Below are 72,089 nucleotides of genomic sequence, written 5' to 3' on the forward strand. Positions count from 1 at the left end.
CTTATAAATATTACAAGGATATGAAATAATTTATGCAAGTCTGCAACTGTTCAATTAGTAATATATCATAGCATGAGCTGATTCTCTTATTGGCATACCCTGTATCTGAAATGAACCACTTTCAGTCACTTTGAGTACTTATAGTACTCATTTTACATCCAAATTCATAACTTACATTGGCTTAGTTTTAATGTTTTGGTATAAGTATGTATGAGCTACACAAAATCTTTCCATGACTTCTATTTTTACTTACTTTATAAAATAAAAGAAAGATCCGTAAATCTTAAAACTATGGGAAAATGTTTATTTAAAACAATCAGAGCTTTAGGTTAATGCTTCCAAAAACATAGAATTTATTTATGTTTTCACAGTTTCTAATTCTTAATTTAGCTCAGGTATCCTATTATTTTAAGGAACTCACTTTTTTTCTTGTAGTTTTCTAATATACTAGTATAAGGTTGTTTGTATTAGTGTCTAAATGTTTTTAAAAATCTCTATTAATAGTTTTATTTATTTTTTATTTTAAAACATTAAGGTGGTTGAAGTTATTTTTAAATAAATATTCTTCTCTCTTTTCTGCACATCATATTTATGTTTACATGTTTGTTAAAGATCAACAATATAGCCACACATCTTAAGGGGAAATATCTGAATCTGGGTTAGCCCTACACAAGATGGCAGTTACTACCTGAGTATAAGGATTGGACAGATCAGGTATACAGCAGCCTGTCCCTAATGGTGTTTAAACAGGACCATTTCTGTTTCGGTGTACCCTCCTTGGATTTTAACCTATATCACATGGTCTTGTCTAAAGAGAACAATATCCCTTAATACGGAAAATTCTCTAACACAATAGTTCCCAAAGTATAGTCCACACACACACATCTGGGAGTCCCAATATCCTTTAAGGGTGTCTGTAAAGCCAAAATTATTTTCACAATAATCCTGATGTGATTTGCCTTTTTCACTTTGTTGACATTTGCACTGATGGTACAAAAGCTATGATGATACCTTCGTAAGAATCAAGGCATTAGCACCAAACTGTGCTAATGGTCATTGTATACTTCACCATCACACAGTCACAATTTTTTTTTAATGCAAAAAAAAAAAAAAAAGAAAACAAAAAGAAGCCAGATACAATTAAGAACACGCTTGGTGAAGCAGTAAAAACTTAAACATGTACTCTTAAATATTGCCTTTAAATTGGGTGATGAAATGGGAAGTTTACATAAAGGCTTTGTTGCATGCCAAATTAACATTCTTGTCTTGAAGAAAAGCATTTGTGCAATTGTTTGAGTTGCAGACTAAACTAGCTGCTTTTTCCATGACACACCATTTTCACTTGAAAAAAAGACAAACAATATAATAACTATGGTTATTCTGACCTAGATATTTGGCAGAAATTTTCTTTAAAATGAATAAAAGGAGCCTGTCATTTCAGGGAAAACAGCTAATGGTATTTGTTGCCAATGATAAAATTTGAGCTTTTAAGTGAAATTAAAGTTTTAGAAAACATGTCTATACCATGACCGTGACAGCTTCTTAATACTTACATTTTCTTATGAAATTGGTGATAATATTAACTAATGTGATTTTAAAAAATATTTTATGATGAAATGTGTCAACATTTGGAACATCTTCGTAACTCAATGAATCAATATTGTCCAAATAATGACGCATGCTGTTCCAAAATTATGCATAGGTAAAAGCTCTATTCAACGTTCAAGATAGACCAATGGATTTTAATTTAAGAGAATATAAAAAGTTTATTGTTATAGTTTCAGAGTCTACATTGTATCTTTTAAGAAAGTAGTTGTTGAGTCTTTGTGTAATATCAAAGAATATCCACAACTATAGTCCTTCCTCTTTCAACTCTATGTGTGACTGTATTTTCTTCATCTACTTCAACCAAAACCGCATATTGCAGCAAGTTGAATGCCAAAGTAGACAGTAGAACCCAGCATTATTCTATTAAGCCGGACATTAAAGAGATTTGCAAAAATATAAAACAATGCCATGCTTCTCACTAACATTTTGTTTTAGAAATATTATTTTTCATAAAAATATGTTAATTATGCTAATATGCTATATACAACAATATTATTATTGTAATTTTGGAATGCATTAATAAGTAGATATTTAATTATTTCAATTTTAATTTTACATATAGAAAGTTTCAAGTGATGTAATCCACATAAACATAAACTCTTTGGAGTTCTAATAATGTTGCGTGTAAAGAGAATCCAAGTCCAAAAACTTTAAGAACTGCTACCCTAGTAAATTATTTTTGGAGAATTTTGCATGTGAATATCATGAGGCTATACCAAGGAAGTTAATGTATTCAGCAATAAGTTAGGATGACCTCCTGATTTTAATGTGAAATTGGGTGCTATGACCGATAACAGTCACACAAATAACTGATTAAGAGAAGTCAAAAAGAAAACAAAGCTTTCCAAAGCCCTTGAATACTTTGCCGACATGCACTGAAGATTGTTGGACTTGGTTACTGAGACGTGCTGGTGAGTGCAGCCCTTGGTCTCCTAGAGGAGCTGTTTGCTTTGCCATGTCACTCACGCACCTTTTTGATCTCAGATACTAGTTTTCTGTCTGGCTTCCTTGTGTTTAATACATATAACATATGGCTTGTTTCTTTGTCTAGCTTTTATTATGTTACTTCATCGGGCTACTTTGAAATCAGTATAAGGAATAATCAGCCGACTACAATTCAGTTGTAAGTGCATTTCCTTATCAAAGTGCATAGAATTATATGGCATTCTTATGATCCAGTGCTTCAACTGATGACGTACAATATAGAATTAAATAAAACTATACAGCCAGACATAGTTAAGTCTATTATTATTGCTTGACATAGAACATAAAAACAGAAGAGGGAAAAAAGGTGTATGAGGTCTTCATAGACAACTAAGCAGCTGGATGTAAATAGCCAGAGAAAGAAAGATATTTCCCTACTGCTTTTCTGATGTCACTGTTTCTCTTTCTGAGCTTTGAACATCTCTTCTCATTTTCTCTTTCGTTGGGACTCTGGATTCTCAGCTAGAGTTGATGCAACTTCAGAGTGTGGTCAGTGTGGCGAAGTTATCTGTGCTCATGCATCATTTTCATTTATTAGTTAAGTGATCTTGATCAAGGGACTTCAGTTGTTTGTGCTACTACTGCAATTCCCTCTCTGCACAATGGGGATAATAATAAGTGGATCTACATCATTGAATGAAGACTCAGCAAAACAATTCATGTACTGGGCTCAGCATTCTGCCTACCACCCAGTGGGGCCTCTGTGGGTATCAGCTATTATTCTTCTTTACTTTTACTGTTTGGCACTTTCATCTCATTTGCATATTTAATGGGTGGGAAATAAAAAACTATATTAATTAATTCAGCAAGCAAATAGTAAACAACTATCACATATCAGGCATTGTGCTAGGACTGGGGATACAAAGATGAATACAAACGGTGCCCATGGGGGCAGAAGGTGTGTCCATGTGGTACGTTACTCTATTTCTGGCCTCTATCAGAGTGCCTGGCATATAGTAGGTGTTTAATAAATGTGTGCCAAATAAGCAAATAACAAACTTTACGAGTTTGTTTAAAATTACTCTTCTATTTTACAGGTGAATCAACTGAGACATGGAAAGGAAGAATAATTCATCCAGTGTCACCCAGATTGTTAGTCACAGAATCAGACTCAAAACCCACCACAGCTTGAGCCCAGAGCCTTGCTGAGAGCCATTACCTGTGCTGCATGCCTAGGGCAGAAATGCTGACACTGCCAATTCGTGCTGCTTGAGAAGGGTGAATGTGGCTTCCCCAGTTCTCATTTCCAAAGCCTATCATGGCCCTGCAGGTAAACCAAATGCTCAACAAAGTATTCCATAAATATTTATTGGTATCCTCCACATTGTACAATAAACTGTGCTCATCTTTGATAAAATAAGGGTTAGCACAAGAGACATTCGTGGAGCTTACACTCCATTCAGGGAGGCAGACATTAAACAATTAGTTCTGTACATGGCTGCTCATGTGATAAATGCTATATAGGAACATATCAGAGGTTCTGACTTAAGCTGGTACAGTGGTCAGAAAGGCTTCCTGGAGGAAGGGATTTTTGAACTGAGCTCTGAAAGGTGAGTAGAAAAGAATTAACCAGAAAAGAAATGGAGGAAGAGCATTTCTGACAGAATAGCATGACTGAGAATAACAAGTTGGAGCATTAGAGTAACAAGAAGAAGGCCAGTGTGGTATACCTAGAGAGTGAGTGTGCAGTGAGGTGACACAGAGCTACAGAGACAGGTTCAGGCCAAATTCTCCAGGGCTTCTGACCTAGCTTAAGCATTTTGGTCTTATCCTAAGTATTGTACAGTGGGTTTTCAAGAAGAGAGTGATAAGATATACAATTTAGAAATATCACAGTATGAATGAAGACCAGGGAGAACTCTTTTTGTACTAACGATGTGGAAGAAGATGGCAGTGTGGACCAGGATGGTGGCTGTGTAGATGGAGAAGTGGGCAGACTGGAAAGATACTCAGGAGATAAGAGTTCATAGACTTGGTGACTTAGGTTAGGGAGTTGAGCAAGAGGCAGATCCAGGTTTTATGGGACCTGAAGCTTAGGGAATTGGGAAACCCTTTCAGAAATGGACACTGTTACAGGAAGGTCCCAAGGTGGCTGTCAAAGTCCCAGGCATTCTATATAGACACAGTTAGGTATGGACAAACAAGAGGAGATGTTTCCTTCCCTGCACCTCTTTTTATTAAGGAGCAACACTTTTCCAAGAATCCTTCCCAGCGTCCCTCTCCCCTGTAGGGAGGATTAGGTAGAAAAAATAGATAATCCCTCCCAATTCTGAGACTCCTCAATTGTGGAGTCCATACCTGTGTTCTAGAAACAGGATATAATTATTATACAAGATACTCTTAAAATAATTATGCTGGGACAACAGGGATAAACTAAGGCTGTCCTCAGCCAATTAGAACAATGGCCACTGTGCCTGCTATGGACATGAGTGACTAGGTGGGTTCCCTCTCCTTCTCCCACATCTGAGTTGTCTTCCCTTATGAAGATGAGTTTCAATTCTCCCCTTGGTTCACTGCTGGGGGACTCTGACTCATATTCCTCGCTGACCACAGTTGGCATCTGTTTTCTGTCAGCTGACTGGTGCTGCATCATTTTCTACTGAAGCAAGAAGGCATGAGCCATAAGTTCTCAGAAATAATCAAGCATATGGTGATCATAAGCCTTGCCCAGAATCAAACTGGGAAATTATTAACTGGAGGTAGTTGACTGGAAGATAATGTCTCCCCAAGTGACCTGAGAGAACACCAGTCCTGGAACATGCTCCAGGAAAAAGAGATTCTGTCTGAAGAAATGCACCCTCATCTTGAAGAGTCATAGTGTATGCCAGTATGTTAAAAGAACTCCTGCTGGGCATGGTGGCTCGTGCCTGTAATCCTAGCACTCTGGGAGTCCCGGGCCAGAGGATTGCTTGAGCTCAGGAGTTCAAGACCACCCTAAGCAAAAGCAAAACCCCATTTCTACTAAAAATAGAAAAATTAGCTGGGCATTGTGGTGCGTGCTTATAGACCCAGCTACTTGGAAGGCTGAGGCAGGGGGATCAATTGAGCCTAGGAGTTGGTGGTTGCAGTGAGGTATGATGAAGCCGCTGCACTCTGCCTGGGGTGACAGAGCAAGACCCTGTCTCAAAAAAAAAAAAAAAAAAAAAAGCCACAACAACAACAACAACAACAACAAAAACCCCCTGAGAAATCCTACCATGAAGAAATGCAAAACTCAAGTTTTTCCACAAATGTACAAGACCAGGGAATCCTTTTTAAATGTGTAAATACATACACACATCCCAATGATCAATATGCTGAAGAAATGCTTCAAAAAACTTAGAAAAAGAAGATGCTACATTAGCCTCAAGGCAGGAAGGCCAAGGAATGGGGACAAAAATAGAATGGCCCAACATAGTAGACTACTCCTAGAATCAATGCCCTGGTTCTCAATATGTTTTAGCAGCCCTGGGGCTGGTCTACACGTGAATTTATATGGGGTTGATTCTTGATCCAAGGGATGCCTCAGTTATTAGGTTGGTGTGTTGTTCCCTAAGAGCTTTGCTCCATTTCAAGATAGGCCAAGGAGTGATGATTAACAAGGAAAACTCCTTCTCTCACTTTTACATTTATGGAGGTTTCCAAAATTTGAAGTAAATAAGCAGTATAAATTCTATCTAGGTATTCCTGGAAGCATGAGATTGCCTATTAAGACATCAGTTTGCAAAATGTATTATTTCAAATAGCAGAAAAAAATTGATAGCATAAGACACACAGTACTCATTTGATTCCCATACTATAAATATCTCCTGAAATGTTACATCACCTTTTTTTTTTGCCTTGCATTAGCATAAGGCATAGCCTGGATTCTGGAATTACTTCCAGTAATCTCAACTCTATTTGCTATCTGTAAGCCCTTAAACAAACCACATTACCTCTCTGCCTCAATTTTCTAATTCTCAAAATAGGGACAATAATATTATTTATCTCATATTTGTTTTACAATTCTTGTGAGAATTTAATTAAGCAATGCACTATGCTGTGAATATAGCTAAGAAAGAACTCATTGTTTTTCTGTTATTACGGCATCTCTCAATGCTTTATAAAATTTTTGTTTGAAAACTGTTACTCCGACTTATTCCACAGAAAGTAATTGGATATAAGACAAAATTAAATTATTTTCTTTATTCAATATCTTCTTTCTCCTTACTTTGGCCTCTGGCTTTCCTTGGTCTTGGGGAAGTGCTTTTTGAGACTCAACTGTCACTTAGAGGATTCCTTCCCTTTCCATTGCAGTCCAGTCTATATTGGCGATGATGAAACCGTCTCCAATGTGGCCTCAGGAAAAGAAAGCTCACGTTGGCATTCCCAAGGCAACACAGCCTTAGCCAGCGACATTTTATAGTACTTCCATCTTCATTAATTCTGACGTCTTCTCCTTTATTGGATTTGTAGATAGGAGCTACAAATTCAAATCAGTTTGCCTCTAAAATCTGTTTTCTTTTCGTAACACCACAATAACAACAACAGCAACAATCTCACTAATAAAAAACTAACATTTACTGAATATTTACTTTGTACAGAAATCATACTAAATTTTTGCCCTGCACTATCTTATTTAATCCTAACCGTAAACCTACAAGAGTAGAACTTCACTGCTATGAATGAGAAAAATAAGGCCCAGGAGTGTGAAGTAAACTGCTCAAGGGCCCGCACGGGTAGGAGGTGGGAGAGCCTAGATTCAGATTCACTTATGGCTGACTCAGGAGTCCACACCTCTGGCCCCTCTGTGCTGCTGTGACATTTTCAGACATCTTTTTGCCCTTTGATGATTAGAACAATATCATTTATAGCAACAAATTGAGAAAAGCTAAGGCTTGTAGGCTTTTTGGTTTCTGTGCGTAAATATAGCATCATAACAAGATGGCAGCAGGTTCAGGGCCATTCATTCATGTCCCGAAAGCTTAGCAAACACCAGTGAAGAATGACCAGAGGCAAGGAAGTTTATGTTCAGATAAACAAGGTAGATTTGTTTCCCCTCTGAGAGGCCTGAGGGGCTGAATAAGATCTCACAGGTGGGTTTTCTTCATTCTCGTTCTCTCTGGCAAGACAACTTGAAACAACCCATACATTTCTCTCATTACAAATCTCTCTTAGCTTAAAATTTTTGCTTCAAAATTTGTACTACCCAAGAAGCATTTCCTCATCCAAAACAGACTGGCATCATGCACACTGCCATGGAACACTCAAGTGACATTCTTTTCTGTGAATGTGATTATAAACTGAAAATTGTGCACGAGGTGGGGAGAGCTCTTGGATCCTCCCCGAGAACGAGCTTTGAGGTGGGCCCTGGTAGCTTGTGGAAAGAGACGTGATGATGAAGAAGTAACTGCAAAGTAGTTGAGGCAGAACCAAGCCTGTTGGCTACTTTCCGGTCATCAAAACATCATCTAGGCTTATAAATCTCCTGCCACTGGGGCTACTAGGGAAAGGGATAAAGGAACTGAAAGGAACAATCATGACAACCCTGCAGGAACAAATCTGAGAATGTTTTGAGATCGTGGCTCCCTCTCCAGGTAAATATTCAATAAAGATACCCATGGCATGAGGGTGTGCGGGGGTGGAGCGTATGTGGGTGTGGGGTGGGGTGAAAGTGCTTTGTGGTGTTCCAGGCAAATTGATTGAAGTCGCACACATGCTGGAGACCCAGTACAGAAACCAGTAAAGTGGTCTCTGCCTCCCTGGCACATGCCAGGAGAATAAAAAACACACGGTGACTATAGTCCTCTCCTTGTCCATACAGTGACAATAGAGCAATGCTTAAAAATATCTAATGATAGCAGCATACAGGCAGTGTGTACAAATTGCAAGCCAAAAACACAGGTGACCAAAAATTACTTCATTTTTATATCAGAATTTTGTTTCTATTAAGATTTTCCTTTCTAATAAGCAGTGTAAACTTGATATCAGTCAATCATATTTTTTTTCCCTCTTCCCCTAGGGTTGCATCTAAATTTTGAGAGAAGCTAATGGAAATGCCAAGACATTGGATGGGGGTGAAGTTGGGGGTAGCTTAGGTGTCTGTTCTGAGTTGTCTTTTACCAATGCCATATTAAGTGGAAATGTCCATTCCAGCCTTTCAGAAGCGCTATGTGTTCACCGATGGCCATTGATCACCATTTCCATGTTACTCTCACGTATGTGTGAGTCACCTCTGCTCCCTGCCATTACCTCCTCAATAAGCTACCTATAAACAAGTCATTCTCTGAAGCTCTGCTTTCAGGAGAAACTAAGTTTAGACAGATCTTTAAAAATAAAAATTTCAGAGCTTGAGCAGGACCTTTGTTTAGCTATGGGGATCAGCATTAAGAGGGACATGGCTTAATACTTGCTCTTTCTCATACTCTCGGCTCAAGACAACACAATTGGAAAGGGGTGATATTGGTAGTAGAATGAACAAATGGAACTTTTATTTTAGTTTTATTATTACAGTAAGTCTGTATAACAAACTATTCCAAGACTCAGTGGCTTACGACAGCAAGCATTTATTCTTATACAAGTTGACAAGGTGACAAGTTCAGCTTATTTAGTCTGCACTCATCAGGATAGCTCTGCTTCATGCTGTGAGCTGGCTGGGCTTGGTTCCAGAATGTGGATTTGGCTTCGATCTGCTCCATACATATCTATTCTGGAAACCAGGTTGAAGGGGCAGTAGCTCTTGGGGCATACTCTTCTCGTAGTACTGGATTACTGAAAAGCAAGAGCCAAGCTGAATTGTACAAGCACATTTGAGGCCCTTGCTTGCATCACATTCATTAATATTCCATTGGCCAAAGCAAATTGCATAGTCAAGCTCAACATCAAAGGTCCAGGGAAGTAGACTCCGTCCACAGCAGCAGAGGGAACAGAGCGGCTAATCCCAGCTATCATGTGCATTAATGCTATGGCCTTGCAAATTACAAGGCAGTTAGAAAAACATTTCTCTTCCTCCTCATGGGTTTAAATTCATATTTAAGAATTAATGTTTATTCTTGGGACATGTGTATATATTTATGTTTGTACTCACAGCCTGCACAAAGTTAATCCCATAGTTACCAAATGAATATTCAAAAGAGGACAGAGACTGTCAATGGATGAATGAATAAAGAAATAGTGAGATATATATCTATATGAAAAATGATATTGGTAGTTTAATAGGGATTGCATTGAATCTGTAGATCACTTTGGGTAGTATAGACATTTTAACGATGTTGATTCTTCCGATCCATGAGCATGGTATGGTTTTCCACCTGTTTACGTGCTCTGCGATTTCCTTCTTCAGTGTTTCATAGTTCTCCCTGTAGAGGTCTTTTACCTCCTTAGTTAAATGTATTCCTAGGTACTTTATTTTCTTTGTTGCTATCGTGAAGGGTATTGAGTCTTTGATTTGGTTCTCAGTTTGACTATTATTGGCATATATGAATGCCTCTGATTTGTGTGTATCGATTTTGTATCCTGAGACTCTACTGAATTCATTTATCAATTCCAGGAGTCTCTTGGTTGAATCCTTGGGTTTTCTAGATATAATATCACATCATCAGCAAAGAGTGGGAGTTTGATCTCTTCTGTCCCTATTTGGACACCCTTGATTCTGCTCTCTTGCCTGATTTCTCTCACAAGGACTTCCAGCACTATGTTGAATAGCAGTGGAGACAGTGGGCAACCTTGTCTGGTTCCAGTTCTAAGTGGGAAGGCTTAAAATATTATTCATCCTTAAAAAGGAGACCCTGACACTTGCAACAACACAGATGAACCTAGAGGACATTACGCTAAGTGAAATAAGCCAAACACGGACAGAAAAATACTGCGTAATCTTATAGAAAAAGAAAATAGAATAGTGGTTGCCAGGGGAGGGGAGCAATGGGGAAAAACTGGGGAGATGTAGGTCAATGCAGTTATGTACGATAAATAAGTCTAGAGATAATGTATAGCATGAGCAATATAGTTGATAAAAAAGTATTGTATACTGGAAATTTGCCTAGAGAATAGTGTTTAGGTACTTTTACCATTAAAAAAAAAAAAGAAGAAGAAGGTAACTAAGTGAGGGAATGGATATATTAATTTGCTTGACTGTAGTAATCATTTTGCTATGTATGTATACATCACAACCTCATGTTGTACACTTTAAATATATATACTCAATAAATCGATGAATTAATCAATAAAAAGAAAAGAGACATACCTTCAACCCTTCCTGATGGAAAGACTTTGACGATGTCTGGGCATGGAGGACAAAACCCTCTTAAAACAGCCCTGTAATTTCTGAAAGATCATTCTAGTTTGACTGAATGGCTATGACTTAGGAGGAAGGAATGGAGTCTGGGGAAAAACCAGTCCCCAAGGGGAGAAAGGTCAGGTTTTTAAATGGTGGGTGGAGATTCCAGGGATGAAGGTTTGAAGTGAGAGGGAAAAGTGAGCCTGAGGACAGGAGATCAAAGTTGGTACTTGGGAGATTCTGAGGATTAGCTGCTATACTCTGTTCTATAAACTAAGTCATGGTGAACTTTCAGGAATCATTTTTCTTACGTATGATAAATCCTTTTAGCTTTTTTAATTTTTTTCCCCTCAACATTTCAGTGAAGGCTCAGTCACACAACTTTGTGTGTTGTTGAGAAAGTAAAAACTGGGCTAAAGAGAAAAATAAAACATACCTTATTCAGGTACAGTTTTAAATTGCTTCCTAGAAAGCCCATCTTCCTTAAAAGGAGTTAACTTTTTAATGTAAACTTTCAACTTTTTTTTTTATAGTCCATTCGGGAAACATAGTAAGAGAGGGAGATCCTGTTTTTATTGGAAACATAAACTTTTTTCTTTTTGACTTAGTGAGAAACCATTTATTCTTCTGATTTATAAGCATATTTTACAGATTCTGGTTAATACATCAGGTGTATAACGTGAGAGTTCCCTTAAGAATGCTAAGACCACACATGTTAAACTCAGCTACACATTGTATTAGGCTACTAGACAAATGTCACTTTTAATATCACAACACATACATATTATATATTTTTTTCATTGACAGAGGAACGTGCCTTTCAAAAATATTTTATTGGATGAAACTTTCTTATTCTCAGGAAAACTTTTGGTTCTTTAATACAATTTATTATGCCTTTTAAAATTCTGTTTGATAAAAGCATTGGTATATTATAAACACCTGTAAAGAAAATATAGCTTAAAATTCCAAGGGAAATATTATATAAGTTTCCTCTTTTACATTTTCACAAAAATCCACACAGGCACTAAGAAAGACTGACAAAACTGTTTTATGTCTGAACAATATACTCCAGGTTGGAAACATTCAAACATGATTTTACTTAAATATTAAAGCTTCTCGAGAGTGAACCTTTGGCTACAACCCAATGAGTTGGTTGGGGTTTTAACCTGGAAAAGATACTATTAGGAAGAATTAAAAAGAAAGCTTCATACATTTAGCCCTAGATTAGGAGTGGGAAAAGGATGAGTTCTAATACCAACTCTTTTATTTATTACCACTTATTGGCTTCTCTGTGCCTTAGTTTTTGTTTTTTAGTTGAAAATTAATCTAATAACCCTCTGATCCTTTTCAGCTTTAATACTTTTTGATGTGCTGCAATATTAAAAATTCTGTCCAACACTTTACATCAAACAACATGTGAAACTTCCAAGGACAGAGAGATATGAGATGTATTTTAGGAGAACAGTCTCTACATATCACAGCTATTACTCTCGAAATACCCTCATTCTGCACAAATTCGAACAGTAGAATTGCAAGTGAAAGTTTGTCTTACCAACTACACTTCAAGTCAAAGTGAGAAACAGACTAGTATTCTCAGCCTGAACCAGTTCAATGCCATCAGTGGCCTTATCAAGTTCAGACTTCGTGAAAGAATTGCAAACAGCAAATTCAATGGGAGAAAGTCAACAATTGTAGGTGGCTGGCACCTACGTGGGCATGTTGAAAGAGGGAAGCTAGGAGGTTGGCAATGAATGAATTAGTATAAGTGAGCATCCATCCAGGTGGGGTGAGATTAAATGAATATGTCAAACTAGATTTCAGAGGTATTTTGGGGGTCTAAAATACCTTTTTTTTTTTGGTCTATAAATGCATCCTAATTGGATCCTAGCAAACTTTCATAATTATTATCATAGAGACCCTGCCTAACAGAAGTTGAGGGTAGTTTTTTTCCTAATGAAATTACACTTTGCACACATTCATTTAGTGCAATAATGAGTCACAGGGCCATTGTGAGTAGCACGGAGCAGGGTGCCATGGGGACCTGGAGCTCAAGTCTAATCAGGCAGCTGTTACTCAGCTCCCGCCAACTGTTGCCATGAGGGAAGATGGGTCTGAGAATCAGGTTTTATGTGAAATCTCACATTTTCAATAATCACTCACGTTTTTAAAACATTCTGTATATCAAACAAAATCTACCTGAGAGACAAAATAAGGTCTGTGGGCTGCCAGTTCCATCTTTTGATTTGAAGCTTGGAAGCAATTTGATGAGAATTTGGACACCACCAGCTCTAGGTTTTGGAGGAGATCTTTTAGTATCAAAGAATGAACATTCAGTTTTCAAAGATCCAGAACAACTTGTTCTAATGAACACAATTTGAAAAACAAAAACAAAAACAAAACCTGTCATCGGTTTTCCCTATTAGGAATATTTTCCTGTTATTACATCAGTTTTCCATGTGATGATGAGTGATTTCCTGTTATTATTGTTAAAAAAAATTTATAACTAGGAATTTTCCAGATCTAAGTTTTTTTTCTGAGAAAATGGTATAACGTAGTTCTCTCAATATTTAGTTTGTGGACAAGAAAGGAGATAGGTAAGGAAAAACCTTCAGAAGAAGGGGAACTAACTACAGGAAGAGACCAGGACACGGAGTGTGAGCCGCAGCTGCCTTTGAGGCCATGGACGCCTCTGCATGGCACACCAATCAGAGAAGAATGTCCAAACCAGAACATGCAGATTTCACAATCTTTTTCTAGATCTAAATAATCCAGCTCTCCCCCATATGATGAGACTGCGACTCTGGGAACGAGCAGTACTTTGGAGTAGAAAGGCTTTAAGAATAGGTCTAATTGTGCACTCTTTCATTAGAGACTTTCCAAATGCTTTCTTGGTATCAAAATTTGAAGAACCACATGGCAAAGACAGGGAACAAGCTACGGAAAGTTTTTTTCTCTCTCTCATTCTTTGTAGATTACTTTACCAAATTCATTGATTGCCCAGGTTTTGCCTTTGCATTTGAGAAATTAAATGGGCTCGAGGAGGTGTTCTAATGTAGTGTGAGGGCAGTGTGTCCACTGTGACTCCACAAAGAACAAAACACTTCACTTTAGTAGGTAGGAAAGATGTGTTTTGAGAGATGTGTTATGATTGGTGCTGGAAGTTAGGTTTCCTACTTGAGCTCATCCCCTTCAAATGTACAGTTTGGGGAGAAAAGGAAAGGTACCATAAAGGATATTATAAGCATAGGAATCAATGACAAAACAAGCACTTCAGACACAGGCAAAATCTAAGGATAAGGAAGAAGCATGAATATTTCCAACTTGGGACCACACACATATTTTAATTTTCCTCATTCAGAATGTCCACCAGAGCCTGAAGCAGCCGGTCATCTCTGTGCTTGTAAGGTTTTGTGTTATAGAAAACATCAACGTAGTCATTATACAGACTGTCCTCAGAGTTTTTAAGCTGAGAAGGATTGTTCAGCTTTTCCAGGGCTTCGTAGAAGTTTTCATAAGGGATGTTGAGCTTTGCACTTGGGGACTTCTTTGGTGATTGCTTTGGCGGCAAGTTTTTGCTGAAAGCACTCTGTAGGAGTCGCAGCATGGCCTGGGAAGGGGCTCCCTCCGCCAGCTCATCCCTTCTGCCTTCCACGTTGCCGCTACTGGGGCTTTGGGACACCAGGGGCTTCTCGTTGGGTTCCTCTTGTTTGGGTTGCTCCTAAAACACAAAATGCCACCCACAAAGGAAAGAAGACTCATTACTCATGGCCAGGTGAGCTAGCTGCAATGCTAGCACCTGCCCACTGCTGCCCCTGGAGAGGCAAAGTGGGGAGCCCAGAGAACGTGAAGCTGGGGGCACATGGATGTGGGTCTCAACCCTCACTTGCCTACTTACTGAAGTACTTTTGACAACCATTTTAATCTACCTTAACTTCGCCTGCAAAGTAGTAACAAGAACACCCCCATTTCCGGTGGTTTTGAAGACTGAACGAGAGAGTCCAGGTAAATGCTCGGTATGTGTAAGTTTCCTTCACTTGTCAGTGTCCTATGGTGGAATCCAGTTTGGGAAGAAGAGGATATTAAAATATTTAACAACTCTTAACAGAAGACTCCCACCAGGTGCTATAGTATGGGAACAGATTCCTGGAGGTGCTTACTCTGCCAGAACTACCCTTTTAGCCCCTGGGTGGCCAGGGGAGAGACTGAGGTGGTGGGCTGGGGAGGAGGAAACAGCAGAGCTCAGGAAGCCACTCTTGGTCAACTGCTATGGAAGTATTTCGATGTCCTGGTAAGTACCCCTTAAGGAATACCAGCGGGAGAAACACTCCTAAGGTTAACCCACTTCCCAGACTGTGAAGAAGAGGCCCTGGGACTCAAGCCCTGGAGGGAAGCCACCATGTAGAATATGAATGGGGCCAGAATCTGAGCTGAAGCCTCCCCATGGTTAGTTTATACATTTCTTGAATAAATACCTTTATCTTCCAAAACACCCAGCACAGGCCAGACCTATTTAGGGCAGGCCATTCTGGAAATTCTGAACACCTGCCTGCGACCTCAGAGGCACTGTGCTAGAGGCTGAGGAATACAGGGATAAAGAAAGTGAGGTTTCTTCCCCCCACTCATCTGATAGGCAGAAGCCAGCAGCTCCAGTAGCCTGAGACCCGGGAATGTGAATGACTTACTTTAGCTATTCTCTCACATGTTCTGAGAGAAATTGTGGTTCTATAGCTCTCCTCAGTGTTACCAAGAAACGTCAGTTAAAGAATTAGGAAAGGGAAGCCTACATGATTTTGCCACCTGAGCCTAGTTTTCCTTACTGCAAAATGGACATACTAACATCTGTCTTTCCTACATTATAAGGATTATAGGTTAAATGAGATAATGTGGAAAGTGCTTAAAAATTAAGTGTAATGCAAGTGTTAGACATATGTGATTATGCATAAAGTCATTTTTCTTTTCAATTTGGTATCTGTCATAAATGGAGAAAATTTTTGTTAGGGGATTTAATAATTTGAATTCATTAATTCTAATTTCTAAATTCTGAATAAAAGAACAAATAAAAAAATAAGGTTTCATCCTACGGAAAATAAACAGTTCACCACTACCACTCCTTTTCCTCCCCGTCTGTGTTTGACTTACTCCCTGTCTGGAAGTTAGGTGCAGCTTCACTCACTACATTGTCTACAGTTCAAAAGAGAGCATGCCAAGAACAGAGCCACACAGACCTCCCCCAGATCCGCCATCTTCTCCACCCCTCTCCTGTCATTCTGGACCGTGTTGTAGGATGTGTACACACGAGGCTGGTTCATGTGCTCTGGCTGAGAAGATGTCCCATGCAAAATCAGCTTCCAGTTCACAATCCTTCCTTCATTTTGCATTCTTCCAGACTAATGAATAAGCATACATATATTTTAGTGTGTGTTTTCAATAACATAAAACAAACTCATTCCAAATATCTAAAAAGGATTTCATAGTGAAAATCTAATTTTCAGGTTCCATGCATTTCATGTGTAGAGAGCTATGTCAAAAGAAATCGTTGGATTCATTCTTGCTATAAAAATCGACAGTTTGTGGGTTCAACAATTTAAAAGCTGATTGCTTCATAATCAAGCATTTAATTAAAAAATCAAAACTCTCTAAATAAATCTTCTTTTCCATACTGGATGTGTTATTGAAAAGCCAACTGTACCTTGCATAAATAAAATTATATTTCCCAATTATCAACTTATAGAAACATTTCATTGGGAAAATGTCAATCTCTATACAATATTATAAATAAACTCCAGTATTAATCAGCCCGTACAAATTATATACTTATGGAAAGAATAATTTTCAGAGACTCAATAATTATGTTATAAATAATATGCTAAAATCTAAAATATTTTTTAAAAATCTGAAAGTGTAGGGTCAGATTTAGCAAACTTGATATAAAATAATCCCATGTTGGTAAATAGGTTTGCTTAGTTTCCTGGTGATGAAATTGAGTTAAAGCATAGAGTTCACCTTCAAGAATAGGACAACCCACTGAGAACATTTTCTTGCTCTATCTATAAGAGCGGGACTTTTTACAACTTCCATTTCTAAATCACAACTTTAGCAGTGTTTAAAAGAACGCTATCCTTAGACAAAAAGAAAAATGACTATAGAATTTGTATTAATTTAATTGACATCTTTAAGAATTTAAAGTAATTTCTTTTTAAAAAGTTATCTAGGCATTGAAATCTACACCGCTGATATTTATCACACTTTCTCTCCGAAGAATTCAAAGCCAAAACACTATTATTTTATATTCTAACCTATAGAGAATGCTAGAGAAATGATGCAAAACTAAATAATTCATTTATTTTGGCTTTTTGCTCACACATTTTTACTCTGTCTTTTCAGTTTTGCAACTGTGTGTTAAAATTACAGAGGGGTGTCAAAGTGTGTTAGTAAATAGCAAAAGGAAAATGAGAAATGCTTTTTGATTTGTTTCATGATTAAAACTGGTAAAAAAAAAAAAAAAGAGTCATATTAAATAAGATATTTTGCCTACCATTAAGCTACTTCGAAATAGCCACTGCAGAATAATTGTAAGAATGCCTTCATGAAACTCCAGCAGAGTGTTAAACCAAAGCTGGTCTGAGCATTTGACTGTCTTTGTTAATATGGTTATTTTGGTGCCTGAATAGGTCATGTGGCTGGCTGCATTCGGACGTGGGGAAAACAGGATTCATCCCATAGTCGGTCACATTGTTAATCAGTATATCTTTTTTTCCCTTCTATAGATATGGTTATACAGATCATACAGATCATAATCAATGATCTGAATAACCAAGCCAGCAGGGTTTGAACACTATCTTTCTCTCTTACTTCTACTAAGGAGTTGTATAGTTCTTTAGGGCCCTAATTAATGACAAAAATCAACCTTAAAGGTGCTTCAAAGTGTTTAAAAGTAAGCTTGTGTTTCTTCATCCTCTCATCTATACTTACCATGTCTGTAATTTGCAAAGTCCAGGTACCTATAGGGTTCTCTCCCCATGTGTGAACAGACATGAAGTCCCAATTCTTAAAGCCATTAGGAGATGTATCCCGCTCTCTTTCAGCCAACAGTACAGTGCTAGTTCCTATTTTCATGCAACAAACACAAGATAATGAATGTCCTAACAGCTCTGATAGTAAGATACACTGTAACATCTGATAATTGAAAATGAAAACTGGGAGGAATTAGTCCTAATTTTCCCTTTTAGTGTAAGACCAGGAAAGAGACATTCACAAGGGAAAAAATGATGCTTTTATCTACAGTACTTAGCATATTGCCTGGCATTTAATAGTAAATAATATTATTTTCCTCAATAAATATTGTGGAAAAAATAAATAATGAACATGTTGACTAAAGGTTATTGGAATGAGAACTACATTTACAAGTTGGATTAAAGAAGAAAGTCAAAGATCTTAAATACATTTTAGTGGAACTATGATTTTAAAGTGTAAGAGGAAATCTTGAAAATTGAATAGGTGCCTGAATCTGTAATCATTTAATTTGTTTAATTGATACATTATCTAGTTATTAATAATTATCATTAATTATTTAATTAATCAATGATTATTAATTCAGTGATCTCTTGTCCCATAAAAACTACTACTAAGAGTAGCTCTAAAATTTTTCAAGTCCAAACCCTATATAGATCAATAAATAATATTCCTTTGTAAGTGAAAGGTTTAAGTGAACTGTAGGTCTATGAATGAAAAAAGCCTTTTCACTAATATTTCAGGCCAATTCCAAAACACCTAGAAAACATAACTCCAAAATTAACATAGCCTACTCCAAACTTCTAAAAATTCATATTCTAGAAGAAGATCATAGAGAATGCTCATCTTTCTTCAAATATCTGAATTAGTCAGTGGAGTCCTAAAACATAAGAGTATTGGAGCAGATCCACCTGGTTGGATTGTGGTTTATGGTTCACAAGCCCTTTCCCATCCACTATCTCATCTGAATTAGTACCCTCTCAGGAAAGGGCAAAAGTCCAGATGTCATATCATATGGCCTTATTCATATTATTATGGTCAATTTTTTAGTCTTCTCAACCTTTTCTTACAGATCAGAATTCCAAATTTTCAACTGACTCCTTGGATATTGCAAATATACCTGTTAGTTTCATTAATTAATTGTCAGAGTAACTTTCACTAACATGCTACCTGAAAGAAAAGAAGGATAGATCAGTAACCTGGAAAAGCGAACACAGTTTGAAAACGCGTGACTCCGGGAAAGTTTATTAATCGGTATTATTTGAATGGGCCTCACTCACTCTCAGCTTATCTAAGGACCAGTGGGAATGAGCAGGACAGAGGAAGATCTGATACCAAGAAAAAGTAAAAGTGAGCATGGTTTTTTATAATTTGAAAATATCTATTAGTCCTATAAATAAAAACAATCAGTGATTTGAAATCATTCAATTTACACTTAAAAATTTAAACAAATGATTTAGAAGAATTTTTTTTTTTTTTTTTTTTTTTTTTAATTTACCAGCTGCAGAAGTAAGTGTGACATGAAGGTCTCCTCTACGGGAATACTCGATTGTTGCTTCAAATTGCACATGCTCCAGGGACTTGATAGCGTTTTCTTGGCCTTCACAAGCTCTTGTTGGAATTTCAATGATAACTTCTCCATTAGCTTTCAGAGCTCTAAATACATTAAATAATGAGCATTGAATAAAGTATATGTCTTCTTCCTTGCATTTTATGCACATATATATATACATATATATATATATCAGTCTCGACTAGATACCCAGCTAAGCTTGTTGCCATTCCCTGTTACTAGTAAAACTCAATTCAGGATTCAGTATAAATTAATTTTAGCACATAAGAAAATGGTAAGGAACACAAATACTTAAACACAATGCTATTTGTTGTGGAATTGAATCCAGGTAGCTGTGTTTTGGACCTAGCAAAGTTTCTTTTGAGAAAAAATGATTTTGTCTATAAGGCCTTCCTAAGGCATGCCCCTAAGCCTCCCACCCACCCTTAGGTATTTTGTGTGAGTGAGTCTTCAGTATTATTAGGTTGTCTTGATAAAAATAACAAAACACACACTGGGCACAGTGGCTTGTGCCCGTGGTCCCAGATACTTGAGAGGCCAAGATAGTAGGATTGCTTGAGATCAGGAGTTCAAGATCAGCCTGAGCAACACAGCAAGACCCTGTCTCAAAAGAAAGAGAAAGAGAATGAGAGAGAGAGAGAGAGAGAGAGAACGAAAGAGATAAAGGGAAAGAAAGAAAGAAACATAGCAAATTTTGCTTCTGTGGCTGGATGTGGTGTACCAGAGGTGGTCTATGTAAAAGCAGCATGATAAAGGATTCTTCACGGAAGAAAAGTCATGAGTCACATAGCACTGTGGCACGAAGCAAGGCTATTTTAAAAGTAAGTCTTGGGTAATACTGGTTGGCAAGTACTGCATTTCATCAATCCTAAGATGAATTTTTAGAAATAGTTTAACATTGAATTTAAAATGAATCTTAAAACTGATGGTTGGTCACAGCTTGATTGGCAATGTTTTTCTTACATAAAACAGTGGTGTACCTTGGACTTGATGCTATGTGGTAGGTGGGCTGCAAGAGGAAAATGCAAATATGCTAGCATGAGTTATAGCTTTTTGGTCTCTCACTGATTCTCCATGGAGACCCACAGAGAACACTGGCAACCTCTATCTCCATCTACTTCAGAACAGTAGGTGAGAAAAAAATTAGGCAGAGTGGTAAACACCGAAATCAAATTGTGCCATGGGCAAATGTTTGCTTAAGATTCCTGAAGACATTTACCTGGGCTCAAAGTCATTGTCCTTTACGACACACTCTTTCTTCTCGGGCACGCTGCTCCAAGTCCTGGGATCAGCTAAATCCACCAGAGCTTTGGCATTTAGCAAGCCAAATCCAAACCGACTGTTCACCATCAAGCCTGCTCCGTTCTTTTTCCATCCAGGGTTATTGGCCAGTGGGTCATACTCAGAGGTCCAGACAACCAGGTGCTGCATGTCTCGCCAGGTGAGATTTGGGCTGGAGGGGAAGTTGACCCAAAGCATCTTTCAGGGACAAAATGAAGTTTCTTTACAAAACCAAGTGCTAACAATAAGCGTCTCCATTCAGGGATTATGAAGGGCCTTTTGCAACTGTACTTATATTGTTCTAGTATCTATTACTATTGGTATGTCTTTTCATTCAAAACTCAAAATACAGTACTGAAAACTTCTCACATATAAGTTAAGCTTTTACTATGAGTAAAATTCAATCCTCAGCATTATAGAAGTGTAAACTTTGTCCCTGATTTCTAGTTACGTTTAACCGGAGCAAAAATTTTAAACGACAACACTTTCTTTGTACCTTCCAGTCTTATGCTGCCCATGAAAAGCCTTAGCACTTTCGGCATTATGAACCCACAGATGAGGCCTTGACTTCCTTCGTAGGAAGAGCTAGATTTGAAAGACACTGGCTGGCTACCCACTTGTAAACACGCTTTGCTTTTTTTCTTTATATGTCAAAATTGTCAAGAAACTTAGTTATGTGAGCTCACTCTTGCAAGGGGCTATGCTAAATACTGTGGGAATATTCAAGGAGGTGATTCTTTACACCTTTACAATCCATTAAAAATAAGTCTTTTTATAGCTATAATATATCTGTTGAATGCTGTGTTCATAGCTTAATGTATTGTGGGAGTTTAGAGGAGAAAAAATCCTCATGGAATGAAAAGATCTAGGGAGCCTTTGCTGGGGAGAAATATTTGAGCTGAACTTTGAAGGGTGGGTAGAATGTTGAGAGGTGCAGATAGAAAAGGGGGATGAGGCCACTGGAGCCAAGCGCCAGGGTGGGACAGCACAGGTGCAGCCAGGTGACAGTCTGGTTCGCTGGAGCAGGGAAGGGACAATGAGGAATACGGAGCCAGAGTCATGAGAGTCTTGAATGCTGGAAAGGGAGCTTATGCTTTATCCACTGGGCAATGGGGATCATCAAGGATTTTTGAGAAAGGAAATGGTAAAATCAAAAGTGTTTTAGTAAGATTAATTGAGCAACAATATAAAGATGAATTGGAGATGTAAGGCATTGTTGGATGTATTATAATATGATGAGGCCTCTCTATTTAAAATTTCAATTCTCATCTATATAAAAATAAATAATGGCGATATGGCATCCCTTTGGTTCTCCTGGAGAGAGTTGGAACCCATTCTATTAAGTGAAGTATCCCAAGAATGGAAAAATAAGCACCACATGTACTCACCAGCAAACTGGTTTCCCTGAGTGCACATTTGGGAATAACACCAATTGGGTATCGGACAGAGGTCGGGGCTGGGGGGAAGGGATGGGTGTATGCCTACATGATGAGTGCAATGTGCACTGCCTGGGGAATGAACACGCTTGAAGCTCAGACTCGGGGGGATGGGGGGGCATGGGCAATATATATAACCTGAACTTTTGTACCCCCATAATGAGCTGAAATTAAAAAAAATATTTCAACCATAAAAAAATAAAATAAAATAAAATTTCAATTCTCCCCACATGCTCCCGAGCTGTCTTATCCTGCTATAGATGTATACGTATTTTCTTCTTCCGTGTTATTTATCACCTCCTAACATACTGAGGAATTCATTTGTATTGTGTAATCTTAACATCTGTCACCCTTGTTTGAATCTAGCCATGAGATGCGGTGAGATCTTTGCCTGTCTTGTTCTCTGATGTGTGCCAAGCACCCAGAAGAAAGCTAGGCACAGGGTATGTGCTCAGTAAATATTGCTTGGTTCAATGATTGAATGTGCCTACGTGTAACTAGCCCCAAATATGATTTTAAAGCTTATTGCTCTCAGTCATTAGTCAGATTCTTTCACAATCTCAAGCTTTTCCTTGACTTTGAGACCTGCCTTGTTCCCCTGAAGACAATCAAGCATTATTTAATAAGTAAATGCCCAAGTATTTACTCCTCAAGCTTCCTATCTTATCATTAGGTTGGAGAACAATTGTCAGGGGAATCTGCCTTCTCTCCAGAGCCCATAGTGTGCTGGTTAAACAATCCCCTGGTGACAAGAAAGGGGCATTGTACATTCCTAAACACTGGGGAGTCCCTCTAGTAGTTAAAAACCTGGGTGTGATTTTTCAGGCCTGACCATAGGTGATTACAGAGGCCTTACCCTACCGTCCTGGGTGGGTGGGCCACATGGGGGGCAGCTGCCCTCCCCACACAGATAGGGTGCAGAGCTGTGCATCGCAGCCTCTGAGGGGTGTTGCAGTCCCGGCCTCAGGACCACTCCTCCTCACCCACTGCAATGCTCTTCCCACATTCACATTTCTGTGTCTCTTTGAGGTGTTGAGCAGAGGTCTTAAGACATCTCTGCCTAGGCCTCCTTACGGAGGGAGGAGGGGGAAGCATGAAGACACCTTTCCCTACTCTGACTCAATACTATTCCCAGCCTTTGCCCTCACCACTCCCCCTCCCTCACCCTCCACCCCAGAGTCCACAAAACTGCCAGAGTCTTTTGTTCAGGGCTCCCTGGACAGTGAGGCAGCCCTCGTGTCTGTGCTGAGCCACGTAACTTTCCATGGGGGAAAATGGAACAGGGCAAGCTGGTATTTTCTCTGGTTTTAGACTCTTCCTTTATCATAGCAGTAAGTGATTAAAGGCTTAACTGTTTCATTTTTGGCTTGTCGCTTTAATGAGCTACTGTAACACCTGACAGCTCAGCTCAGCTCCTGACAACTTGTCACTTCCCCCCAGAGTGTGGCTGTGGCCAATGGAGGCCTTAGGAGGACTCCACTTCAGGGGTTCTCAGTGGGTCCCAAGTCGCTTGCATCACGATCACCTGGCATATTTGTAAATAATAAAAATTCCTGAGCCCCACCCCAACCCCACTCATCAAAATATCTGAGGGTAGGGCATGATTTTTATACTTACTCTTGGGAAAAAAAAAAAAAAAACCCTGTCTAGCCAGTTCTATGTTACAGTGAAATAACAAGAGTTGGTAGAAAGGTTGCAAGCATATGACCAATCTAGACAATTATAAATCATTTCAAATCATGGGGTCAGAATATGGAGCAATAGAAAGCACATTTTAACTGTATTCTACTCCCAAAGTCCCGTGTGACCTTAGGCAAGTCTCTTTGTCTCTCTGGGCCTGAGCTGACTCATGTATGATACAAGAGGATTGATGCGACAATTTCCAGGAGTCCTTGTTATTCAGCCCTTCTATCTGCCTATTATCAGAAATAGCTCTTTGTAGACCTTGTTTCCTTTTTGGCCAGCCCACATCCAGGAATCATTAACTGAGCAGAAATGGCTATTTTCTCAATGCAGAAACTAAGTCTGTCCTACAGAGCATTTTATCGGAGTGCTTGCTTCCTTGTGGTCTTTTAAAAGGATTTAGGTAAAAGCCTCTTATCAAGGTGTTCAATGGGCAGAACCAGTTTCCCATTTGGATGATGAGTGTACACAGGTGTGTCTATCAAGGTAGGGTGAGGAAGGGTACTGAGGAGGCGTAAGGCCATGTGCTGATAATCATGCTAATCATATACAAAACGTACACTTTCTATATATCAATAGTAGAGCACTTATTTTATATTTAGTTGCAGGTTTCATTTTTTTAATTTTCTTTTCTCTAGTCTTTGCAAAATATTCAAGGAGCTTCATTGTCATACAATTAGGAAAATTAAACCTATTTTCCTAACAGTTATTCTTCACTTGCGTGCTTGCATTTCATAAATGAAAACGAGCTGCTAACAATAGTGCAACTCATTCCTGACAGCCTCCCTTTGTTAATTAGTGCTCAACAGCATCTGCAATAATTAAATTTTTTAGAACTGCATTGGGTTGCTAATCAAAGCTATGTTTATAAAAAATAAAGGTTATGGAATTAAACACTGAAATTAAACATTGCTTCCAATTAGAAGAGATGTAGGTAAAGTCATCTGGAAACAAATTCTAGAGTTAAAAGTCTACCTGGTTCAGCTGCTGATAATCTTAAATGAGCCTAGATCTTGAAGATTTTCTAGTTTGGGTTTTCCAACATTTCATAACCCATTGAGTCGAGGATGTTTTTGTTGTGTTTTTTTTTCCCCCCAAAGGTTTCATGCAGCATTGAAAGTCCATTTCTCTTTCTCCAGACTTTAATAAAAACAGAAGATTGGTTCATCTGTTTCTTTCATGTCTCCAAAGGTATGAAGGTATGATGGTTCACTTAAGAATTTTTCTCCCCTATTAAAAGTTTTTCTAATTCTTTTGATCTCTCCTGAGAAGACTGAGGTCTGCCAGCTTCTGTAGGTATGCTTACTACATAAAAATAATAGTGCCACAGGCATTTATGCAAGAAATTCCTTTCTTTCTTACTCTTAGTATATTTACCTCCAAGATATGCCTAGTAACTACCCTAATGGGTACCTTCACAGTCACAGCTAGATGAGATTGGAGAAAATTCCAGTTGTAAAAGTAACTCTTTAGAATAGTTGTTTCTCAGACTTTGGTGAAGGTACTACCAGCATTAAAGAGTGCCTGGGATGCTTGTTAAAAGTGGGGAATTCCTAGGCTGCACACCAGAAACTTCTGAATCTGAGTTGCTGGCAAGGGGACCTGAGACTCTGCATAGTCACTAAACTCCCCAGGTGACTACCATGTATGCTGGTGTTTCAGAAACGTTGTTTTAGGGAAGGAAAATATTCCTCTGTACATATTTCAGCCAGAAACCACTCTTTCTCTTTCCCTTTTCTCTTCCCACCCCCAACACGCTAGCTATATCACATTCAATGCAGCATATTAGGTAGTCTGCTTGTGACAGGAAACTTATGAGGAACTCATAAATACATGTTCATTTATCTGCCTCAACCTTCGTAACCCTTAACCTTTATTGGAGGGGATGACAGGCTGCCATTCAACAGTTTCTCTCCCTCTCAGGGCTGGGTGAGGCTGAATAGTGTAGTTGCCTGATAGAACTGGCTTTGGCGTCAGGGAAACCTGACTTTGAATCTCCTTGTGAGATCCTGGCTACATTTCTCAACCTCTCTAAGCCTCAATTTATTCATTTATAAAATGCAACTAAGGATTTCTATGTCATAAGAATGTTGTAAGGGTTAGAATTAGTATGATATATACAGAGGTTAGCTCAGTGTTGGGCCTGTAGGAAGAACCTAATAAGTATTGGATGTCATTATTCCTGATAGGTTTAGTCAAGAGTTTTTCAGCCTCCATAGTTGTTTCTTGAGGATGGCACATGGTTAAATGATTCTCTCAGTCATGTGTGTCCGGGGATAAAGCTTGATTACATTTGTAGAAATTCTGGCATTCAACCTTGGTGTACAATAGTGTTCAGAAAACTGTCCAATTGAGAACAGACATCTCAATAATCTCTATGTACTTTGGTAGCAAGGACATAAATGTTAAAGATAGATCAATCATATCCATCTCACTGATAAATTGAATCAACATGAAGGGAATAAAATTTTTATGATAAACTCCTGGGAGGTTATAGACTCTTAAAACTGAGAATCTGCTGGAACCTACAAACCATTCACAAGAAAAATGCCATGCACACACTTATAAGGAATTCTGCATTTAGCTGCAAAGAGAGTCATGGACCCCTCAGAAATCATCTGTGTATTTCATAGCAATGGAGCCCCTGCTGTAGAAATAGTCCACCAGAGACTGAGATTAATGAGGCTAGATCATTCTTAGATCATTTTCTCCTTGTGTATACTGAAAAAGAAGGTTTGAAGTTTTAGAAACCAGGGATTACACTTTTAAAATTTCAATTCTTATGTGAAATTGGCATTACATCTGCTCATCTAGATGGCTATTTCTACTATATTGGCTATTAGACAAGGATGGGCCAGGCATGGCCAGTTACATTTACATGCATCTCACAGTTGTTGGGTAGAGAAGAAAGGCTCTAGACTTAAAATTTTTAAGGTGGTTTTCTTTAAACATATCCTTGGGGCCAAGAGTATCTTGAAATCATAAATATTATAAGCCTGTTTCATAGGGTCCTATAATCCACAGGACCCTACTTCCTTGTAGTACAGATCTTTCACCAACAGATACTCTAACATGAATACAGATTATCTGTATGTGCTGACATCTTCAACTTCAACTTTGAGAATCTTATAAAGAGAAGAAGTTGGAGAAGAATGGTCTGATTTGACTTCTTCATTTTATAGATGGAAAGATTAAGCCCCATATATAAATTAACTTGCCTAAGGCCACATAGGTAGTGGTATAGCTAGCTAGAACTTGAAGCCAGGTATTCCCTGCAACATTTACTGTTTGGACTGTTTTTCTTGAAGTTCATTTGGATCTACTGATGCCAGTCTTAGCTTGTGTTCATAGATTTTGTCCCTCATCCATCCCCTTCTTAGTATGAGTGAACTCAGATTCTGAACTTAGCTTTTCTGTTGGAACCAAAATCTATTTCTAATGGAGCACCTGGATTTCCTTCTTCCCTTACTGAACATGTTGCCAGCCCCTCCAAGTAGTTGGACTCTTGGTAAGAGCCTTGCTAGGCCTGTCTTGCTTAGCGACCTTGGCCACATCATAGCTGAGATACCCAGGAACTATCTCTCGTCTCCATAGGAAGCTCTCCCTGGACAAAGGCTCAGCAACTTCAGGGCTTTTCCAGTTGTGGTAAAGGCCAACATGTTCTACTCTTCCATTATTGTGAACCTAGTCTACTGAACGTGCCGTGAAGGGACTGCTTTGTGCTGTCTCTAGAGAATATGTACTTTCTTCTAGGATAATCTCCTTATTAGGAAGGATAATAGTCATTTACAAGTTTAATTACTTCTTCTAATGTGCAAACATAGCACCTGACTTGACATTTAAAGATTTGCTGTCACCATACAACATCGGAAAGCAGGAATGAGGACAATAAAAAGCTGTGGATATGCAGTGTGACACAGTTAATTTTTTCCCTCTGTGTTAAGTATTGGACTATTGGTAAGTATTATAAGGAAAAAAATGTTGTTAAATCTTTTTTTAACATCATACGCCGAAATAAATTCTGGGGGAATTTACAATTTAAATATGGTAACGGAATCATAAAAATAAACATATAAATAAATGTTTGTATAATTTGGGGTTGTCAAGATTTTTCTGACCGTAAAAACAAAGGAAGAGGCCTTAAAGACACAGACCGACAAACATAACTATATATATGTACTCGAACCTCATTTCATTAAAAATTATGCATAAAAAATCAAAAGGTAAATGTCAAACTGATAAAGCATCAATAGCTTTTCTGAATCAAGGCCATAAAACAAAATCCAGGCCATAAAGAAGCAATCACAGAACACAAATGGCCAAAGGATATAAAATGGTGAGCTTCATTAGTAATGAAATAAAAGCATATTAAAACGAGCTACGATTTTCACCTATCAATACAGCAAACATTTTAAAAGATAGTAATGGTAGTTTTGGCAAGGGTTTTGGAAATTGGCACTTTCATACGGCACTCCTGGTGGGAATATAAAATGGTATAGTCTTTAAAGGCAGCAACTTGTGAATATGTCTCAAAATCATTAAAACACACCTGACCTTTGGCCCAGAAATTCCAATTCTGAGTATTTATCCTGAGGACATTATAAGAGATGACAACCTATATTCATGGGTAAGGATGTGTAAACATGATTAGGTGACTTTAATAAAATTTGCATTTATGCAATGGAATACTATGAACAGATAAAAATTCTGTCTTTGAATTTCATGTCCCCTCTCATGATTATATCAGCTCCAGGATGAGGCTTGTCTAGTCTGAAAAAAGGATTTTTAGAAACTCATTCCTAACACTGCCCACGGGAAACTATTCGGACAAAATCGTGCCTGATGGGAATAAACAGAAGTGAGAAGAACTCACAGCTGAGTGGGAACAGGATTGAGGGGAGACATGAGTTTTTAAAGGTCAAGGAACAGTCACTTAAACATGAGCAAGTACTTTAAAAATATTACAGGGTGGATTAAAAATCAAATTACAAAATAATGCATATTTTACGTTCCCAATTTTGTAAGATGTGTGTGTATTAAATTTACATTGAGATGTTGACAATAATTATCTCAAAAGTGGCAGGAAGAGAGCTTATGATTATTATTCTTTTGCAGTTTTCCAAAATTTCACCTGTAACCACGTATTCGGAAGAAAACATGTGGCATTCAAAAGGAGAATCAGCCTTAGCAACGGTGATTAGGAGCTTTCTGGGCCTTACTTTGCTTCCAGGGCCAGAGCGAAGATGCCAGCAGCCAGCGGTGCCGAGGCCGAGGTGCCTGTGTGGGTCTCGGTGCAGTCGTTGTGCAGGTCAGCGCTCGTCTGGGCGGCAGCAAGGAGAGAAAGGCGGGAGGACGCGTGAGGAGTGTGAGCCTGCCCCTGGGGGTTAACCGGTCCAAGGGCCGCATCCGCTATGACCAGGAAACTCAGCTGATTCGATTCCCTACTTTCTCCTCTAAACCACGGGCGGATGTTTGCCATCTGCTGATATTTTAGTTCACTCTCCTCTATGTGCAACTTGTCTATAATTCTGGCAACAAGACGCCTTTTCTGGGGATGAAATACTCCCACTATGAATATTTTCTCTTCTGAGATTCCCAAACGAAATGCTGTCTATAAAAAAAGAACTGTTTAAAAATCACTGTGAATCATGCTGGCCCATTAATCATCAGGTCCATTGTGTTTGGTCTGGCATATTTAGAAATTCTGCCTCAGACAAAATTCCCTTTTGCCTTTAGATTGACATGTGGCTGCCTCTTCAGCACGAGAATGCAAAGCCAGCCTGGTCTTAGCCACTGGAACTACTTGCACAAAATTTGCTTAGTGTGTGGTTTGCACTCACTGTTCACTAGATTGGATGCCCATGAGCTAGTGTCCGCATCTGTACTTTGATGAAAATGGTAGGTTTTTCAAATGAAAACTGTGCTGGAATGAGTTCTGGGTTCAAATTCTGAAACTGCTACTTATGAGCTATGTCCCATGGGCAAGTCATTTGGTTTCCCCATCTGTAAAAAGAGATGTACATTTGCTGACTCATATTCTGAGGTTTAAATGAGATCCTGTCTGTGAAAGTATTTTTACATAAGATTATTGCACGCAAGGAATTACCCAGGCTCACTTTAGGGTAATGAAGAGGTTGCTGAGATGAAGGAATAAACCAGAAAGACTTCCAATCGGGACCACAGCGCTGCTGGTTGAATGGGCAGTTGGGCCAAGGGATTACTAACAAGACACCCACCCAGGCTCCAGCATCATAGTTTTTAGCTAGAGATTTCAATGTGTGGGAGGGAGGTGTAAAAAAATAATTTGTTCTGTTATCACCTCCATTGGCTTCCCGCTTGGAGTCGCTGAAGTTTTCAAGTCATGGTGGCTCCGCTCCTAGCAGGGCTGCGGAAACAAGGTTGCCCTTTTTACCTGTTGACGCAAGTAAGCCCCCAGAGATGACTGTGCTGAGAAAGAGGTTTGCGTAAGAAAAAGGCTATGTTCCTGCAGCCGTCTCAAATAGAATCCACCAGCTGTCTCTCCTAGGGCTGGCTTACCTAAGAAGGGATTTTTACAAAGATAGAAAATCTTTCTTCTGCTTCGGTGCAGGGGAGCCCAGATAAGGGACAGGCTATGAAATGGTGATACGAAAATTCCTAACAGGCCATTTTCTAAAGGCGGCTCTGGACACTCAGGGAAATGACAGCAGCCAGGGGCTCTGAACAGAAGTGGGGCAGATGTCTGACGTGCCCCTTTCAAAGGCTATAAAATCTGCCTGCGGTAAAGAACCCCTGGGTAGAATGTCGCTGTCTGTTATTTGAGTAACCGAAGGTATGGGCATGAGAGCGAGGCCTGTGCTTTCAAGCCGAGACCACAGTTTTCCTGCGTAAACTAGGTTGCAGAAACAGTTGCAGAAGAGGGATCCTGTAGGAAGAAGACATTAGTGCGGACAGTTTTGGTGAGATGCCATTAATGGGAATTTCGCACACATTCCTAGGTAATTATTACGGGATTCACTCACTGTCTAATTGGATCATAACCTGCTATTTCATTGAGACTGGGATCCACAGACTTTAGCTAGTTTGTTCGTTCTGTGTTAGGAATTAAATTGGGGACTTTAAATTTTTAAATGAAAAGCACCTCTCTTTGTTCTCAAAGCCCCGAAGTGCCCCTTCATCATCGTGCCCTTGAAGGGAAATCCACTAATTGCCCTTGGCAGTCTGACTCACGGTGGCGAAGGCTCAGGCAAGCGTGGGCTGCAGGAGCTCTCTGACCACGTGATCTCCCTGAACTGCTTTCCCAGATGCTGAGCAGGTCACCTCAGGGGAAATTGAGACTGTTATTTTCCTGCGGGTCATCCATTCTTAGGAGACATAGCCAGTGTAGACTCTGTATTTTTATCATCTGCAAAAGGGCAAGACAGACTACATCCCTGCTATTAAAGGATCAGCAAGTACAAGGGTGATAAAGCCCCTACAACCCTGAAATCGCCTTTAAGGCTGTTTGCAGGGAGGCATCAGACAAGCAGAAAAGACATTTGGAGTCTTGGCTGTGTGTAATGACAGGTTTGGTGGCTTCCCGAGGCTGAGTTTAAAAATGACAGAGGGGAAGATCATCTTGGCAGAAATGTCATTATCCCTGGAGAGAAAACTTCCCAATATATGCCAGCCTTTCAAGTGAGTAAACGTGGGTCTCCCCAACCGGGACAGCAAGCTTAAGCAAATCAGTTTTACCAAAGGTCACTTAGGAGGATAATTCTGAATGTGCGCTATGCTCTCCTTCCTAAGCAGACGGAGTTAGACAAAAGCAACATACGATTCGCTGGTCGGTGTAATCCCCGCTGCTGTAGGAGGTGGCCAGCGTGGAGGAGCACTTCTCAGCGTACCAGGGGGACAGGCCTTGCTGGGAGGCACTGCTGATGGAGATGGTGTAGATGCTGTCTGTGTAGCCATCGCAGTCACAATTGTCTCCCTGGCGGCCCCCATTCCCAGAAGCCCAGACGAAGATGGAGCCCTTCCCCTGTCTCCCCTAAAGGAAAAGCCAGAATGCATAACATCTGTCATTGTCTATTGGAGTCACTGTCATACCCCAATAAAATCCCCAACAATTACATGCATGAATTTCTCAGAGACAGTTTTGGGGGGTCTATTTTCAACTCCAGGACTTTCAGCATCAGTATTGGAAATCTCACAAGACTATGCATTATAAATCACTGGACTCTGTCTCTGGGCCCTCTCTGGGCCCTCTCTGGGGTAGGGCCGAGCACACGTTTTTCTGTCTTTCTTTTATTTATTATGTGGATTCATAATCTAGCCTTTAGCATTTGCTCATCTTCTTCCACTCCTCTTATGTCACTATGCTTGCATCTTTGAACTTCCTCTCTTTCTTTCTGCTTGAATCTTCTGGCTGACTGATAGAATGACAAAATCAGGCATTATTCAGATCTGCCTTGCAGCTGCATTAAAAGGGACTCGTCGATTGAATGGAATTCATCAAGGCCGGCCTTTCTATGATTTTTCGATTTGTGTGCTCTCCAAAGTTTCTACTTTTGTTTCATCCTGTGGAGTACAAGGCCTTAGAATCTGTGCAAGAATGCAGTAAATCCAAGCAGCACAGCAACCCGACCAAGGCACGAGTATTCAACAGGCATGTGCACAGCAGAAGGCAGCACGCTTCTATATTGAAGAATGCATTTTCAGAGCATTTGAAAGAAGTCTGGGTCATAGTTTACCTAGTTGTAAAAATCCAAAAGCAGCAGGAGAATGAGAAAGGAGAAAGAAATGTCCAGAAGTACTTTTAAAGAAAGCATCCTAGACTGGGTGCCGTGGCTCACACCTGTAATCCTAGCACTCTAGGAGGCCAAGGCAGGAGGATCACTTGAGCTCAGGAGTTCGAGACCAGCCTGAACCCTGAACAAGAGCGAGACCTCGTCTCTACTAAAAATACAAAAATTAGCCGGGCGTGCTGGCATGCACCTGTAGTCCTAGCCACTCAGGAGGCTGAGGCAGGAGGATCACAGGAGTTTGAGGTTGCTGTGAGCTAGGCTGATGCCATGGCACTCTAGCACAGGTGACAGAGTGAGACTTTGTCTCAAAAATAAATAAAAAATAAACAAAGAAATAAATACAAAAATAAAGAAAATATCCTAAAAGTGATGAACTTCTGTTCAACATCAGACCCAAATAGGTAAAACTCTCTTAACCCTTAACTCTCACCCTTCTGAAGAATGATTTGGCTCTCTAAGTGCATTTAAAATTGTATGGTTAAGAAATTCACGGCCATTTCTTTCCATATAACCTAAGTGTTGTTCCCTTCTCCTCATATTCAAATGGTCGGGTTTCATCTCATGTGGGTCTGTGTTGAGTATCTCACCTGTTTGACACCGTACTCAAAAGCCTTCTGCGCCAGCCTGCCAGGCCCTTCCACCGTCTTCCCATCATCATTGGGGCCCCAGCTCGCACTGTAAATATCCACGTGCCCAGGATTGAATCCAATCGAACTGGCCTCAATGGCATCTGTCACAATGCCATCCAGCATTCTTATGCCTGAGCAACAAAACAAACCACCCTCACACAAAGGTTGATGTCAGTATGTACATGTAGAAAAGCACAATGCTGTTAACATTCATATTTTTGAAGGACTCTCAAAAGAGTCAAAACCAAGACAACCACTGGATGTCCCCAATGCCTGTGACCCAGCTACTAACAGCACAGCAGGATAGGACAAGTCACTGCCCCCATAAGCTTTCTTGTCTCCTCGTTAGAGATAATAGTATGCACTGAGCAAGCAGCTGTGACTTTTCTTTGTTCCACTGAAGGCTCTGTTCCCAGTAATACCTCTGGGATTGAGGTTGCAGGGGTGTAGCATCCTTGGATGACAGGAAGTGGCCATGGTTCCTGTCAATTACAAATGTCTCCCCTCCCTCCACTACCATCCCAACGAAATGACAGAACAGCTTTCAGAATGACCACCAAACAGCCCTCGCTCAATGCACCTGCTCATGACTGTGCCATGAATGGCTGTGGCCGAGTCTGCGCCATACAAAGGACGCTGGACAGGAAACCGTGCAGCTTGAAAAGATCGAGCCACAATAGGAAATGAGCAAATAGGGAAAGAACTCTTGTTTCTAAGCACTGATTAAAAATAACCTAGAGGCCATTCTTTTATGTGTTTGCTAAGAACCATTTTCAAGACACACGCTTCCTTTTCTCCTAAATAATCTCAAGGATGAAATCATTGCCATGGATTTCACTCCCGAGGGGGAATCATTTTTCATTAGGAGAAGGTAGAAGTGGTAGCTCTTTGTGCTTTCCAATAGGCTGTTGCCCATCATCACACTTGCGAATGCAAGAGACAAAAACAATTTGGACAGATACAGGCAGCTACTTGGTTATTTCTGGCTTCAGGCTCATAATGCAATAGAGTGCACAGCCTTAGATTTGCACACTGTTATTTACTATGGAGCAAAGGTAAAAGGACATGGAATTGACATGATCAGTGAAAGTTGTATTTGTTAAAAAAAAATGTTTAAAAATGCATCTCAAGAAAAAAATTTCCGTCTCTGCTACTTGCTAGCTGTGTAACCTTGAGCAAGCCATTAACCTCTCTGTGTCTCAGTTTCTTCAACTGTAAAATGGGGATGATAATAACAGTTCATGTGCATTGAAGATATTCTATGTACAGCCACCATTCTACACATTCTACCGGCTTTATATGTATGAACTCATCTATCCTCACAACAACTATTTGAGGTGGGTGCTGTAATTCTTTCCATTTTGTAGGTAGAGAGATTGAGACCAGAGAGGGATGGTGGCTTGCCTAAGGCCACAGAGCTTGAAATCGGGGAGCCAGGATTTGAACCCTGGAAATCTGGCACCCAAATCCACCCTGTTAACCACCAGGATACAGTGCCTATAATGTGTTGTAGGGTATGTGATTGACATACAGTAGGTGACTAATAAATGAAAAGTATTGTTAAAAAATGCATTTGGGGCTAGATCACTAAAAGGTAGAGTAATGAAAAAAAAATCAGTAGGTTTGGAATCTAAAGACTTATGTCTCAGTTCTACACTGTCACAAACTAGATTTTGTTACCTTAAAAGGATTTGTTCCATAAAATTTGGATTTAGTCAAAAGGTTGCCCTCAAGGATCCAGAAGGCCACATGTGGCCTTGAGGCCATGGGTTCCCCACCCCTTAGATGATTCTCTCACAAGCTACAGCTGTTTAGTTCATCAGGACTAAGAAAGTGAATTCTTTTTCTAGCTGATTACCTAATTTGCGCTTCTGCCTTCATTATCTTTAAATTAACAGAGCACTTTGAAGATGTTAGTATCAAAGGAATCAGGAATGACACTTAAAATCTAAAAGTGTCCTATATTAATGAGATATGCATTATATACTCCAGGATGTATATTTATTTGATTTCTAAAAAGGAATACATAACCAAATTCAAGGTTTGTTCAGGTGGGGCTTAATGGGGTTTTATTGTAATTGATATGTTCTAAAATTGATCGTTTTGTTGTGGTTATCGTTTTTGAAAGCCAACTAAACACTAAAGTCAGGGCATAATGCGAAAGCCAGAGGTAGGGATAGAGCACAGAGGAGTCTGTCAGCCCCTGCAGACCCACTGTCCACCCTTCTCCGTCGGGACAGGGACTGCAGCAGTGGGCTCTCTTGCCATCCCATTGGGTTTAGCATTTGTCCCAGTGAAGACACCAGCAGGAGGGTGGGGGGTGAGAGGAGAGGGAGGCATCTGTTTCCCTGGATCCTCTCAGCCTGGAAGTAGCTCTGCTGATATACTCAAGGGCCACCCAGGGGCTCTCTCCTGGACCACAGCTTTCTCCCTCCACTTTGTATGACCGCCCCTTCCCTTTGCTCTTTCAGGCCTAATGATGGTAACATCTGCCCACATTTGTTAGCCCCTCGTTGGTTTCCTCTAACTCTTATAAATGGTTTCTTTATTAAAATGTCCTCTGTTGCCCTAATGGAACTTACCCTGTGTTTCCCCATAAAGATACTGACTAAAATAATTAGAAATTCTACACCCTTGCTATCAAAGATAACCTTTGTTTTCTTAACAAACAAGTACGTATTTTGCTGGTAGGTCACACCTGTAATCCCAGCACTTTGGAAGGCCAAGACTGGAGTATGGCTTGAGGCCAGGAGTTCAAGACCAGCCTGAGCAACATAGCAAGACCCTGTCTCAAAAAAAAAAAATTTTTTTTGAAGCTATTCTTTGCTATGGAAGGAAGAACTTCTACAGAATTGAGAGAGAGGGAAAGTCTTAGCCTGAATTTACCTCCTCCTTCTGCTCCCTTAGCAAACACTCAATAACAAACCCTTCTAAATCAGAACATAGAGAGAAAGAGATTTGGTTTAAATGTTATTCAACATTTCCATATTTTTTTTTTCCTGCCAAGATGTATAGGCTATATTCAGCTATCCATTTTCCGGGAATCCGTATCCGTTGATTTGCTTGCAAATCATGCTCAAGTCCCGTAGCAAATTTTACATGGAATTCATTTCTTCCTTTGTTTGTTGAAAACAAAAGCCTCCCCCACTGGCCCCACCCCCATTTATAACAAGTGGTGAAAGCCTCGCGTTAAAGCACCAAACTACGGGAACCACCCTCCGCTTTACCTCCAACTTTGGCATTGTACGCAACTCCAACCCCACACTTGAGGTTATTGGCTTGCATGGCAATTTCTCCTGCACACCTGGTCCCATGTCTGAGAATTAAAAAATGAGAATTAAAAAATAAGAATTTTAAAACAAAAATAAGAACAACACATTTGTTTTGCACATGAATGACCATGGCACATAGATATATTTACTTTTTGTCAGCGTTGTTGCTGGTTTTCCTCCCATTGGTATTAGATGAAATTTATTTTCAGATGAAGGGCACAGGTACTAGAGCCAAAGTGATGTGAGTTTAAATTCTGGCTTTTGCCATTACCTAGTGGTGTGGCCTTGTGTAATTCACTTACTCTGAAAGGGTTGCTGTGAAGATCACATGAAATAATGTGTATAGAGCACTTAGAACGGGCTGACAGAGAGTAAGGATTCGGAAGTGTTCGTGATTAGTATTATATAAGAACTCTGACACTCAGAAACAACTTCAGAGGAACGGCTTGTGCTGCGTACTGCTTGGTAGTGAAGTGGCTCCTCACTTTCCTCCCTAGCGACTGCCCTGGAGTAGGTTGCCCTGGCCAGCCTCAGTGGGATACGATAGAACAAAGGCCCCCTTTAAACCCTCCTCCTCTTCTCTAATCACACACCACACTTTAATGTCTGAGGATTATCTGGCACCAAGAGGAGCTTGAGATATTCATGAAACACTACAGACTAATTGGGAAATGAGAATGTTCCTGTAACTCTGACTGAGGCTAGAAGCCTGAACAAAATTGGTTTTGCAATCAGGCAAAGAGGGTAATTTATGATTTCAGAGGATTTGGAAGAAAAATACATCTCCACAACACCAAATTCCACCACTAAAGCATCAATTCTGAAATTCTGGGAATGATAATTGTCTTTTCCCACCACAATCCATTCAGGAGGGCCCATAAGTCAGGAGCACATTAATGTGAATTCATTTATTTCATGGCTTTATTCCACTGTGGAAACAGCTGGGAGCAGTGTGAAGTCTGTTTGTGGCTCGGAATAGCCACTGACCAGATATACTTACCTAGAGGAAAAGAGAGGAAGGGTTAGCTCTGAGCAACAATGTTGGCTGGCTACTTTTAGACTCTACCTTGCTGGCCATCTATTAGTTCAGCCTAGCATGAAATATAAAATTCCTAAATTGGGCCATCCAAAATAATTTTGTTTAGCTTCTTTTTCCTAAAGTAACAAAGATAATTTCCTTGTCTCCTGTCACTAAATGATGTTCCTGCTCCTTCATGTTAAGATGGAATAGGAATTCTGAGTCAGGAAAATGTAATTCTCTTTAATTTAAGGTCTTCCCTGATGCAGCAGACATCTGCTTCTTCTTTGTGTGCTAGCACTTCCCCCTTTTGGGAAGCAACCCTCCTTGATTTCTTGCAGTTGATTCAATCATTGGGCCCCTCCTCTAGGACAGCTTTCAAGACTGATGCAGATTATGGGGAAAAGGACCCTACTCTTTCTTGGGAATCTCAAGCTTTACATTCCATGCGAGCCAAGTGGGTCTTTCTCTGCCTGGCAAGATTCTGTTGAGAATGATGCTAAGTGGAGGTGAGCAGCACTAGGAGATGGAGACAGAGCACTCGGTGTCCTGAGGACATATTTGTTTGAGCTCCTGGATCTTGCCACATCCGAAGCTAGAACATCCCTTGGGTGAATTTAAAAAAAAAAAAAAAAAAAAAAAATCTCCATGTTACTTAATCTTTGAGTTGGATTCTTTCATTTGCAACTGAAGCTGTTCTGACCAACACACCCATTCTCTGAGAAATGTGTTCACATTTGAACACATAGAAGGCATCTTATGCTTAGTTGATGGATTAGCCTTCTTTGCCTTTATAGAAGGAGAAATTCAGTTGTCATCTCTGAGAAAGTGCTTCCAGAAGTCACCACTGCATATATTTCTATTTATACAGGATGGGATATAGGACCCAGGATAGCAAAAGAATCCAGTGAAAGTCTCCAGCCTGAGCGAACAGAATCAACCTATTGACAAACATCCCCAGAATTGTATCTCTGTCCTAAAAAATGATACAATGTGAAACCACCTATTATTTCTCTCTTCTTACATACTAAGAACTGACTATTTTCTAGTGAAAGTTGCAGTAGGATCATGGTACCATTATGGGTTGATGTGTTTTCCTCCTCTTATCCTCATTTCCCACCTCACATATTGAGAAAACGGGAAGACTTTATCAAAGTGTGTCTGTGTCATTCTTTATAGACCTGCAGCTCTTTTTCTTCCCTAAATGAGGTGCTGAGATAAAAGAACCCTCTATTATCTTAGAACAATGGTTGTAACTGGCATTTAAACAAATTGATTTTTTTAAAAAATTATTCCACAAGATAGTTTAAAGAGTACTATTACTTTGGTTAAAAAAACCCTTGTCACACATGCTATTTAACTAGAAAAATAATCCGTAATTGGTATTGAAATACTAAATACAGATTCATGCCAGCTCAATAGTAAGACTTACCTGCACTTTTAAGATTTTATTATTTAGTTATTCTTTTGATTTGCAAAGGAGCATTTACATGTGGCTTTTATTCATCTCATTTACATAGTAATAAAGAACAACAGCAATACAGACAGTTTGGAGAGATAATGCCCTTGGAATTGGGAGATAATAGGTCTGCAATTGCTATAAAAGCCAAGACAAAATGAGGCCATTCATGTTCCAAACTTGAGGGATTTATGTCTGACAACATACTAGAAGGGTAACTATATTTTTTATTATACCTTCTGATAAATGATAGGGATGCTACCTTTTAAATTATAGTCAAGAGGACCCTGAGAGACAGTTGTTCATTGAGTCATTTTCAAATAGCAGATTTGGAATTGGCTTAGAAAATTGACTTGTCTCTGCTTCTGCTCATATTGGATGATATTGTCCTTGTCATGTTAATTTCTCACTGAAACAAGGTCAGCCTCAGTTGGTAAACGAGAAGCCTTGATCATCCTCATCATTACTGTCATTGTCACTATGATCATCGCCATCACAGCAAACACTTATTACCTTATTTTTATGTTCCAGGCAGTGCCCAAGCCATTTATATTTTTATATATATAAACTCATTTAATCCCTATAACTTAATGTAGTAGATATCCCTTTTCAAAAGATGATAAAACCTAAGTACAAAAAAGTTAAATAATTTGCTCATGATCACTCAACCATTAAGTGGCACAGGCAAGATTTGATCTAAATCTGGCTCCAAAGTCTGTGCCTGTAACTGTTGGGCTGTGCCATGCTACTTCCATGCTATGTGGAAGGTTCACGGCAGGCTGTGCTCTGGAAGCTCAGCGTTTTCAGGCACAAAATAAATATCAGTATATGGGCTACTTTCTTGGGGTCTTTGTAGCTCCCTGAATTGGGGGAAATTATATTTCATTATATATATGTTATTATAAATGCTGTGCTATGAGATTATCTCTTTTTCTGGCAAGGAAGAGGAAACTTTGAGTCTTCCTCTTCATGACCAGAGAAACTCTAGAGAGTAGCATTTCATCAAATGTTCGCCTACAACGCAGCCACCACACAAGTCATCACACACATTGGAACCCACGGCCAGACCCAGGATCTACCCAGGATCTCCCCGGGAAGGAGGCTGACACCTCTAGCTAAGTCTCTGCAGCTGCACCCATGCAGCTGGCAGCGGATTTCCCTCTTAGTTTTAATCAAGGGGGTGGAATAAAAGTTGTCATTTTTACTATATTCTGAGAAGAGTGCCCTCGTCTTCCAAGTACTTATCACACATTTGCTTTGGAAGTTTCTTTCAGAAACATAGAGAGCAAGTGCCTTGTCACCATTTTGGGGGACAAAAAAAAAAAAAAAGAGAGAGAGACAGAAGTGAGTGATTTCCCCCTGAGGCCACTCACTACACTGGTAATTGGCAAAGCCGTGACTGCCACCCAGGCTAACACTGCAAGATGGTGCTCCAAAAGAGCAGAGGTTCCTACTGGTCCTGCACTACCCTGACTCAGAAATAGGGCAAAAAGTTTGTCTTGGGGCCCTGTTATAAGTTCCTGAGACACTCCCACTTTCCTCCAAGGGTGCTTCTGCCAGTGGTTCCTATTGTGTCCTTACTGGAGTGTTTGAACCTCTAAGGTTATTTATGGTTAACTCCTTTACTCAAACTCTCAAAGAAATAAATGGTGCTGAAATAATTAGTACATCTGAACCTTTTACACGCCTCCCCTTCTCCCCAAGGAAGAAATATACACCCAGAAGTTGAGGCCGCATCCTCTCTTCCTGGGGTTTGTTGGCCTTCTAGAGGTGGGGACCAGCCAAAAAAAGAAATAACTTGAGGTCAAAATGACTGCACTGGCCATGTGAGAGTTCTCAGAGAGAATAAGGAGGGTGGGGGCGGGTAGAGAGAGCAAGAGAAACTTGGCTGGCCTAAGTTGGGTAATAGTCCAAGAGACAGAGTCATCCAGAGAGAAAAGGGAAGCACTTATGTGCCATCTACCAAGAGCTTTTAGTTGCTTTGCTCTTTCCATTCCCATTTGTAGCAGCAAGCCCTAATTTTGACCTTGGCTTTGATCTATTTTGGTGCAAGTCTCTTCTGGGTGGAAAAAAATGGAGAGGAAAGTTTAAATGTCTCCTTGAAGTCTGTGAGAAATATCAGAATGAACAAAGATGAGTTCTCCCATGGGCAAGGACACTTTGAGGGTCCATATGCCTAGAGGGTGAAGTTTCTTTGGGGCTACGAAAGAGGGTTAAAAGTCTCTTGCCTCTGAGTCTTTGGCTTCTTGCTGTGGAATGTCTGGCTCTTGACCTCCCTTATCACCCTGTGGCTGCAATGGAGAGAGGGTTAATGAAGGATTCAGACGCTGTCTTCTTTCTCTTCCTTTTGGCTTTACACCAGCAGGAACTCTTGGGCAGGCTGCTAACTGGTTCAAAGCCCTGGACCCTGTGTTGGATTTGGGGGCCAGGTTTCAGGGGCATTTCTCTCGTCCAGAGTCCAGTAGTGCTCTTCTGGGAGAACTGGTGAGAGTGGTTGTAGCCGCCATAGGAAGTTGGGGGCATCATTCATATACATCATATATCTTTTTATGAGTAACATCAAGTATGTTGCTAATTGTAAAAGATTCATAGAGAAATCGTGAGGACTTAAACTTTGTACTCTTTATGTCCCAAACATTCTTTCTAAAGCTACAATTATTCGGTAACACTTGAGGGGAGAATTTCATAACATAAGAAAGAGAATTTCATAATACAAGAAGTTTGATGAAAATATGATTCTATATAAACCAAAAGGAATATAAAAATATTACAGAAGCTTTGGTTTCTGTTTTAAAAGCAAAAAAAAATATATTGTGGTATGGAATGGTGTACATTAACATTTTCTGAGAGCTGAAATGTGGGTCAACTTTATAGAATAATTTTCTCAAACAAGATAAAAGCATTTTAAAATATTTTACTTCCCCAGATAAACATTTACTCACTTATTCTCATTTGTGGGATCGTATCGGGGAAACGGATCATGGTCATTATCATTAAAATCATAGCTAGCCTCTGGATCCTAAAATGACAACAAAAATAACACTGTAGCATCATAAAAAAGGCAGCACTTTCCAGCCTTTTACCCCTTCCCCTTCTATCCTGGCTGATAGCTCAAAAGCCTGCATTTCAGTTTCTGGACTAGTCACTGAGTATGTATTATACCCACAAACCAGGCAGAGATGATAAACACAACAAAGCAAGCCAGTATCCAGTTCTCAGTGAATGTTTACCAAAATTATGGTTCAAAGATGCTCATAGGAGGTTCGAGCTGGAATGAATCAGTCTTCTTAGCTCAATCACCTCATTTTTCAGATGAGGAAATTGATGCCCAGAGAAGGTGAATGACTTAACTAGGCCATAAAGTTACTTAGTGACACTTTGACACTCATCTCTCTTAAAAATATAGGTTCGGAGAGATGGTTATGCTCTGGGACCCCAGTCCATGGTGACCTCCTTCAGCCTCCCAAGGTACACTAAGTAAACGTGTAATTTAAATAAAGAGAGTATGTTTGAAGTTCCAGACAAGTTTCCAGGTCACACTCCCTTTTCCAACCAGATTGCTACATTTAAACATCTCCCACATAGAAATTCTATCATCAATACTGCTACTTCTCAATATTTTCCATATCTTTCAATAATTCCTACTTGATACTCTGTGCTAACGTTTTCTGTTCTTTTCCTTCCCTTTTCCTTTGCTCTTTAGCTTTCAGTTATAGCTGGGGAATGTTGGATGGGTGGGAAGGATGAGAAAGGCAAGGGACAATCTTAAAGATGAAACATCTGCCTCCCTGATCTGAAGGCCTCAGATATATTATGGAGTTCATATTATATTATGAACTTCAGAAACAATGAAGCAAATAGCTATCATTTATTTATTTTCCCATTTCTGGTAAACTCTTCCTTTCTCAAGTTGGCCTATTTGCACTGTGTGGTATTCACTTTAATTTGCATGGAAGGAATCACATTCACAAAGTCAGGGATGTTGACCCATAAAAGATGTGAGGAGGAAGACTGAATATGATCTCAGGCATCAGGCTTGATTTGATTACTTTAATGCTCAAAACACTGAGTGATTCAGTATCTCAGTGGTTTTTAATAACTTAATTGGTGTAGGTACCTCCCCTTCTTCTACCAATGTACATTCTTTTGAGCAATCTTTGACCCCACTGAATTTTTTCAATGCCACTGGTATGAAATAAGTTCATATCGGCTGGTGAGAGGGTGAGGGAAGGGCCAAAGCATTGGCCCGTTGTCCTAGGTGCTGACATTAGAGCAGCATGCCCTAGAAGGGAAGGAAAGCCCTAACTATGTATCTGCGTAGACAGCTCCCCAAGTCACAGCCATAGGAGAGCCCAGACTCACATAATTGGCATAAATATCTGTGTGATTCCACTCCAAGCCATCATCCAGTACAGTGATAACAACTCCTTTGCCCGTAATGCCTTTCTGCCAAACAGGTATCACGTGAAGATCCAGCTTGGGCAGGGCTGCAGTCATCCTGGTATCTTGCTGGTAAAGGAAAGCAAGAAGCATTCGTAAAATTATGATTTGCTTTCTACAAAGTGGGAACGTAAGCTCCAACCTGGAGACCCATCTTTCTTTTTCCTTGGGTCACTCTACTCTTTAGAAAGGGGCAATTAGGTGAAATGAAAACTAAAGTTCAGCCAAATGAATCATCAGAGTGCTGCTCTTCTCCCAACTGTTCCAGTGGAAAATCACTTGAAAGGATGAATCAACAGGGCTCCATCTCTTTGTACTACATGGCTTCAAAGAAGTTTATCCCTAAGTTTCTTTCATTTATTATAATATACTTAAGCTTTTCATCTATCTGAAGCTTTATTTGATGGTCTATGTTTCCATCTCTCCCCAAATCCTGATTCTCCATCTCCATTGCCACACTTAACTCATATTATATTGTCTGCATGGATGTTTTAGAACTTTTCTTCTAAAAGAAGAAGCAGAACTTGGAATGCAGGAGACTGTGATCTTATCAGGAATTGCTGTTTAATTTAGGGAGTAAGTATCTGTGAGAGGAGATTTGGGGTTTTCCTTTACAGATAATTTTTCTGATAGTTATGGTGTGTGGGACTGTGGAGAGGAAGAGTTGGGTGGCAAGGGAACACAGATATAAGCACATTTCCAAGCACATGAGAGAGATTCAGTAGAAGAATGCCAGGTACCTGGTGAAAGGGTCAGCAAGAAATTTATAAGTAATAACAGTCAAAAGTGTCAGTGAATGGGCTGTCCCTTTGCTATTGCTCCTCAGAAAGAGGTGTGTATCTGGTGGTGGGGACAGGATTTTACCAGGCCAGTGGGAAGCTAAATCACAGGAGGCTAGAACCATGCACAGATTGTTGGCCAACGCCAGAGAAAAAGGCCTTTGTGTCAGTTCCAGGAGCAATTATAGATTGTGGTTGTTTAGGGTATGACCTCTGTAGCCATAGATTATGGTCCCGTCACTAGTAGCTGTGTGATTTTGGCAAATTATTCTACTTGCCAATGTCTCTGTTTCTTCATTGGTTAAATGGGCGTAATTACTGTACTGACAACATAAGATAGTTGTGAGGACTAAATGAGTTAATTCATGTCAAACACTTAGAACAGTATTTGGCACATAGCAAATGCACAAGAAATGTTAGCTGATATGTTTATTTTGCTGCAATGAGCAAGTACTTAGGTTAAGATAGTGGCAAGAGAAAACTGATCCTCTTTTCCATTCATTATGCAAGAAGAGTGCCTTAGCTTAAGGTTGTCATGAAAAATTATCTTTTATAATAGTCTCAACAATAAACCCTTCTATTAACATGTATCACTACTATGGAGGCTTAACATTAAAACTGAAGAGAGGACACCCTGAAGACAGACAGCAACACTTACAATTTCTCCACTCAATCCCCACACACCACCAAGGATTTTGTAACTACCTTAAAGGTCGATTGGTTTGCAAGTCTAGACATTTGCAATAGACATTTCTTGTGTTCCTCTTTTAGAGATTATCAGCTGTATCATGTAAGAATTGTCATTCAGGGCTGTATATACCAAATTATGTTCCCTATAATCTGTAATTTAAAGAGTTCTCAATCGTAACTTTAACCAAATGAGATTTTTGCCGTGAGTATTGTTTTTGGAACTACTATCCTACAATACATGATTCTTCTGCATTATCTCCCCAGATAAGCTTAAGGAACAAAAAGATGACAATCGCTTCTCTTATAACAGCTAAAGACCTCTGTTTCAGAAAGCCTCACCCAGCAAAACAAAAGATCCAGATCAAGTAAGGTCCCATTAGCCCTACTCTCTAGATAACATGGCCCTATAATAAATTTTCCATTATAAAGAAGGGTCTATTGTGCGGATGTAACAATATAAAGAAGACAGAGCCTACAGAGTCTTTCTGTAGGTACTTACCAAGTACCATTGCTGATTCCACATCGGATCATTGAAGAGATTTACCGCCGAGTCTCTCAGAGCTGAACGTTTACTTCTCTCTTTTTCATACTGTTGTTCAGCCCATATAACCTATAAGTATTTTTACAGCAACAAAATCAAAAGTCAAATAGCCACCTCTGTATAATCATCTTCCCTCTATCTCCAGTACCCTGCCTGTCACAGTTCAGGCAGCTCCACAGTGTTTTTGTTTGACTGCGGATCAAACTGGCAGCTCAGTGAGAAGAAGGGATTGCCCACTGGGGAGATGAACATTTCCTCTATTACAGCAAAGTGCACCTTTAGGGGGAGGAGAAGCAGTCAGTGAAATGATAATTCCCTCAAATTATTTACACTGTGGTTACAGTGGAAGCAAAAGTTCAGTCCTCTTTCATCAGCAAATGGGCCATAATGCCCATTTTTATATTGAGGTTCCAGGGCTACATAGCTGAAAATTTGTCCACTTTAATGGAATGAGTCAACAGGCTGAGAAATTTCAGAGACTGCTGTTGTGGTGTTCTTATAGATTAATTTCTTTTTCTTTACATGCAAAAGGTAGAAATTGCAAATATAACACAAGACAAGAATGTTTCTGTGTCTTTGCACATTTGAAAATCTGGCTCCCCTGTGTTTAAACCTCCTGTTTAAGAGTATTTAATATGCAAAACAGATCCAGGGTGATGAATGAGCACTACTGACCATACACACTTACCATTAATTCAGTCTCGTGTATTATGCAAGGAGATCTGACAATACAAAAATTACCTGCCACACATCTATGGCATAATCCTATAATACTTGAGGCCCTAGGAGACTGAGGGGCTGCCTTGCAGTTATATTCATTATGAGATAATGCTATATTCTTATTTTGCTGGACAACATAACTATTTCCTATTCAAAACAGATTTTTTCTGTTGTATACATGATAACAGTCCAGTGTGTGGTTTGATATTGTTAATGTGAGAGTACTCATGAATCAAATCCAAAAATAAAAACTGAAAAATAACTTACAACTAAAGGGTAAAACCACCCACTAAGACTGCCCTGAATTTTCAATTAGAAAATATACTGCAAACCTATTATAAACATTGGGAAGGACTTGAGAGCTAGAAATTAGTCACTATAATTTATTTTTAAAGTGCTTGTATTTTCAAGCTTAATTGTTTTGGCTTAAAATACCTCAATGCTTGGAATACTGCCTGTCATCTGAGTTGGTCTTTGGAAGCTGGCTGCTAGGGAACAAGTACTAATCTTTGAGGTAGAGGGTCACTTACAGTTGGAGATTTCATTAACAGACTTATAAAGATAGACTATCTCTGCATTTCACAGGGCTGATTTGAAAGAATATTATCCCCCATCAAAAAAAAGCAATAAAATGAAAATCAAGAGCAATTTTTAGAAATGGAATGTAAGAAGAGGCACTCTGCAATCTGATCAGATAAACATCCAATTGTTGGAAACAGTGTTATGATTAATGTCATTAACTCAGAATCACATATTAATCTCTAGAAGAGCAGACCAAATGGAATAGAGAAAAATTGATGGTGTCTTTCTATTATGTATAATAGGTATGATGTACTTAATTGTAAATCATACTTTTGAAAGAGCAAAGATCATCTACTCCAACCTTATACTTCAAGCTCTATGGTTCTAGGAATTTTCCTAAAATAAAATTATTCCTGGGCTAATTTTTATAGTATTATATAAACTCCTTTTTTTTTTTTTTACAAAGTTATATCTGTGTTAGAGAGTAAATTCTTAGCTCTTTGTCATTATGCCTCAGGATTCCCCCCAAAATCAACTATCAAGGAATGAACTATCATTTTTTACAAGATAATTTGAGTAAGAATAACAGGTAGGTATGCTTCACTCAGTCTAATTTTCTGCTATGAAGATGAGAAGAGAGGTCAGTTTGACTTCCTTGTGCATTAACGAGCATTTGAGGCATGCATTTAGGCAGAGAAGGAAATCCTTCTCAAAACCTAGCCAGAGTTCTAGGAGTTGTCTGTCTTTTCAGAACCTACATACAATAAGCCATATGCCTTGGGGTGGGTAAGAGAAGACCACACTGAACAAGAAACTTTTGAAGTAAAGTTCGGGGTCTCTAATTGGGTCTTCCACATCTAGCCATAAATTGTCAAAAAGAGCCAGCAATGGGTGTACATGAGCTGTAGAGTCACTGTCCATGGTCCTGATACAGCATTATTTTTCAGAATGTGGTTGCTTCTTTTATGTTTGAACACTGGTGACCCAGGCCCAATCATTCTCTATCCTCATAATTTGCCTTCTTCTTCTTCAAATTCTTTCAGTTATAGAATGAATAAAACATCAAATTATTTTACAGGATTCATGAATTCCATGTACTTTGAACAGTTCTATCACCTTTCTGTCACTCATACTTTTTTCCCCCCCTGGGAAGTGGAAAGGATATTTTTAATCCTCTCACCAAGAGGATCTCTCACTATAATTCTCCAGGGTGTCCTAGGCAACAGAAATCATATAGACAGATAGGCCAACCAGGATAAATTTCCTTCAGGATGGCACATTCTTGAGAAAAGGCAACATTGTATATGCAAACTGCAATATTCCCCACATAGTCAACATTTTCTATTAATACGTTCACCAACCTTGAAAACAGACTTCAAAAATCAATAGGTACATTAGCTATATATTCAAATTATCCCTACCTTATTTACATATATTCATTCTAGACATTTTCTGCTATTGCCTAATTATTAGATCAGATAAACCAGGATGAAAAGAGATCAAATGGTTTACATCAAACAATAAAATACTTATGGAAACATTTGCCTCATGAAGACATGGATTTAGTGTTCTCTTGTAAACACTAGTTCCACCATATAGAAATGGTGGAATGTTTTTCAGTTACACAGAAATGTTATTGAAAGCAAGGTTCATGTATTTGTTTGGCATCCCCACATTGTTATTAAAGTGCTTAGTACAAAACAGGTACATAATAAAAACTTGCTGATTGATTGTATTGTCAACATTTTCATTAGTGCTGCTTCCTGATTTTCAATATTCACTTTCGTTGCTCTTAGACTGGATTTGTGAACATACATATAAAATTAACTTTAGCTAAATATAATTGTAATATATATAAACCTCAGCTTAACAAATCCAATCCAATCTTGTTATTATTATGTGCAATTATAACTTTATGGAAAGACTAGAAACATTACAGTTAAACAATCATGATCACAATAAAAAGAACCCTATATAATATTTGCAAAATTATCTTGTTCTCATTAGAAATCATAAAGAAAGCAGTTAAGTCAGGGTATTGATTTGAAGACAAATGCATGGCACTTACACGATCATCATCAGATAATCTCTTAGTGATATGAAGGGCACTCCTTCGAGACCTTCGGGGATGGTTTTTATGTTTGAATAAATAATGATTTTCAAGTGATCCAATCTAGAAAAGGAAAAAATTAAAATAAAAACCCACTTTCCTAAACAAGTATGACCAGTTTGAAACCCAACTAAATTTGAGGCAGGCAACTTTTATAAGCCCATTCCTTCTACCTGAAATAACGTTTTTCTTCATGAGGAAGGAACTGATAGTGGTCTTGAGATGATCCTCATGATATTATTTGCTTAGGCTCACAGTGTACTTGGGGGCTGATGATGCTTCTGTTTCACACATTTTAGAGGAACTACATTTGGTTTTGTGTGACAATATTGTATAAGTAGACATTTCACACGCACACAAAAATACTGATTTAGTCAAATGTATCCTGTCAGAGAACAATTATCTGTGGAAAGCAGGCAAACACCTGGGGTACTATCCATGGTCAGTGCTACATTTAACTAAAAAAATTCATTATTGCTATAAAATGTAGCCATTGAATCCATAGTGATAATTGTTATTAACTACTATTAGTGACAATTTGATTTTCCACTAGTTCAAGAGTTTCAGAAAAGAGCATGCTACATTTAGGACAAGTGTTCCATTTTAGGTGTCTATACTTCTGTGGGTGGCTATCATCACCTTTGGTCCATTTGGAACTATGTTCATTATTCTTTCAAGCTAGTGACCGTTTACTCAAAATAGTACCAAAATTGAGGCTACCAAATCCTCTAGATGCTCTGTACTTTTTAAATTAACAAACAATTGACCACAGTTTTTTTTTTTCAGCAGCATGTTCTTTAAATTTGTGGTTCTCAATTTTTTAATAGAGATGCTTAGGCCCTGTTCCAAGTCTGAACCTCAGAGAGTGGATCTGCTATAAGCTGTAGATGGAATTTGAGAGAGAGATCAGTAGCTATAAGAAAATATCACCAATACTTAGCTCTGTTTCTGCTGACAATTGGTTTTGCTTCTTGTCACTAGCTTAATCTTAGCTTTATCCTGAGGCCATAAGGAACTCAGCATAGTAATGCAAAATTAGTATAATTTTAGTAATACTAAGCAAAAGGAGAAATAAGCAGAACCAGGAAAGCATTATCAATCTTTTAAAAATAATTATTATTCTAACAAAATAACTTTTGTTAAATTTGTTTTAGTAATGTCATTTTAACTAAAAATGGCTAGAGGAAATATAGCATTGCAAATCATATATAAATACAGACAGTTTTTCCCCACTATTTTTTTTAATGGTTTTTGTGGCTATGCCATTCCTTCCCAAAAGATCCTCCCAAGAACACTGATTTATTGTTTTTTACTTTTTTGATTTATGTTTATTTATTTTGAAATGCAGTTCTCACATTGAATGGTCCAGGTTTAGATGAGTGTCTAGGGCTAACAGGTGGGAAAAAAGAGGGATTTATTTTTGTTCTCTCTCCCAATCTCCTTCTACACAGTTACCAGTGTTATTCACCCTTTCAGTAGCTGCCCAAAGAATTAAATCCCTATTTTTCCCCCACAGGACATACATGATTTCCATGATGCCCACCGTACCCACAGGCACAGCTCCATCTGCTACTCACTCTCTCTTTCACTTTCTAAAATTCCCAACGATTGCCTGCAGTTACCAGACTTACTACTAAGTTGCTCTATGCCTCACTGTTTCCCCACAAGCTGTTTTCTATGCCTGGCATGACTTCTCATCATGTTCTCCTGGCAATCTCTGACTCTTCTTCCTAAACCCCATGCAGGTGTTTCTTCCTTTAGGCAGTCTTCTTTCACCTCTCCCAAATTCCCTTCCACCTTCATTCCTTCAACCAACAAACATTCAGACTCCAAGTACAACTTCTATCTTTATACAAATTAGATTCAGTTGTAATCCTTTGTTTCTAAGCCAGTCTCCTCTAGCTTCTTGATTCCTTGACAGTGTCTCTCCTCCTCCTCTTATTCCTCAGCCTGTAACACGGAACCTGGCACAGAGCAAGACCTGGGCAAAAAGCAAAAAGCAAAAGGCTCGCTCTGGTACTGGGACACCAGGAAGTCAATCTGCATTGACTTTCCTGCCAGGCATTTCAAACACAGTCTGGCTCATAAAGTTGGAGAATGAAGCCTCTAGCAAGAGAAGGCGTATTCCCCAGCGGATTCGATCTATGGAATCGCCAACGCCCACGCCGATTACTCATCCGTGACTTCAGCGGCTTCTCAATCACCACCTCCAGGAAAAACGCGCCAAAATGTTTTACAACTCCCTCCTCCCCCACTTCCAAGCTTACCAACTTAAAAGGCGGGGGGCCAGGGCTTGATTCTGAGCCAAGGAAAAGGAAAGCTCTCGATTAGAAGTCACACCCCCTGCAGTCCCCTGGGAATCGCGCAGCTAAGCAGTCTCTCTCTTAATGCCTTCACGCCCCATGCCCCGCAAGCTGTCTATTAACTCAGCCCCCGCTTGGACAGGCACCAGTTTCCATCATAAGCCGAAACCCCCGGGGAAACGATTACGCACTTGGCAGAGGAACAAGAAAGAAATAGATCCTTTCCCCAGAGTCAGTTCGGTTGCTCCAGCAAAGTTATGAAGCTCAGACTTTACAAGTTCCCAGTGAAAACCCCCGGAGCTCCCCAGAGTGATGAACCCGTGTCTTTCACCCACCTCTTCTCCCGCCAGCCTCCCAGGCCACTCCGCGGCCTCCCAACCTCCGGGTCTCGAGTCCCTGCAGCTGACGCTCTCCCAACGCCCCAAGGCTGCCGGCCGACATCCCCAAGCCTGCTTGGCCCCTGCATCGGGACTTGGATCTGCTGCTGCCATATTGAAAAGAAGGAAACAGCCGGCTCCTGACGCAGACCGCCTAATAGTCCTGGGGGATGGAGCGCACTGCCTCTCCCCGGGGCGCTTAGTTGGTGAGAGCTTGAGTGCATCCCAAGTTCCCTGAACAAGCGTGGAGGGATTTTTCTTCCAAACCGCGCGGGAACAGATTTCAATTCTAGAGCTGCCAACAGTAAGAATAAGCTCTACCCAGCTGCAGAGGCTTCCTTCTGCTTGGCTGCGCCCAGCCCAAACAGTAAATAATGCAAGCTTTCTCTCTCTCCCCAGCGTGCTAGGGGCGAGAGCTGGAGAAGCTCCTTGTTCTTTACCACTCTGGGCGCAGGAGAGTTGAACCTGGGGCTCCCACTTGAAACACCGCGCTACAGTCCCGCCAGTCCCCCCGAGCCCCAGAAAGTTTCTTGAAAGTGGAACCTCTTACCTGACCCAAAAGGTCATAGCCCAGCTCCTCGGCGATGGCCGAGGCTGCCGCCGGGCCCCCGGGGATCTCCGCCGCCCATTCATTGACAAACTGCCTCTTGGCTGTTACACTGTTGAGTGCACACCAAGCGCAAAAGAGGGTGAAAGCGGTACACTGCAGGGTCCGGGCTCTTCGCTCCATGGCTCACACACTCGCTCGCACACAAGTGGGAAGGAGAGAGGGAACAGAAACAAGACAGGAGAAAACCCAGACGGATTCGCCCTTCCCACCCTCGGGCTCTGGAGCACTCCTGGCTCCCGGCTGCTGTGCGAAGAGCTAGGAGGCGCGCGAGGAGAGGCTGGGCGGCGGCGAGCGCTCAGTGAAGCGCTTCGGTCTCCTGGCTGAGTGGAGCCCCAGCCCTTCCCAGCCAGAATGGAAATGAGTGTTTACACGTCAAATCGACGAAAGCCATCTCTTGACGTCAGATCTACCTGGACTAAGATCTGAATGGTATTCCCAGCGGGGTGGAGAAACGACTAAAATAAGCAGCGAGGGATTAAGAAAAGGAAGGAACAGTTTGCTGGGATCAGTTGAGTCTGCTCTCTGTCTGCTCATAAATTTTGCAGCCGTGAGAAACACCTTCACTTCTCAAAGAGGAGTGCCCCATTTGAATATAACTACCAAGAACCAAAGGCTGGGAGTGCAGCACACTTTTCCTCCCTCCTATCCATTTTATTTATATTTACTTTATTATCTCATGTGCAGAGGGGGTGGAGGAGGGGTGGATAGAATTCTTACAATGGCCCTTTGAATTTCAGCACCTGCTGTGAAGAACAGGGCTCTCAGATCTTTCAAACCGCACAGAGGCTGGGAGGGTAGAGAGAAGGAGGGAAGCCGCTGCTGCCCAAATTCTGCTTTAAATCGCCCCCCCCAAAAAAATAAACACGTCTCCAAAACAACGTTAAAGCAATACTTCTAAAATGAAATTTTAACTGTTCAAACCGCCTTAATTTACAAATTTACTTCCTTCTCTCTCTGATTCTCAACCTCAGTAAAACTATATCTAAAATTCTAGATATTTTAAAGCCCAGCACCACCACCACCTCTACAGTGCTTATCAGATAAATGATTAATTACATGATGTTTTAAAACAGATTTTTACAAATTTATCAACAAGGGGGATTAGGGTCCCAAATGCTGTTGTGTTGACTTGGAGAGCAAAAGGGCAGGTTTCCATAACTCTGAACTTTCCATTTTTCCCTCAGTGCAGCTCTTCACTTTGGTGCTGAACTGGAGCTGTGCCATTACTTTCCCATGAAATGTACAATGTCTCTTTGTAGAAAAATGTTTTCCTGTGGAAAGAAAATAAGCAAACATCCGAAAGAACCCTCCACCTTCCACCTTCCACCCGAGGGAATAAATTCAGTCTACCCTGGCGAAGCCTATTCCAATCTTGAGGGATTGAAGCTCAGGGTCTAGAATTCAGCACCGAGGTCTGGACAGCGACACACGTGGGCGGGCTGCCAAAGCTGCCTTTGCGTCTGAGCACCAAGAACCTCCGCCCTTCTGTAGCTGGCCGGCACCAGGCTGTTTCCCTTTTGACACGTGCCTTTCCCCCCTTTCGAACTGCAAATTAGGAAATTGGCCGCAGGGGGGAGTGTGGTTAGGTTTATGATCGTGACTACTGGCGTCGAGCTCTCGGGAACACGTTGGACTCAGCTCAAAAGTAAAATTGCAGGGAGATGAAAGTGAGCGAATGTGCAGGGTCTGAGAAATGTTTTTCTTGTTTTAAGCTCCCAACCGCCGGAGGGCGCAATCTATTCTAGAGAAATAGAAGAAAGAGAAGATTGGAAAGAAGACATACAACCTATGGAGAAAGGAAGCAAAAGATGTTCTTTATAAAAGCAAATGAGATAAGACTTGGTGGAGGATGGGGCTTAGCTAATTTTTCATTTGCCTACATGTTTGCAGAAATGTGGATTAGAATGATAATTTCTTTAAACATAAAGTATCTTTTCAAAAACAAATGCCAATGTTAATAAACTATGTGATGCAGTAAGTGTTTTACAATAATGGAATTCTCATGTGAGATGTTAGGGAATGGGCTCATATTGATAGCTCTGTGGTCTGCTTTTTCTCTTACATGTGGATAAATCCACATGTATGGGGATGTTGGCTGGGTGAGCTGTCTTCTTTTCACTTCACACCTCAGTCTGAGTTGTGGCCTCCAGCTCTCTAGGATGTTTCATTCTCACAGAAGACAGATGCTAACTGTGAGCTAGCAAGGCAAGGGAAACCCATGGAAAATGTTTAAAATGGTAGATATGGTCAGAACAGGAACATGATTATTATTATTAAGTAAATCGGTTTGGTAGAGTGTTGGCAATAAGGTCAGTGTCTCATTACTGAGGCATTTGTCTTAAATGGAGCACCATACAAGCCTGTAATAAACATTTGGTTGATATACCTAATAGGGAAAACTAAACTCTCACAAGAAGAAAATATCCCCATCCACACAATAATTGGTAATTTGTTCTGAAATTGTCTGATTTTGATCCTGTGAAACTTATTTGCCACAACTTCTGTGGTGCAGAAGAAATAACTTTTTGCCAAGGCTAGAGGTAAAAACAGATTTAGAATCTATGTTAACGTTTTCTTATCAAGGGCTAGTCCTGTTCTGCTTTGTGGGTCATAGTAATAACCTCCAGGCTCATCAGTGTTGCATTTTATATCATGAATTGGAAGAGCCAATTATCACCCCTTAAGTTGGTTTTAATAGCATTTGATTCACCTAATTAATTTATATAGAAAACAGAATAATCCAGAAACTAAAGAGGTCAGTGATTCTATTATGAATTATCAATTGAATGTCATGCCTTTCATAACTACTCACAACTGCCCAGGGATACAGTTAATAATTTATGAAGTTTTCTTGGAGATTAACACAAGCAATGCTAGTATGAGCAGACAGTAAGTATGTGTTCCAATGAGGTCTATAGATTGCCATATCTCTTTGGTCTTAGTAAACAAATGTTTGAAAGCTTTTGTTACTGTTAAATAAAACATGTATTCTCAAGTACAGTAAACAATGTGCTTAGTGATTTATTGTAACCATTCAGGTCAAGAAAAAGAACATTTCTAGTCCTACAATATTCCAAGATTTTCAAGAGATGTTAGAGAAGGGGTGAGAAATAACTTAGGTTTAACATTTTCCAATTATTATGTAGACTTATCTGTTTGCTTTCAGTAACAGCACTTATACATTAACTCAAATGCATGATAAATAGTCTGTAATTACACTAGAAGATTTTTTTGCAATAGAACATATTATAGAGGCAAACATACCTATAGCAGTGTTTCCACATCATAGAAAATAACAGTATTTCTATGGCACACTGGGATAAACTAGAGGAAATTTGGGGACATCTGTATGGGACTTGGTGAAGAATTTCATAACATTTTCTTTATATGATACAATTATGATAAGAAAATAAACTACATTATAAGCAATATATTCAAATTGTAGTAGATAACTTTAAATTGAATGATATGAGTATGCTTTCATCAATACAACTTTTTATCTCAGGTTTTATGCCTGAAAGGCTATATATCATTTCTAATCAAAAAATTTTAATGACAAATGTTCTTTTTAAATTCTTGATAGCTGCTGTCAATGAAAAAATTTTTGCACAGGTAGAGAATAAAAATTTTGAAGGAACTCTATAATCGTTTAAAAATTTGCAACATTTGATTTTAAATAATATAACAGGTCTTCATTTTATTTTCTCACCAAATTTATCATTAGAATTTCATATGAGGATGTATGTAGATTTAGAATCCACCTAAATTTTATATGTCAAGTATTACAATATTGAAATTCTAAATTTGAAAATACACTTGGCTTTTAGAGAAGTTACCATGCACCAATTTTACCACAAATGGGTAAAAGTATCTAGTGTACGGGAAGACTGATATTGGGGTCACCACCTAAAGATATACCTGCTGGGAGTCCCTGACTTGCTTTCTCATTATCTCTCCTCCCATGACCAAATTTTGGTGAGCATGATATGCTAATGAAGCACTTAGAACGTGAACTCTTCCAGCAAATCCAGGGGTACTTTCACATGATAGAAAGAAACATGCTTGCAGTGGGGTGCTGAAGTAAATACAATATCGAGATAGTTGCCTGCTTGATTGAGTTCCAGACAGGCTGCATCAAGTTGCTTGCCTGGTTTTCCCTAGGGATAAGAAGACTAAATATCTTGAAGGACATCTATAACTCTGCCAGTTGGGAAGTGCTGGCCTACAGAAATGAGGATAAGAGAATAACCAAGCAAAGTCTGCACATTAAAAGGCTCTGAGGTAGATAAATAATTATGAAAAATTCTTGCTGAATAAACTAGACAAACACTTAAATATTAAATGTAATAAGAATCAACTAGTGTTGACTCCTACCTGGCCTGCTACTGCTTCTCTTCCTCCCCCTGCTCCTTCTCTTCTTTCTCCTGGTCTACCTCCTCTTTCTTCTCTTTCTCCACTCCTTCTTCCTCCTTCTTTGTTGTCTTCCTCATCATCATCCTTTTGGTCCTTCCCTCCACTTTCTTCTCATTTCTTTCTTTCTTTTTCTTTACCTTTTTTCCCCCCGTAACCATTTCAAACAGACTGCCTGAGGTTATTTTCCACTATTAGGGTAGCTCTATTATTATCTCTTTAGAGAAAATGCCACTGAACCTGTGGAGAAAAAACAGAGTAATTACTCAAAGAAAAAAATATATATAACTTTCCCAGGGCCAGTTAGAAAGACAATCATTACGTTGATGTGATCATTTACTCACACATCCCTTTAGGGCTCTAGCCCTTTCACAAAGAGTAAAATAGCTCATGCTTGTTTCTGGAACTTATTAATGCTGGACCCAAATTTAATGCCCTGACATCAAGTTTCAAAGTCTTTCCTATAAAGATGCATAACTAGATATAGGATCATTATTCTTACAATCCAATAGAAATCTTACTTATATTGATCTTTTGCTTCAAGCCAGCCAGACACTCCAAGAATGATGTTATTGGTGCCCACTTCCCACCTCAACCCCCAACTTATTGCGCCTAAATGCTGGGAAACTGGTCAGGAAAGCCAAGTGTCAAATATGAAACCACTTAAGCTAATCAAGTGTGGTCACCAATTTGGATACTGTATCTATACAGCTTCAAAGAAAGTAGATATTTAGCAATTATCAGCTTTTAAAAAATATATAAACAGCCAATCCAAACCATAGGCTTCAAAGTAATTTTTAACCTAAATAATAATTTTGGTTATGTATCTTTATCAGTGGTTATCAATTCTTGCTGCACATTAGAACCTTTAGTAGCTTTTAAGCAATATTAATGCCCTGGCCCTAAATCCAGAGATTGAAATTAAATCAGTGTGGCATAGATCTCATTAGGTGATTCTATTGAGCATCATGGGATGTCTGTTGATACACATGAATAAAATTTATTTAACAATTGCCTGCTCTCTAAATCCTTCTGCAAGACATGGACAGATATTAAGCCTAGAAGTAAAATAAAGCAGAGAATTTTAAGAACACTTTGGTCTAAATTGCTGAATTATTAGTCTAGGATTTCTTCTTAATTATCTCAATTCTCTGTTTCATTTTGTTAGGGTATACTTGATCTTGTCAAAATATCCTCTGCATCTAGTAATATATAGACCCTCAAGGACATTCAAAATGAATCTTAGCATATAAGAAATGAAGGTAGAAGCAAATTATGTCTGGCCAACAATTTTTCTTGATTGAATCAGAGTTGTCATAGAAGCAGCCACAGGGGTTGAGAGTTCACTCCATCTTGCCCTTTAAGGAATTTGTTAAGACTGACTGGGTTGACATACATAAATAAGGTATTCTTAAACTGGTCTGCATTTATAGCTTATGCCTTTTCAGTTCTCATTGAAAATAGGTGCATTGAGATCATGACTTGACAATAAGCCTCATGTAACAGATTTTTCACTTTGTTGGTGCTAGACATAAGACTTATTTAATTTAGAAAGATCACTAATAATGTTTTAGTACTTGCCGTCTGCCTTGCTGTTCTGGCACTAGAAATAAACTTCTACTGTTTTCCATGTTTTAATATTTAAAGACTTTTACAAATTGAATTCTTCTCTGATTTTATCTCAAGCTAAAAAATCTGCTAGTTTCTATAATTTAAAATGTCCTCTTTCCTTCAGATATTCCCACCAAATCAGTCTATAACAAATAAACTTACCCTTTCTCTCATTTACATTTCCTCTTTTTGCTATAATTCTGGGCAGTTTTTCTCAATTTATATTCCAGCCCTTCCACTGAGTTTTTCATTTTTCCACCATACTATTAATTTCCAAAAGTTCTATGTTTTATATATGTTCATTTTTATTTGTTTCTGTTCTTCTCTCATGGTTGCAATATCTTGTCATGTCTTTAGGAATATTAATGCTAGGGATTTTTGTTTGTTTGTTTTATTTTTATTTTTTCAAGTCTTTCTCTTCCTATGTAGACCACTAAGTTGTTTTCTTCTGTTTTGTTTCGGTGCCCTCTCTCAAGGTAAAGGCATTTTTCAGATCTCTCGTGATCTGTGGTTGCTAGACCACATTTAAAAGTGAGAAAAGAAAGATTCTGATTATTTATTTTTTTAGGGTAGGTATAGGTTTAAATTTGTTAGACATTTCAAGACAGCTTTCCAAAGAGGTGGTACAAACTTATTGTGGCACCAACAGTATATGAGAGTTCCAGTTGCTCCATATCATCTCCAATTCTTGATAATGTCAGTCTTTTAAAATTTTATTCATCCTGATGGGTGTGTAGCTGTACCCCATTGTGGCTTTAATGTGCATATTCCTGTGAATTTTCATCTAAAATAAGTGAGTCATAAATATTGTTGAAGTTGTGAAAAAGCTTTTAAATTCTTGGCTCTGGATCCTCCTATATGTGCAATGGTTACTAACCTTTTTAAGGAATCCTAACTATTTCTCACTCCTCAGTGACAGGGGTTAGGCTATGATCATTTAAATGGAGACTGACAACTGTGAGTTTTGCTGTAGGATGATCTGGCTGGGGAGATGAGCTGAGAAAATTCCAATGCCAGAGTCTTTAAGTCTATCCTCTTGGGTTAATCAGATTCTAGAGAGGAGATTCCTCAACTTCCAATCTCTAGGGAGAGGGGCTGGCTGCCAGAGGGAAAAGACAAGAACCCCAAGGAACTTGGCATCCATTGTACCTTACTTAGTCCCATGTTTCACTGCGAAGCCTCCACTTTTGACTGTGTCTGGTGTCCCTGGGGAAGAAATCTTCAGTCTCTTGCTAGGGTGGCAGAGGGATGGATTCCTGATAGTGGAGAGTGCTGAGGGGAGCTGGGGTAGGACTGCTTCTGAAACAGACTTTCATGCAACCTTTTTTATTTTAGCATCTATTTTCATCTCTACTTCTAGAGCTATTTGGTGCCCACCAATTCCCAAGCCTTGGGGAAATTCTGAGGCATAGAAAGGGTTAGTTTTTGGCTTTCCCTGTTGTTGGCTTAACATTCAGTTTTCTTGGGTCTGCTAAAATGTTTGCTCTTCTGCTTCCATAATTTTGTTTCTATTGCTTCTACTTCTGTTCTCCCCATTCCATGAGTTTATGACTTTAAAAATCCCTTAACTGTGTTTCTGAGGGGTTTTAGGGAGGAGTGCAAGTAGACACATATATTTAATCAACTAACTTTACCTGGCAGTATAATAGCCAAACAAACAGACACAATCTAAATGTTCCCCAATATTTGATTAGTTAAATAAACTATAAGGTGCTCATATAATGGAAAACTATGCAACCATTTTAAATAATGAAAGTGAGTAGTTATTGACATGGAAATATATTTATACATTAAGTGGAAAGTGATAGGTTAATAGCATCCTCAGTCTTCTGCTAAGCCCTTAAATGGATTATTTCATGTAATCTCACAGAAAAATGTTGTAAAGAAGCTACTCTTATTATCCATTTTATAGATGGGAAAACTGGGGCTGAGAAAGATTAGCAGTTTGCCCAAGGTCACAGTGTCTTTGACCCAGATTTGAGAAGAACTATCGCTGGATTCTAAATGACAGAATAGAACTTACAGGCATCGACGTGTTCTATTCACAAGTTGTATTAAGTGTCAAAGGGTATGAGAAAAACACTGACAAGGATGCATTTGACCAAGCATGGCCTCCGGTGTTCCTCTTCTTCCCAAGGATGAGGTGGTGGTCAGCAGCTTGAGCAGATGAGGAATCTGACAGACCTGAGAGGCCCAGAGGCAAAAGAGGCTCAGGCTTGTTTTCTTTCCTGCTTTTCAGGCTGTTTCATTGCCCAGAAACAACTACTCTACCATGTAAGGTAATAACTCAACAAGTTAGTAATTCTGACATCTGGGCTTTTTCTGAGTTCTGGGTCCCGAGATTCTTATTGTGACACAGTATGTGATTTACTTCATTATGAAGCTGAATTGTGGGAATTTTCCATTTATGTGCATTTAGTGTCTCTCCATATAGGGAAGTCTGCCACTTCCTATTTTATACAGCTAATAAGCAAAGTTTGAAGCATAGTATTCAATTTTTGTAAAACAAAAAGAAACATATTTCTGTAACCCAGAAGAAATTCTCTTTTGAAATCCCAAGGAATGTGTCTCCAGCTATCCTTGGGACATGCATTGGGGTACTGGACACTGTTGGTAGTTTTGCTGTTCCTGAGGTCTGTTCTCTAGAGGGCTCATGTCCATGATGAAATCATTTACCAGTGTCCATGAAGGAAAGAAACTCTTCCTTTTGTTTTTAAAGAACTACCTTGGCCAGTGGTTTCCAGACTGAGCATATATAAAGACTTCTGGTGATAAATTCAAAACATGCAGAGTGAACTTGATAGAGTATTGAAAAATAAAGGCTTTGTGTAGCTATCTTATCTTCTTGACCTGGAAAAGAGACCTGAACTCATTGTCCAGACACTTAATGAGTCCCTTTTGAATATTCTTTAGACATCCAGGGTTGTCACTTTGAATGGTTCCTGTTTTTCTAACCTTATCTCTCCTTTCTTCTTCTTACAGTCTATCCCTCTTTTAAACTCCATCTCGCCTCTCAAAGTTCCACTCTTCTCTCTATTTTGGGAACATGCCATATCTTACTCTGGAACCCTTAATTTCCCAGTAAGGTCGTGCCTTGTAAATTTCCTCAGCCTTGTGCATTCTTCTTCTTCTTCTTCTTATTTTTTGGCAGATCCCTGGCATCCCCTTTTCAGTCTTTTTTTTTTTTTATACTCTTGAGTTCTAAGCAAAAGTGAGCCCCATATCCCCTTGCTATGTGTGCATCTGGGTAGGGTGGAGGGCAATGGGGATGAAGTGTTCTACTTGGTAATGCAAAATAATTGTTAAGGGTCCAAAAGGAACATTAGAGAACTCCAAGAATTACCTTTCTGACAAAATCTCTCATTGGGTCTACATAAGAAATCTGTGTTTAGATCTTTAATATAACTTGATTTGATCATGGTACAAGAACTCCTTGTTCATGATGCATGACATTGCAAACTGCTTTATCATGACTTTGAAGGATATCATGGCCAACTGCATCTCTATAATTTCTGGGCCTTTTCTGTGTTTGCAGAAGGGAGGAACTGGACAGGCTCATCACTCGCATGTTTATGGCAGGATGAAATTTTGAGATATTAACGAGGGTTCCCCAAGCTCCTCTCCTATTCATTCAGCAGCAGGCATTGCTTCAGAGAAGATGCAGAGTTTTATGCTAGGAACACAAAAAGAAAATAAGCAGTCAGTGCTCAGCTTTTGAATCTCTAAAAATAAAATGTAAACCTCACTGCAGAGATAGTAATCTATAAAGTCAAGTGTATTGATATTCAAGATCCAGCTGCAAGAGGCCAAGCCTTAAAGGAAGTCAAGCGTAAAGTTTGTGTCATAAACAAGGAGTGGAAAGAGAACAGATGAGGAGTCAGACTGCTATATCCTAGAGACTAGATAAAGGTTGCCTGGGCTAGGGGAAAAGAGTTACCTTGAAGAAAGAGCAACTGTGGAATATGAGCATGTGATTTCAGCTCCTGTCCTTATCAAACTAACATCTAGAGGAGAGAGGGGATGACTGAACTTTCTGTCACTGGGAGAATTGGGAGGAGGGATAGGATTCTAAGTATTTAACAGCCAGAAAATCACAAGCTTTGGCCACTTAAAAGAGATGCCCAATTAATCCTAATGACCATTCTGGTGCATGTTGGCTAAATTACAGACCTGGAGAGAGGGAGATAATGCCTGGTTTCCACTGGAGAATTCAGTGTGGGAGCAGTCTTGGATATGTGCTCCACAGCTCAGTGGCAAGAGAGGATAATGCAAAATGAGCCCAGCAAGAGAAGTCAGGAGATACCCCTTTGAGTTTCCAGACTTTAGAGCTGCAAGAGGACTTCTAAGTGACATGATGACAGCTCAAAGTGTGCAGCCCTGAAGGGGTTGGATGTGGATGAGAGTGCACCAGTGAACTGGAAAAGGCTTGAATTCATGTTAGGACCTCAGGCAGTGGCAGAAGTAGTGGGTGTAAGGGCCAATTTCCAAAGGTTAGGCCAGACAACTTAAATAGCAGCTGATGCCTGCAGAAGACAAAGAATACCTACTGACTATGGACAGCCGGCACAAACGCACACGCGCGCGCGCGCACACACACACACACACACTAATTCACACACTCACATACACCCACACAGACTTCTGCATAAGTCCTCTTTGGAATTTAAATGTTACTCAAGGGCAGAAAATACAGAAGGTTAGAACCTTAAAGTTGCTTGAGGATAAAACTAAAATAACTGAGCAATAATTTGGGTTTACTCGGAAAAACTTGATCAAGTGTTCTGCTTTTAGAAGGAAATGTGGGTTTATCATACAAATTACATATATATTTTTTAAGACAGAGTCTTGCTCTGTCACTCAGGCTAGAGTGTAGTGGCATCATTCAAGCTCACTGCAACCTCAAACTACTGGGCTCAAGCGATCCTCCTGCCTCAGCCTCCTGAGTAGCTGGGACTACAGGGACAGGCCACCATACCTGGCTAATTTTTCCATTTTTTGTAGAAAGGGTATCTCACTCTTGCTCAGGCTCATCTCAAACTCCTGGCCTCAAGCAATCCTCCAACGTCGGCCTCCCAGAGTGCTAGGATTACAGGTGTCAGCCACCGCACCAAACCCAAATTACATTTATTTATATAAAAATACAGATGCATGTGTTCGTGTGTTCATGTGTTTGTGCACACACACTCACACACACACACATATACATACATGTACTATAACCCAGACATCAGCTGAGGGGCCCTGCCTGTAAGATTCTAGTTAAATTGGATCAAATGCTGTCTACTGTGTAGTGAGACCTCATGTCCTTCCTGATCTCTCTGGAAACATGCAACAAGAAGTAAAACCTTGTTCTGCTAGAACTGTTCTGTACCACATCAGTGATTTTCAAACATTTTAAGTGGTGGAGACGTCATTTTGGATGGAACTCCCATATGTAAAAAGAAGATAAAACCAGGGCCATTCTGGCTGAGCAGAGATGAGAGAGGCGAATCAGCTTGGGGCATCTGTCTGGAATATTTTTATGCAATGCAATTGCCCTTACAAAGAAAGCCATTTTGAAAGCTACTCTGCAGTATTCACTGCTACCCTGGGCGAATTACAAAAAGTGTTTTAATGACTGTAGGGGCTATAAATCTTAAAGTCTCAGGTTTGCCTCCAAATGGAACAGGAAATTTGTGCATAAATTATTTCTAATTGTGTCCCTTGGGGTTTTGATGCTATCTAAGTATTTGCAATGCTGGATTTAAAGGCAAAATGAAAGCAAGTGACTAAATGTTTTGCTCTGGCATTTGGAGACCATCCTGTCAGCTATCCAAAAAGCAACTTGCTATATTTCATTCATTCATTTATTCATTTATTCAACAAATGTTTATTATGCTTTTACCAAGTAGCAGACACTGCACTAGTTGTGATGGAAACAGTTTCCCTGCCGTCCACTGACAGTTATATCTTTACGTGGATCCTTTGAACTATAGATGCTTCTGCTGCTTGCTGCCTTTTCAGATCAGAACAAACTGTAAATGTCTGGATGTGTTTCTGTCAGTGCTTAAATTCTTGAAGCTCTTTGTGGTCTTAGTCACTTTGAGGAAGATCAGTGCAAAAACTCTAAATATCTAGATCTTGCCCAGGTTTTCCATATTCACATGAGGGAGGGGTCTGACTTAATACACTGGGCCACAAAGATCATATTAATGATCAAAAAATACAGTCTAGCAGAGTTCTTCAAAGACATTTCTGTTTTCTGCTTAATTGGATCATATGCCATTTTAAAAATGCAACCATTCCCTAGACCTAGACTCCCTGGATAAATTGTGAAGAAAAATGATAACTTGAAAATATTTGGTGGTCTATTTGTATCAAGTTACACACTTAGACCAACTACTTCTGGTAGGCTTATCGTGAAAACCAATAGGCCTCTGTCCTCCTCAGTCTGCCCCATTTCTAGCTCCTCCAAGCAATCTTTCCACTTTGTTAGCTTTTGGTATCTTCCTTCCATATCTCTAAATAGTGTTACTATTTTCTTTTTTCTTGATGTTTTTCACTTTCAGGCATTATGTAGCCTCAAAATATCTAGGTCTCCTTAATCCCCATTGCACCTCTGCCATACACAATAATGTCTGCCCCTTCATAGTCATGTCACAATTCTATTTAGACATACGTTCAGTGTTTGCGTGATTAACTTATGGAAAGTCCATTCACCCCTGAGGCATCTTGCCTACAACGATTGCATTTCCCTTCTTCTATACTTTGCCATGTGTGTTCATTGCTTGGTTTTCTATATATTTATCACCAATTGATCCCTACATTTTCACCTATTTATCAAATCTCCTCTAGTTATGTTCACATGCATCAGGTAATCCATCAATGCCATCTCCCTGGGAACATTTTCCAGCGCCTTCTGGCCTGTCTTGTCTGGACAGGATTCTCTTATGTCTGGTGTACCTTGTGGGAAGAACCCAGAGAACCCTTCATCATCATCAAGGATTCTCTTCACCACCCTCTTTAGCTGGAGCCAATATTCTGGATCCCATATCTTTTGCTCTCTTGGCATTTTCCCTTGTTTTTATGGAGCTCTTCTTTTAGTAGATTCCTGAGAAAGGGTGCATGTCTGAAAATGCCTTCAATATACCCTCATTTTTAATTGAGAATTTATCCAGATGTAAATATAATTCCATATAAGAAATATAATTTTCCTGGGATAATTATAAACATTGCTCCAATGTCATGCTGCTGATGGAATTTTTGTAGAGAAGTTCAAACCTATCTTCTTTATTTTCTTTCTGAAGCTTTTATAAATTTTAAAAATGTGTCCCTAGTGTTCAGAAATTTCACAATGATGTGCCTCAGTGCAGGTCTATTTTCATCCATTGTGCTGGACATTTAGTGTATCTTTCAATCTGGGAGCTCATTTTTTATCTCTGAGTTCCAGGTATCTAATCTTAGCAGTTGCTCAATAAATGATGATTGAGTCAGACTAAACTGAATAAGAGATCATGTTAAGAAAATTCTCTCCTATTGGGATGCCCTCCTTCTATGCTATCTTCGTTTAGTGACATTCTGCCCATCCACCAAGATCTGACCTATGTCCTCTCCTCTGATTCTTCCACTCTTTCCTTGCAGCACTCGAGTACCCCTGTCATTTACTCTCGTGGTATATGTTTAATTGCTTATATGAATCCTAAATAGTCTTAGATTATACACTACTGGAGAGCAGACTCCTAGTCTTCTATGTCTTTGTGTACCACCTACCATCCTCGTACTACCTCAAGAATCTAACCCAGTGCTCATCACTATCCAGTTCTTGGTAAGTGTCTGTTGAATGAATGAAAGAAGGAAAGAATAAATAAGTGAGGAAACTAATGCCTTTAAAAAAATCCTGTCACAGAAATTCCAACTAACTAAGGAATAACTTCACTTAATGAACAAACATGACCCCCGTAGTTACAAAGAAAAAAAATATGTTTATTTCAGTTCAGGAAGAATGCATGCATGCAGAATAATGGTCCTGCAAGGTATGATGAAAAGTAGGTCCCCAACATCATGTTTCTAAGTTTTTAAACACAGGAGAAATAGCTATTCAAAAATGCCAATTGAATACTTGTTTTTCTGTTACTTTTTACCTCTATGTGTTTACATGAATCCAATTTTGAATCCTATTGGCATTGATTTAGGCAAAGTTATTAATTTTATTTAAGAAAGTATAAAAGCAGCAAGATTAACAATTGGTCTATAAAATTGTTTTCCAGATTAACTTTAGTTTGCCTATGTGTTTATTTCATGTAGTGTGGTGAAGTTTATTAATAATATAATGCTTCTAGAGAAGACTAAGCGTAGGAAACTGTGAATTTTAAGTGGAATACAATTTCTTTATGAAATTAAGAGTGGAACAATATGACAAAGACAATGGCAATCCTGTGTATATCACCATAAATGTGTCAGTGTAGCTACAGGAGGGGCGTTGCACATCCCCGTACGGCACTGTTAGAAGAGATCCAATGTGGCTTTCCTACTGGCAGTGACTGACTAGGCCACTCCCAGTGACAGTGTATATCTGAGTGTGCATGTGATAACCGAAGTGTGCATGGAATATGATTCATTGACTTTTTCAGGTAACTAGACTCAATCAAAAACTTTGGCAATTGATCTAATGAAAGTAAATGCTTTGGCATCAAATAAAAACCTAAAATCTAAAAATAATCCTTCAATATGCAAAAACATCCTCCAGACAAAGAGGGACAAAATAGTTTATCTGTTCCTATATACTAGAGCTGTATCCACCCTGCAAAAAGGAGAATTTATGAAATGATCCAGACGAATCAAGACAAAAAAAAAATCAATACAAACTGGCATTGGTTAATTCTAATGGGCAGGATTTTTAAACTGCAATACCTGTATAATTTCCTCAACATTTTTCTCTAACTTATATCCATAGAAATAAATTTTTGGTTTTATCTAATTCTCCAAATATATATTTTTCTTTTTCACCTATAAGACAAGGCCTTAGAGCTATTGTAGCCTATCTAGGAGTTGTCCTCAAAAAGAGCTCCAAATTATTGAGACCCTACTACATGGCAGCCGTATCATTTATGTCACTTCATTAATCCTGATAACATCCCTATAAGAAAGATATTATGAGATTTACATTACATACAAGGAAACCAAAACCAGAGATATGAAATAACCACTCCAAGGTCTAAAATTAGTGCGTTCCTAAGCCTAGATTTAAACATAGGTACAAATCCAATTCCCTTTTAAAAATGCTGCATTGCTACTTTTACATCGTTATAACACAAAAGAGGTGTTGGTATTAACTGTCAATAATCCCAGCACTATGATTTTATCTTCCAGGAGTTCAGTCATCTCACTGTGCCTTAATCCTTGTAATAAAAATAAGCAATTTTGTGGATGTCTGCCAGAGGCAGGGGTGCAGTCATGGTGATAGACATCAGGCTGGGAACTACTGTCTACTCTGCACCCAACCCTGTGCTGAGCCTAATGGAACCTGCGGAACACATGTAAAATCCCCCTTCCTTGGTAAATTAAATTGAACAGAGATCATTTCTTTTTAAAATTCCCATATTTCCCAAGTGTTTTACCAGTGGCAATTGAAACGATTTTTGGTGGCTCATTGACCCCTGAATTAAGTAATATTGAATCTCAAAGAGAGATGTATTCTCTTTTCTAGTCTTCCAATAACCAGCAAGGAGAATGGCTCAGTTTGGTGCTAATATGCTTTTAAAACTCCTGCTAATCTCTTTTGCCACTAAAATGAAAGCAGACATTTGGCTGAGAGCCTTTGGCAAGCAACAGAGCATTTATTTTATTGGTATCTTCTATTTATGCCAATTGATGGTAATTTTCTATTTGTGGTGGTGATATAAATGTTTCTTTCTAAATAAATTTAGGATAAAAAGTGAGTCAACTAAAATACAGATATTTTAAAAACAATACAGGCATACCACAATAATATGTATTAATAATACAAAGATATGGTAAGAAAGTCAACCCTGGAAGATGAAGGGCTGAAATACTACCAGAAAGAAATAGGCAGGGTCTTAGACAGTCTATCCTGCAGCCTCTCCTAGACTAGGCATGGCCCCAGCTCAATTGCAGGGAAAAGCTGTGTCCAACTTCTGTGAAGAATGAATAGAAGTAGAAAATTCTTTTCTGTGAAAGAGAAATTGTGTGCTAAAAAGTCGCGCATGTAAGCCTCAATCTCAGTAATTAGATGCTATCACAAATAAACAGAGTGACGAAAAGGTGACTTTTCTTCCAGGCAAACAAACTATAAATAACCTCTGGAAATAAGACCGAGTTGTTTATAAAAAGATACAGATAATAAACCTTGGCATCATGGTTCCAGTAATTAAAGGAGTTTCATTTGGGGAAATTAAACCAGAATAAGCAGGTAATACGTTTGCTACTTAGTTGCAACAACTAAGGAGGGTCTTGCCTCCTGTTCAACCTTTCTCTTTACGATGTTTGATGCAAACACAGACAATATAAGGACAACCCTGTTGCCCAACATCAGCCGAGAAGGTACATTCCATGTAAAACAAAAGTCCCAGATCCAAAGCTTGGTGATTTTGTCCCATTATCTAGCTTTGAACACCTTGTACATGTTGACACTCCCACGTCAGTTCCAAGAGGATAGGATTTTGTCTCTGCTACTGGAACCTGTGGCAAGCAGTCCCTGAATATTTGCTGATTGCATTAATGAAGCCTGCCATTTAAACTCCTGAAACTGGTTGTATATAATCATTACAGAAAGAAATTCTTCTATCATGTCTTTCATCCTTCCTCAATTTCTCAAACAGGCTCTACAGCATGACTCAATATTACCTCTATGCATCTGGGTTATCACTATGAAAATTAAATCAAGCACAGTTATACAAACACTGACACCAGCAGGTGCTTGTGATCTTCGTAAAGTTGTTTCCCCATACCAATTCTCAACCTACAAGTAGATAAATTTTCCAAACTCTTGTCACTACTTTTTATATTTTCTTTCCTCTACCCTTGTTGCAAACTTGTCAGTGGTAATTATCGTTCACTGTCAAAGTACCTGATTTTAGCAGCTTCCTTTAAAACTTCTGGAATAACTGCTTCTAGATAACCAGTCTTGATAGTATTGGGGGAGATTATATATACATATATGAGTGTGTATGTCTATATGTGTGTGTATATGCATAGTTGGAATCAAGTGCTCTGGAGCAAAGGGGAGCTCTAGTATGACGTAAGTAGCACAGCATAAGCTTAATGCATGCGCTTTGTGACATCTGCTTTAGCTGTTGAGAACCGTTTTCTTTACTTCATTTCCAGTTGTTATTCACATAGTCAAGGCTTCCAGGTAAATAACCTCTGAATAAGTGAGGTGCTGGTGTAAATAATTAAATACAGCTTAATCTTATTTTAAGATTCTCATTCATTTTTCAGTTGCAATTGAATCCTGTGCTAAATTGTTTCCTAAGGTCGAGTCTATTTATTTCAGAGATGATGGGGGTCTCCATGCTCCAGTCTACATCAGCTATGGTGATTCACTTCATTTTGCCATAGGAAGTTTATTCTTTTCATTTAAAGTTTTGATTCCTATTAAAATAAAACTCCACCTCCACCAAGAAAGATAACATGTTAACTCCCGCCAGTGAGTTTAGTGGAACGTGGAAGCATTTCCAATCCTTTCTTGAGGGCACATTTTTAAAAATTTTTTATTGATATATAATAATTGTAAATATTCATGGAGTACATATTATATTTTGATACAAGCATATAGCATATAATGATCAAATCAGAGTAAGTAAGAGATGATTCACCTGAAACATTTATCATTGCTTTATGTTGGGAACATTTGAAAACTTCTAGCTATTTTGAAATATAATAAATTATTGTTAACTATAGTTGCCCTATTGCACTATTGAACACTAGAACTGTTTCCTTATGTTTAACAGCATTACCCATTAACCAACACCTCTTCATTATCCCTTCCCACCACCCTTACCCACCTCTAGTAGCCACCATTCTATTCACTGCCTCCATGAGATCAATTTTTTTAGGTCCCATATATGAGTGTGAAAATGCAATATTTGTCTTTCTGTGCCTGGTTTATTTCACTTAAAATAATGTCCTCCAGTTCCATCCATGTTTCTGAAAATGATGAAATTTCCTTCTTTTTCATGGCTAAATAATATTCCATTGTGTACATATGTGTTTTGATGATTCTCCTGAGCCTATTACACGTCCTCTGGGATCTGGCTCTCACCTGCCTGCCTCCTAGTCTTATCTCACGCCCTCAGCACTTCTCAGCCCAGCCGGCCTCCCTTCCATCAATGCCTCAACAGCACCCAGCTCTGTCCACTCGGGACCTCTGTCCTGCCATTCCCTCAGCTCCCAGCCCTCTTTTTTTTTTTTTTTTTTTGAGACAGAGTCTCGCTTTGTTGCCCGGGCTAGAGTGAGTGCCGTGGCGTCAGCCTAGCTCACAGCAACCTCAAACTCCTGGGCTTAAGCGATCCTACTGCCTCAGCCTCCCGAGTAGCTGGGACTACAGGCATGCGCCACCATGCCCGGCTAATTTTTTCTATATATATTTTAGTTGGCCAGATAATTTCTTTCTATTTTTAGTAGAGACGGGGTCTCACTCTTGCTCAGGCTGGTCTCGAACTCCTGACCTTGAGCGATCCACCCGCCTCGGCCTCCCAGAGTGCTAGGATTACAGGCGTGAGCCACCGCGCCCGGCCCTCCCAGCCCTCTTCTCCCCGGCTTTTCACAGGTTAATCGTGGCCTCCTCACAGAGGCCTCCTTTGAACAACTTCCTTAAATTTTTTCTTCTGTCCATATTATTCTCTCTTGCTGCATATTCTTTTTCTCCATTGCTTTCACTATACCTTGGAATTATTTTTGTGTTGATTTGCTTTTTTTTTTCCTGTCTGTTCTTTAATAGTTTAAGGTCTCTGATGGCAAACCCTGTGTCTATTTAGAGACCATCACATCTCCAACATCTGGCACAGGAGGCCTTGAGGGCACTGGGTTTCTGAAGGCTGAGGGAAGGGAGGTCACGTGGGGAGGAAAACAACAACAAATACGGAGAAAGAACTCACTCCAGGGATACAGTTGATGACAAAAATCCTTCTGGGTCCAAAACAGAAAACGTAAATGAGGGAAGCGGGCTAGGTATGGGATGACAGAAGAGAACCTCCTCTCACTCGTGGTGTTGGGAGGACAACAGGGAATGGGGATGGGAGGAATCTGATGACCCGGAGAAAGGGTGACACGGGCTCCCTAGAGATAGTGGCTGCAACTTAGCACTATCCAGCATTTGCGATGAAGGAATAAGAGGCCAATACGGTCAGACCTTGATTTTTTTTTTTCAAGAGAAGCTATAGAAATCTACAGTCTTATGTGAATTCTGCTTATTTTAAAGGTGGAAACTAAATCAAATTTTTAAAACTTTGTAGGGGCCAATATTTAGTGAGCTAAACATACATATGTTGGCTACCATTTTGTGATCTGCAGTCTCATAAAAATCTTTATTCCCGGGAGATCAAAGATGGCGGAGTGGTGGTGACGGCCTGAATCTGCGCTCCTGGGAAGGAAGGCATCGATCCGGACCTGCCACAACGCTAGAGGACCGCTCCCACACAGGAACAGCGGTGTGAATCCACGGAGAATCAGCGTGGGACAAACAGAGCGAGTGAAGTCTGAGGTGAACGAATATTAGGAACGTGGGACAGACACTAGCCAGCGGAGCGCGGGTCGGATACACCCGCCCCCAGCCGGGGCGGGTGCAGCCTCTCGGGAAAGCGGCTAGCCCTCCGCTCCCAATTGAACAGAGCCCTGACCCAGGCCAGCGCAGAATCACTGAGGGATACGTGGCGCATTGGAGACAGGAGGCTTTTTTGAGAAATTACCTTAGAACCTGGGGGATCTCAGCTGAGACAGCGCTTGGCGAGGAGGGACGGATCTGCCCCAGGGCAGAAAAACACAAAAGACTCCCGGACAGCAAATAGCGTTGTACCCCGTGCTGCCTT

The 72,089-nt window shown here is 39.5% G+C and overlaps 1 protein-coding gene across 1 annotated transcript; it reads right to left on the reverse strand.

Annotated features, from left to right (window-relative positions):
- Nucleotides 1-14,134: 14,134 nt before the first annotated feature.
- Nucleotides 14,135-52,240, reverse strand: PCSK1 (proprotein convertase subtilisin/kexin type 1). The gene is made up of 14 exons (XM_069492190.1): nucleotides 51,985-52,240; nucleotides 48,713-48,817; nucleotides 45,361-45,471; nucleotides 43,315-43,461; nucleotides 41,895-41,971; nucleotides 36,431-36,519; nucleotides 33,162-33,334; nucleotides 31,605-31,817; nucleotides 29,029-29,129; nucleotides 20,629-20,862; nucleotides 19,335-19,492; nucleotides 17,798-17,931; nucleotides 16,051-16,212; nucleotides 14,135-14,543 (listed from the first exon to the last, which is right to left on the reverse strand). Exons 1-14 carry the CDS (start codon nucleotides 52,162-52,164, stop codon nucleotides 14,166-14,168), a joined length of 2,262 nt encoding a protein of 753 aa, XP_069348291.1. The 5' UTR covers nucleotides 52,165-52,240; the 3' UTR covers nucleotides 14,135-14,165.
- Between the last annotated feature and the right edge of the window lie 19,849 nt (nucleotides 52,241-72,089).

The sequence above is a fragment of the Eulemur rufifrons genome, chromosome 17, assembly GCF_041146395.1.
Source record: "Eulemur rufifrons isolate Redbay chromosome 17, OSU_ERuf_1, whole genome shotgun sequence".
Lineage (NCBI taxonomy): Eukaryota > Metazoa > Chordata > Mammalia > Primates > Lemuridae > Eulemur > Eulemur rufifrons.

Bases quoted from the DNA above. Each gene is read 5' to 3' on its own strand.
- PCSK1 (XM_069492190.1), bottom strand. From the start codon at position 52,164: ATGGAGCGAAGAGCCCGGACCCTGCAGTGTACCGCTTTCACCCTCTTT. The intron at 33,335-36,430 runs GTAAAGCGGAGG...TTTGTTGCTCAG, and splicing joins GTACAATGCCAAAGTTGGAG to GCATAAGAATGCTGGATGGC. The intron at 14,544-16,050 runs GTCTGTGTGGCT...TTTGTGTTTTAG, and splicing joins AGATGGCGGATCTGGGGGAG to GAGCAACCCAAACAAGAGGA.